This window comes from Oncorhynchus gorbuscha, linkage group LG10, assembly GCF_021184085.1.
Source record: "Oncorhynchus gorbuscha isolate QuinsamMale2020 ecotype Even-year linkage group LG10, OgorEven_v1.0, whole genome shotgun sequence".
NCBI classification, from domain to species: domain Eukaryota; kingdom Metazoa; phylum Chordata; class Actinopteri; order Salmoniformes; family Salmonidae; genus Oncorhynchus; species Oncorhynchus gorbuscha.
This window is the reverse complement of record NC_060182.1, coordinates 98,879,648-98,940,851: the sequence shown is the minus strand read 5'-3', so window position 1 is coordinate 98,940,851 and position 61,204 is coordinate 98,879,648. Positions and strand designations below refer to the sequence as shown.

General features: G+C 44.6%; 2 protein-coding genes across 2 annotated transcripts in view; both read right to left on the bottom strand.

Annotated features, from left to right (window-relative positions):
- Nucleotides 1-3,025: 3,025 nt before the first annotated feature.
- Nucleotides 3,026-36,036, bottom strand: ap5s1 (adaptor related protein complex 5 subunit sigma 1). Its single transcript, XM_046364669.1, has 3 exons — nucleotides 35,716-36,036; nucleotides 7,791-8,082; nucleotides 3,026-4,294 (listed from the first exon to the last, which is right to left on the bottom strand). The coding sequence occupies exons 1-3, from the start codon at nucleotides 35,895-35,897 to the stop codon at nucleotides 4,166-4,168; spliced, it is 603 nt and encodes a 200-aa protein (XP_046220625.1). The 5' UTR covers nucleotides 35,898-36,036; the 3' UTR covers nucleotides 3,026-4,165.
- A 10,617-nt stretch (nucleotides 36,037-46,653) lies between these two features.
- The window catches only part of cdc25b (cell division cycle 25B), a 14,954-nt gene continuing 403 nt past the window's right edge, over nucleotides 46,654-61,204 (bottom strand). The window contains exons 1-10 of the mRNA XM_046364668.1: nucleotides 61,038-61,204; nucleotides 60,690-60,775; nucleotides 60,215-60,260; nucleotides 53,810-53,851; nucleotides 53,298-53,598; nucleotides 52,207-52,422; nucleotides 51,613-51,804; nucleotides 49,738-49,887; nucleotides 46,987-47,331; nucleotides 46,654-46,829 (exon numbers count right to left, since the gene is read on the bottom strand). The exon at nucleotides 61,038-61,204 is cut by the window's right edge and continues 403 nt beyond it. Of these exons, the coding sequence (XP_046220624.1) occupies nucleotides 46,689-46,829; nucleotides 46,987-47,331; nucleotides 49,738-49,887; nucleotides 51,613-51,804; nucleotides 52,207-52,422; nucleotides 53,298-53,598; nucleotides 53,810-53,851; nucleotides 60,215-60,260; nucleotides 60,690-60,775; nucleotides 61,038-61,204 (1,686 nt within the window). The 3' untranslated portion in view covers nucleotides 46,654-46,688. The remainder of the gene's footprint in view (nucleotides 46,830-46,986; nucleotides 47,332-49,737; nucleotides 49,888-51,612; nucleotides 51,805-52,206; nucleotides 52,423-53,297; nucleotides 53,599-53,809; nucleotides 53,852-60,214; nucleotides 60,261-60,689; nucleotides 60,776-61,037) is intronic.

The window sequence follows — 61,204 nt, the reverse complement described above, 5'->3', positions numbered from 1 at the left end:
TAGTAGCAGTAGTAGTAGTAGTAGCAGTAGTAGCAGTAGTAGCAGTATCAGTAGTAGTAGTAGTAGTAGTAGTAGTAGTATCAGTAGTAGTAGTAGTATCAGCAGTAATAGCAGCAGCAGCAGCAGTATCAGCAGCAGCAGCAGTAGTAGCAGTAGTAGCAGCAGCAGCAGCAGCAGCAGCAGCAGCAGCAGCAGCAGCAGCAGCAGCAGCAGCAGCAGCAGCAGCAGCAGCAGCAGCAGCAGCAGTAGCAGCAGCAGCAGCAGCAGCAGCAGCAGCAGCAGCAGCAGTAGCAGCAGCAGCAGCAGCAGCAGCAGCAGCAGCAGTATCAGCAGCAGCAGTAGCAGTAGCAGCAGCAGTAGTATCAGTAGTAGTAGTAGTAGTAGTAGTAGTATCAGTAGTATTAGTAGTAGTGGTAGTAGCAGTAGTAGTAGTAGTAGTAGTGGTAGTAGTAGTAGTATCAGTAGTATTAGTAGTATTAGTAGTAGTATCAGTAGTAGTGGTAGTAGTAGTAGTAGTAGTATCAGTAGTATTAGTAGTAGTGGTAGTAGTAGTAGTAGTATTAGTAGTAGTATCAGTAGTATTAGTAGTAGTAGTAGTAGTATCAGTAGTATTAGTAGTAGTGGTAGTAGTAGTAGTAGTAGTAGTAGTAGTAGTAGTATCAGTAGTATTAGTAGTATTAGTAGTAGTGGTAGTAGCAGTAGTATCAGTAGTATTAGTAGTAGTATCAGTAGTATTAGTAGTATTAGTAGTAGTAGCAGTAGTAGTAGTAGTAGTAGCAGTAGTAGTGGTAGTAGTAGTAGTAGTAGTAGTAGTAGTAGTAGTATTAGTAGTATCAGTAGTATTAGTAGTAGTGGTAGTAGCAGTAGTAGTAGTAGTAGTAGTATCAGTAGTAGTAGTAGTAGTAGTATCAGTAGTAGTAGTAGTAGTAGTAGTATCAGTAGTATTAGTAGTAGTGGTAGTAGCAGTAGTAGTAGTAGTAGTAGTAGTGGTAGTAGCAGTAGTAGTGGTAGTAGCAGTAGTAGTAGTAGTAGTAGTATCAGTAGTATTAGTAGTAGTGGTAGTAGCAGTAGTAGTGGTAGTAAACAAAAAAAGAAGTGTCACTTTTCAGGGCCCTGTCTTTCAAAGATCATTTGTAAGATCACAGATCTTCGTTGTAAAGGGGTTAAACATGCTTGTTCAATGAACCATAAAAATGAATGAACAGAGAATGATGGCGTGCTCTGTCCTCCTTTTCCTGTCGTCCACAATAATATCCTTAGTCTTGGTTACGTTGAGGGATAGGTTGTTATTCTGACACCACCAGGTCTCTGACTTCCTCCCTATAGGCTGTCTCATCATTGTCGGTGATCAGGCCTACCACTGTTGTGTCGTCTGCAAATTTAAAGATGGTGTTTGAGTCGTGCCTGGCCATGCAGTCGTGGGTGAACAGGGAGTACAGGAGGGGCCCCCGTGTTGAGGACCAGCGTGGCAGATGCGTTGCTACCTACCCTCACCACCTGGGGGCGGCCTATCAGGAAGACCAGAATCCAGTTGCAGAGGGAGGTGTTTAGTCCCAGGGTTCTTAGCTTAGTGATGAGCTTTGATGGCACTATGGTGTTGAACGCTGAGCTGTAGTCAATGAACAGCATTCTCACATAGGTGTTCCTTTTGCCCAGGTGGGAAAGGGCAGTGTGGAGAGCAATAGAGATTGCATCATCTGTGGATCTGTTTGGGCGGTATGCAAATTGGAGTGGCTCTAGGGTTTCTGGGATAATGGTGTTGATGTGAGCGATTACCAACCTTTCAAAGCACTTCATGGCTACGGACGTGAGTGCTGCAGGTCTGTAGTCATTTAGGCAGGTTGCCTTTGTGTTCTTGGGTACAGGGACTATGGTGGTCTATGGTGCACTTATTGATGAAGCCAGTGACTGATTTGGTGTACTCCTCAATACCACCGGAAGAATGCCATGTTCCAGTCTATGATAGCAGAACTATATACCTATAGCTTAGCATCTGCTTCTTTTGGCCAGTAATAGAACGAGTAACTGCTGCTTCCTGCTTTAATTTTTGCTTGTAAGCAGGAATCAGGAGGATAGAGTTGTGGTCGGATTTACCAATTGGAGGGTGAGGGAGAGCTTTGTACGTGTCTCTATGTGTGGAGTAAAGTTGATTGAGAATTTTTTTTCCCTCTGGTTGCACATTTAACATGTTGATAGAGATTTGGTAAAACTGATTTAAGTTTCCCTGCATTAAAGTCTCCGGCCACTAGGAGCGCCGCCTCTGGGTGAGTGGTTTCCTGTTGGCTTATTTCCTTATAGAGCTGACTGAGTGCGGTCTTAGTGCCAGCATCTGTCTGTGGTGGTAAATAAACAGAAAAGTATAGCTGAAAACTCTCTAGGCAAGTAGTAGTAATGTAGTAGTAATGTAGTAGTAATGGCAGTAGTAATGGCAGTAGTAATGTAGTAGTAATGTAGTAGTAATGTAGTAGTAATGGCAGTAGTAATGTAGTAGTAATGTAGTAGTAATGTAGTAGTAATGTAGTAGTAATGGCAGTAGTAATGCAGTAGTGTAGTAGTAATGTAGTAGTAATGTAGTAGTAATGTAGTAGTAATGGCAGTAGTAATGTAGTAGTAATGTAGTAGTAATGGCAGTAGTAATGTAGTAGTAATGTAGTAGTAATGTAGTAGTAATGTAGTAGTAATGGCAGTAGTAATGGCAGTAGTAATGTAGTAGTAATGTAGTAGTAATGTAGTAGTAATGTAGTAGTAATGGTCATGCCACCATTTCGTTGCTTTTTGAGAAGTGTAACTTGGTCCTATAACATTGTTATAAAGTGCAAATGTTCAACTTAATAAAAAAAAATAGCTTTCCATACAGATGTTGTGTGGCGTACAGAGATGAGGTAGTCATTCAAAAATAATGCCATACACTTATTGCACACAGAGTCCATGCAACTTATTATGAGACTTGTTAAGCACATTTTTACTCCTGAACTTATTTAGGCTTGCCATAACAAAGGAGATGAATACTTATTGACTCAAGACATTTCAGATTTTCACTTTTAATTCATTTGTAAAAAATAAAAATAAAATAAAAATCCACTTTGACATTATGGGGTATTGTGTGTAGACCAGTGACACAAAATCTCTATTTAATACAATTTTAAATTCAAGCTGTAACACAAGAAAAGAGCTCTACCAATCAACACAGAGCTCTACCAATCAACACAGAGCTCTACCAATCAACACAGAGCTCTACCAATCAACACGGAGCTCTACCAATCAACACGGAGCTCTACCAATCAACACAGAGCTCTACCAAAATCAACACAGAGCTCTACCAAAATCAACACAGAGCTCTACCAAAAATCAACACAGAGCTCTACCAATCTCTAGAGATCTAACCCACTGTTCCCCGGCGCCCCGGTACAGCACAGGTGGTGTCAGAGGAAGGCCTCAACAAACTGTCAAGGACTCCAGTCATCCAAGTCCTACTGTTCTCTCTGCTACAGCATGGCAAGCGGTACCGGAGCGCCATATCTGGGACCAAAAGGCTCCTGAACAGCTTCTACCCCCGAGCCATCAGACTGCTGAACAGTTCATCAAATGGCTACCTGGACTATTTGCATTGACCCCCCTTCCCCCTCCCCCACTCCCCACTCCCCCTTACATTAGTAAATATTTTCTTAACTCTTATTTTTCTTAAAAGGGCGGCTTGTAAGTAAGCATTGCCCAGTAAGGCGTGTTGTATTCAGCACGTGACAAATATATACCTCTGCCACAAAGGTTCATTTTCCATCTCCTGGATGGGCAAGGTCACAGACAGAGAGACAGTTCAGACACTCTTCAGGCCATTATTGAATGCAGCTTTGTGACAATAACAGTCTCTGTGTGATGGATAGTTGTGTCTTTCTGTTCTGGACCCCTCAGGTCAACTCACTTCCTGTTAGCCCGTGGTATCAACCCACTTCCTGTTTGCCCGTGCTATCCCAAAGGAGAGAAGAAGAAGGTCCGTGTAGTTCACTCCTATTCTCCAAGGGTAGTGTTCATTAGAGAGCGGCGTAATAAAAATGTTTTCAACATTAAGTTGAACAACAAGCTATTCGTTTTTATTTTTAAGTTTGGATGGCAACTCGCCGTTTTCAGACCTTCTTTTTGGCATAATACGCCATCCTCTCCTTCTCTCTCATTGGGCCATGTAATTAGCCAGCTCTTTCTCCAGACTCTGAGTGAAGCGATGGTTGAGGAACAGCAGCTGACCGTGTGGTAACAGACGGTGGAGCAGGACATCGATACGGTCACTCTTCAACAGGACCTGAAGAATAAAACAAATTTTTATTGTTCACATGCAGAGAACACAACTGGTGCAAAATACTTCCTCTTTCTTCCAGAGAAACCAGGATCTTAAAAACAAACAGTCTGGAGAGAAATAAACCCCCAGAATGCTACAGTGAAAGTTTACACACCCTAGCAGTTTCTACATTTTGCTGCCTTTCAATTACATCTTAAAAGGGGGGAAAAATATGAATTCCCTTTCATCGATCTACACCACATTTTCAAAGTTAAATAAATAAAAAATATTCTCCAAATTGTATATTTTTTTAAACGACGACGAAGATGCGTATGTCTTCACCCGCCTGGAGTTAATACTTCATAGAAGCACCTTTGGCAGCCATTACACCTTTGAATCATTTTGAATACGATTGTGCTAACTTTGCACAACTCTAAGGGCAACAATTATTTTGTGTTTTTCTCAAAATTACCCAAGCTCAATACATTTAGTTGGGATAGAAATATTCTCAGATTTTAAAGTAAATTTAAGTCAGGAATGATTGCTGTACCCATCAGAAACACACAACACCTCTTGGGGGGAAAAATATTCTGGTGTGTCTTTGGCATTAAACATTACGTAATTGTCTCACTGGGAAATAAAAACTTATCTGAGAGGAAGACAGGCAGGTTTTTCTCTAACTTTGTCCCTTTACTAATATATTTATTTCAATCCTGACAAACTCCCCAGTCCCTGTCAGTGACAAGCATACCCATAACATGATGCTGTCACCACAATACCTGGAAACACTTAAAAGCTCTGCCTCACTCTTCTAAACGCAAATATTAATGTCAAAGAAGTGTTGAGTTGAATGGTTTCGTCTCAGTTCTGACAAAAATTTGATTGAAAGTCAGAGATAAGGTTTGAATATTGCCTATGCGTCAATTAGCAATTTTTGACAAAACAATGAACATTCAGTATTCACAGCCCTAGACTTTTCCACATTTTATTGTGTTACTTATTCTAAATTGGACAGGGGAAAAAAACACTAATCTACACACAAAACCCCACAATGACAAAGAAAAAACAGGTTTCTAGACATTTATGTATAAATTATTTTTGGAAATATCACATTTATGTTTTCAGACCCTTTACTCAGTACTTTGTTGAAGCACCTTTGACAGCGATTACAGCCTCCAGTCTTCTTGGGTATGACGCTACAAGCTTGGCAAAACTGTATTTGGGGAGTTACTCCCATTCTTCTCTGCAGATCCTCTCAAGCTCTGTCAGGTTGGATGGGGAGTGTCGCTGCACAGCTATTTTCAGGTCTCTCCAGAGATCTTAGATCGGGATCAAGTCGAGGCTCTGGCTGGTCCACTCAAAGACATTCAGAGACCTGTCCCAAAGCCACTCCTGTGGTGTATTGTCTGTGTGCTTAGGGTCATTGCCCTGTTGGAAGGTGAACCTTCGCCCCAGTCTGAGGTCTTAAGCGCTATGGGGCAGGTTTTCATCAAGGATCTCTCTGCACTTTGCTCCATTCATCATTTCCTCGATCCTGACTAGTCTCCCAGTCCCTTCCGCTGAGAAACATCCCAACAGCATGATGCTGCCACCACCATGCTTCACCGTAGGTATGGTGCCAGGTGTCCTCCAGACGTGACGCTTGGCATTCAGGCCAAAGAATTCAATCTTGGTTTCATCAGACCAGAGAATCTTGTTTTTTATGGTCTGAGAGTCTTTAGGGACCTTTTGGCAAACTCCAAGCAGGTTGTCATGTACTGACGAGTGGCTTCCATCTGGCCACTATACCATAAAGGCCTGATTGGTAGAGTGCTGCAGAGATGGTTATCCTTCTGGAAGGTTCTCCCATCTCCACAGAGGAACTCTGGAGCTCGTTCAGAGTGACCATTGGGTTCTTGGTCACCTCCCTGACCAAGGCCCTTCTCCCCTGATTGCTCAGTTTGGCCGGTGGCCAGTCTTGGTGGTTCCATACTTCTTCAATTTAAGAATGTCTTGGGGACCTTATTTTGATTCCCTTGACACAATCCTGTCTCAGAGCTCTAAGAGTAATTCCTTCCACCTCATGGCTTGGTTTTTGCTCTGACATGCATTGTCAACTGTGGGACCTTATATAGACAGGCGTGTGCCTTTCCAAATCATGTCCAATCAATTTAACTTATCATAGTTGGACTCCAATCAAGTTGACTGATTGATTGGTAAAGCCCCACCTTATCTCAGCTCACTGGTCACCTGTAGCACGTGCTCAAACAGGTATATTTCACTGGTCACCCCCAAAGCCAATTCCTCCTTTGGCCGCCTTTCCTTACAGTTCTCTGCTGTCAATGACTGGAATGAATTGCAAAACTCACTGAAGCTGGAGACTCATATCTCCCTCACTAACTTTAAGCACCAGCTGTCAGAGCAGCTCACAGATCACTGCACATAGCCCATCTGTAAATAGCCCATCTAAATACCTCATCCCCATACGGTTATAGATTTTTTGCACCCCAGTATCTCTACTTGCACACTCATCTATCACTCCAATATTTAATTGCTAAATCGGAATTATCTCACCGCTATGGCCAATTTATTGCCTTACCTCCCTTATCCTCCTCATTTGCACACACAGTATATAGATTTTTCAACTGTATAATTGACTGTATGTTTTGTTTATTCCATGTGTAACTCTGTGTTGTTGTATGTGTCGAACTGCTTTGCTTTATCTTGGCCAGGTCACAGTTGTAAATGAGAACTTGTTCTCAACTAGCCTACCTGGTTAAATAAAGGTGAAATTAAATAAATAAATAAAAAGTTGTAGAAACATCTCAAGGATGATCAATGGAAACAGGATGCACCTGAGCTCAATTTAGAGTCTCATAGCAGAGATTCTGAATAATACCGTTTTTTATTTTATACATTTGCAAAGATTGTTATTTTTTTTAAACTATTTGTTCCCCAAGTGAGCAGGGTGATGGCTAGGACCCAGTGGACAGGGTGATGGCTAGGACCCAGTGGCCAGGGTGATGGCTAGGACCCAGTGGCCAGGGTGATGGCTAGGACCGAGTGGCCAGGGTGAAGGCTAGGACCCAGTGGCCAGGGTGAAGGCTAGGACCCAGTGGACAGGGTGATGGCTAGGACCCAGTGGCCAGGGTGATGGCTAGGACCCAGTGGCCAGGGTGATGGCTAGGACCCAGTAGCCAGGGTGAAGGCTAGGACCCAGTGGCCAGGGTGAAGGCTAGGACCCAGTGGACAGGGTGATGGCTAGGACCCAGTGGCCAGGGTGATGGCTAGGACCCAGTGGCCAGGGTGATGGCTAGGACCCAGTGGCCAGGGTGAAGGCTAGGACCCAGTGGCCAGGGTGAAGGCTAGGACCCAGTGAGCAGGGTGAAGGCTAGGACCCAGTGGCCAGGGTGAAGACTAGGACACAGTGGCCAGGGTGAAGGCTAGGACCCAGTGGCCAGGGTGAAGGCTAGGACCCAGTGGCCAGGGTGAAGGCTAGGACCCAGTGACCAGGGTGAAGGCTAGGACCCACATCTCTCACCTCACTCCCCGTCCCCAGCATGCGTAGATGTTCCAGACAGTGTCTGGTGATGCTCTTCAGGGTCCCTTCAGCCAGAAGCAGGTTCTCATGGGGCTCAGTGACCAGGGTGAAGGCTAGGCTCTGGACCCCCAGCCACAGAGCACTCCTCTCCCCAGCCCAGGGCTCTCCCCTCCCCAGCCGCTGAACCCCGCTGTCAGCCTCTTGGAGAGCCACCAGCTCTTCTCCCAGTACGGTCTCTACCAACACCCGGCCTGACGCCTCACGGGACAGGGTCACTGCACTACGCACCTGCCTGAGAGAGAGATGGAGTAGAGAGAGGGATGGAGTAGAGAGAGGGATGGAGTAGAGAGAGGGATGGAGTAGAGAGAGAGATGGAGTAGAGAGGGATGGAGTAGAGAGGGATGGAGTAGAGAGAGGGATGGAGTAGAGAGAGGGATGGAGTAGAGAGAGAGATGGAGTAGAGAGAGGGATGGAGTAGAGAGAGGGATGGAGTAGAGAGGGATGGAGTAGTGAGAGGGATGGAGTAGAGAGAGGGATGGAGTAGAGAGGGATGGAGTAGTGAGAGGGATGGAGTAGAGAGAGGGATGGAGTAGAGAGAGGGATGGAGTAGAGAGAGGGATGGAGTAGAGAGAGGGATGGAGTAGAGAGAGAGAGTTATTATACCTGCTAGCAACACCTGGCATGAGCAACACCGGACTGGGTCACTGTACTACACACCTGCCTGAGAGACAGAGATGGTATTATGGAAAGAGAGAGATAGTTTGGTCGACACAGACAGTTAGCAACAAGCCCTCGGGAGAGCCGGTGTCCCTCCAGTAGTCGAGCGACAACTTTTTCACCCATCGTGTCATTCACAGGGAGCCAGCGATAGCCAACTCTGTCAAGCAGCAGCCCTCCTCCCCACCGGCCACCACACAACAGCTGCTAGTTGGAGGCTTTTTTCAACATCAAGCCAGCAGCGCGCCTACTTCCTGTCGCCACTTATGTTGATATATGTGTAGGTTATGAGTGTGGGCTACCCACCCAGCAATGCAAATCACGTCTTGAATTGTAAACTCCCCTCGCCGCTGGCGGTAGGAATGTATAGCCTTGGGCGTAGTGAAGGCAGAACATAACACAGGGGGAATGTTTCCTACCAACTGGCACCCTATTCCCTATATAAAACACTACTGTAGACCAGGACCCTATATAGAACACTACTGTAGACCAGGACCCTATATAGAACACTACTGTTGACCAGGACCCTATATAGAACACTACTGTAGACCAGGACCCTATATAGAACACTACTGTAGACCAGGACCCTATATAGAACACTACTGTAGACCAGGACCCTATATAGAACACTACTGTAGACCAGGACCCTATATAGAACACTACTGTAGACCAGAACCCTATATAGTACACTACTGTAGACCAGGGCCCTATATAGAACACTACTGTTGACCAGGGCCCTATGGAACCCTATTCCCTATATAGAACACTACTGTTGACCAGGACCCTATTCCCTATATAGAACACTACTGTTGACCAGGACCCTATTCCCTATATAGAACACTACTGTAGACCAGGACCCTATATAGAACACTACTGTAGACCAGGACCCTATATAGAACACTACTGTAGACCAGGACCCTATATAGAACACTACTGTTGACCAGGACCCTATATAGAACACTACTGTAGACCAGGACCCTATATAGAACACTACTGTAGACCAGGACCCTATATAGAACACTACTGTTGACCAGGACCCTATATAGAACACTACTGTAGACCAGGACCCTATATAGAACACTACTGTAGACCAGGACCCTATATAGAACACTACTGTAGACCAGGACCCTATATAGAACACTACTGTTGACCAGGACCCTATATAGAACACTACTGTAGACCAGGACCCTATTCCCTATATAGAACACTACTGTAGACCAGGACCGTATATAGAACACTACTGTAGACCAGGACCCTATATAGAACACTACTGTTGACCGGGGCCCTATTCCCTATATAGAACACTACTGTAGACCAGGACCCTATATAGAACACTACTGTAGACCAGGACCCTATATAGAACACTACTGTTGACCAGAGCCCTATATAGAACACTACTGTTGACCAGAGCCCTATATAGAACACTACTGTTGACCAGGACCCTATTTAGAACACTACTGTAGACCAGGGCCCTATTCCCTATATAGAACACTACTGTTGACCAGGACCCTATATAGAACACTACTGTTGACCAGAGCCCTATATAGAACACTACTGTAGACCAGGACCCTATATAGAACACTACTGTAGACCAGGACCCTATATAGAACACTACTGTTGACCAGGACCCTATATAGAACACTACTGTTGACCAGAGCCCTATATAGAACACTACTGTAGACCAGGACCCTATATAGAACACTACTGTTGACCAGAGCCCTATATAGAACACTACTGTAGACCAGGACCCTATATAGAACACTACTGTTGACCAGAGCCCTATATAGAACACTACTGTAGACCAGGACCCTATATAGAACACTACTGTTGACCAGAGCCCTATATAGAACACTACTGTAGACCAGGACCCTATATAGAACACTACTGTTGACCAGAGCCCTATATAGAACACTACTGTTGACCAGGACCCTATATAGAACACTACTGTTGACCAGAGCCCTATTCCCTATATAGTACACTACTGTTGACCAGGACCCTATATAGAACACTACTGTTGACCAGAGCCCTATTCCCTATATAGAACACTACTGTTGACCAGGGCCCTATATAGAACACTACTGTAGACCAGGACCCTATATAGAACACTACTGTAGACCAGGACCCTATATAGAACACTACTGTAGACCAGGACCCTATATAGAACAGTACTGTTGACCCGGACCCTATATAGAACAGTACTGTTGACCAGGACCCTATATAGAACACTACTGTAGACCAGGACCCTATATATAACACTACTGTAGACCAGGACCCTATATAGAACACTACTGTAGACCAGGACCCTATATAGAACACTACTGTAGACCAGGACCCTATATAGAACACTACTGTAGACCAGGACCCTATATAGAACACTACTGTTGACCAGGACCCTATATAGAACACTACTGTAGACCAGGACCCTATTCCCTATATAGAACACTACTGTAGACCAGGACCGTATATAGAACACTACTGTAGACCAGGACCCTATATAGAACACTACTGTTGACCAGGACCCTATATAGAACACTACTGTTGACCAGGACCCTATTCCCTATATAGAACACTACTGTAGACCAGGACCCTATATAGAACACTACTGTTGACCAGGACCCTATATAGAACACTACTGTTGACCAGGACCCTATATAGAACACTACTGTTGACCAGGGCCCTATTCCCTATATAGAACACTACTGTAGACCAGGACCCTATATAGAACACTACTGTTGACCAGGACCCTATTCCCTATATAGAACACTACTGTAGACCAGGACCATATATAGAACACTACTGTAGACCAGGACCCTATATAGAACACTACTGTAGACCAGGACCCTATATAGAACACTACTGTTGACCAGGACCCTATTCCCTATATAGAACACTACTGTAGACCAGGACCGTATATAGAACACTACTGTAGACCAGGACCCTATATAGAACACTACTGTAGACCAGGGCCCTATATAGAACACTACTGTAGACCAGGGCCCTATATAGAACACTACTGTAGACCAGGGCCCTATATAGAACACTACTGTAGACCAGGACCCTATTCCCTAAATAGAACACTACTGTAGACCAGGGCCCTATATAGAACACTACTGTAGACCAGGACCCTATTCCCTATATAGAACACTACTGTTGACCAGGACCCTATATAGAACACTACTGTTGACCAGGGCCCTATTCCCTATATAGAACACTACTGTTGACCAGGACCCTATTCCCTATATAGAACACTACTGTTGACCAGAGCCCTATTCCCTATATAGTACACTACTGTTGACCAGGACCCTATATAATATATGCCATTTAGCAGACGCTTTTATCCAAAGCGACTTACAGTCATGTGTGCATACATTCTACGTATGGGTGGTCCCGGGGATCGAACCCACTACCCTGGCGTTACAAGCGCCATGCTCTACCAACTGAGCTACAGAAGGACCATTAGAACACTACTGTTGACCAGAGCCCTATTCCCTATATAGAACACTACTGTTGACCAGGGCCCTATATAGAACACTACTGTAGACCAGGACCCTATATAGAACAGTACTGTTGACCAGGACCCTATATAGAACAGTACTGTTGACCAGGACCCTATATAGAACACTACTGTAGACCAGGACCCTATATAGAACACTACTGTAGACCAGGACCCTATATAGAACACTACTGTAGACCAGGACCCTATATAGAACACTACTGTTGACCAGGGCCCTATTCCCTATATAGAACACTACTGTAGACAGGACCCTATATAGAACACTACTGTTGACCAGGACCCTATATAGAACACTACTGTTGACCAGAGCCCTATATAGAACACTACTGTTGACCAGGACCCTATATAGAACACTACTGTTGACCAGGACCCTATATAGAACACTACTGTTGACCAGGACCCTATTCCCTATATAGAACACTACTGTTGACCAGGACCCTATATAGAACACTACTGTTGACCAGGACCCTATATAGAACACTACTGTTGACCAGGACCCTATTCCCTATATAGAACACTACTGTTGACCAGGACCCTATTCCCTATATAGAACACTACTGTTGACCATGACCCTATATAGAACACTACTGTTGACCAGGACCCTATATAGAACACTACTGTTGACCAGGGCCCTATATAGAACACTACTGTTGACCAGGACCCTATTCCCTATATAGAACACTACTGTTGACCAGGACCCTATATAGAACACTACTGTAGACCAGGACCCTATATAGAACACTACTGTTGACCAGGACCCTATATAGAACACTACTGTTGACCAGGACCCTATATAGAACACTACTGTTGACCAGGACCCTATATAGAACACTACTGTAGACCAGAGCCCTATTCCCTATATAGAACACTACTGTTGACCAGAGCCCTATTCCCTATATAGAACACTACTGTTGACCAGGACCCTATATAGAACACTACTGTTGACCAGGACCCTATATAGAACACTACTGTTGACCAGGACCCTATATAGAACACTACTGTTGACCAGGACCCTATATAGAACACTACTGTTGACCAGGACCCTATATAGAACACTACTGTTGACCAGGACCCTATATAGAACACTACTGTTGACCAGGACCCTATATAGAACACTACTGTTGACCAGGGCCCTATATAGAACACTACTGTTGACCAGAGCCCTATTCCCTATATAGAACACTACTGTTGACCAGGACCCTATATAGAACACTACTGTTGACCAGAGCCCTATTCCCTATATAGAACACTACTGTTGACCAGGACCCTATATAGAACACTACTGTTGACCAGGACCCTATATAGAACACTACTGTTGACCAGGACCCTATATAGAACACTACTGTTGACCAGGACCCTATATAGAACACTACTGTTGACCAGGGCCCTATATAGAACACTACTGTTGACCAGGACCCTATTCCCTATATAGAACACTACTGTTGACCAGGGCCCTATTCCCTATATAGAACACTACTGTTGACCAGGACCCTATATAGAACACTACTGTTGACCAGGACCCTATATAGAACACTACTGTTGACCAGGACCCTATTCCCTATATAGAACACTACTGTTGACCAGGACCCTATATAGAACACTACTGTTGACCAGGACCCTATATAGAACACTACTGTTGACCAGGACCCTATTCCCTATATAGAACACTACTGTTGACCAGGACCCTATTCCCTATATAGAACACTACTGTTGACCAGGACCCTATATAGAACACTACTGTTGACCAGGACCCTATATAGAACACTACTGTTGACCAGGGCCCTATATAGAACACTACTGTTGACCAGGACCCTATTCCCTATATAGAACACTACTGTTGACCAGGACCCTATATAGAACACTACTGTAGACCAGGACCCTATATAGAACACTACTGTTGACCAGGACCCTATATAGAACACTACTGTTGACCAGGACCCTATATAGAACACTACTGTTGACCAGGACCCTATATAGAACACTACTGTAGACCAGGACCCTATTCCCTATATAGAACACTACTGTTGACCAGAGCCCTATTCCCTATATAGAACACTACTGTTGACCAGGACCCTATATAGAACACTACTGTAGACCAGGGCCCTATTCCCTATATAGAACACTACTGTAGACCAGGACCCTATATAGAACACTACTGTTGACCAGAGCCCTATTCCCTATATAGAACACTACTGTTGACCAGGACCCTATATAGAACACTACTGTTGACCAGGACCCTATATAGAACACTACTGTTGACCAGGACCCTATATAGAACACTACTGTAGACCAGGACCCTATTCCCTATATAGAACACTACTGTTGACCAGAGCCCTATTCCCTATATAGAACACTACTGTTGACCAGGACCCTATATAGAACACTACTGTAGACCAGGACCCTATATAGAACACTACTGTTGACCAGGACCCTATATAGAACACTACTGTTGACCAGGACCCTATATAGAACACTACTGTAGACCAGGACCCTATATAGAACACTACTGTTGACCAGGACCCTATATAGAACACTACTGTAGACCAGGACCCTATATAGAAGACTACTGTTGACCAGGACCCTATATAGAACACTACTGTTGACCAGGACCCTATATAGAACACTACTGTAGACCAGGACCCTATATAGAACACTACTGTTGACCAGGGCCCTATATAGAACACTACTGTTGACCAGGACCCTATATAGAACACTACTGTTGACCAGGACCCTATATAGAACACTACTGTTGACCAGAGCCCTATTCCCTATATAGAACACTACTGTTGACCAGGACCCTATATAGAACACTACTGTAGACCAGGACCCTATATAGAACACTACTGTTGACCAGGGCCCTATATAGAACACTACTGTTGACCAGGACCCTATATAGAACACTACTGTTGACCAGGACCCTATATAGAACACTACTGTTGACCAGAGCCCTATTCCCTATATAGAACACTACTGTTGACCAGGACCCTATATAGAACACTACTGTAGACCAGGACCCTATATAGAACACTACTGTTGACCAGGACCCTATATAGAACACTACTGTTGACCAGGACCCTATATAGAACACTACTGTAGACCAGGACCCTATATAGAACACTACTGTTGACCAGGACCCTATATAGAACACTACTGTTGACCAGAGCCCTATTCCCTATATAGAACACTACTGTTGACCAGGACCCTATATAGAACACTACTGTAGACCAGGACCCTATATAGAACACTACTGTTGACCAGGACCCTATATAGAACACTACTGTTGACCAGAGCTCTATTCCCTATATAGAACACTACTGTTGACCAGAGCCCTATTCCCTATATAGAACACTACTGTTGACCAGGACCCTATATAGAACACTACTGTTGACCAGGACCCTATATAGAACACTACTGTTGACCAGGACCCTATATAGAACACTACTGTTGACCAGGACCCTATATAGAACACTACTGTTGACCAGAGCCCTATTCCCTATATAGAACACTACTGTTGACCAGGACCCTATATAGAACACTACTGTAGACCAGGACCCTATATAGAACACTACTGTTGACCAGGACCCTATATAGAACACTACTGTTGACCAGGACCCTATATAGAACACTACTGTAGACCAGGACCCTATATAGAACACTGTTGACTGACCCTATATAGAACACTACTGTTGACCAGAGCCCTATTCCCTATATAGAACACTACTGTTGACCAGGACCCTATATGACCAGTAGACCAGGACCCTATATAGAACACTACTGTTGACCAGGACCCTATATAGAACACTACTGTTGACCAGGACCCTATATAGAACACTACTGTTGACCAGGACCCTATATAGAACACTACTGTTGACCAGAGCCCTATTCCCTATATAGAACACTACTGTTGACCAGGACCCTATTCCCTATATAGAACACTACTGTTGACCAGAGCCCTATTCCCTATATAGAACACTACTGTAGACCAGGACCCTATATAGAACACTACTGTAGACCAGGACCCTATTCCCTATATAGAACACTACTGTTGACCAGAGCCCTATTCCCTATATAGAACACTACTGTTGACCAGAGCCCTATTCCCTATATAGAACACTACTGTAGACCAGGACCCTATTCCCTATATAGAACACTACTGTTGACCAGAGCCCTATTCCCTATATAGAACACTACTGTTGACCAGAGCCCTATTCCCTATATAGAACACTACTGTAGACCAGGACCCTATTCCCTATATAGAACACTACTGTTGACCAGAGCCCTATTCCCTATATAGAACACTACTGTTGACCAGAGCCCTATTCCCTATATAGAACACTACTGTTGACCAGAGCCCTATTCCCTATATAGAACACTACTGTAGACCAGGACCCTATTCCCTATATAGAACACTACTGTAGACCAGGACCCTATATAGAACACTACTGTAGACCAGGACCCTATTCCCTATATAGAACACTACTGTAGACCAGGACCCTATATAGAACACTACTGTAGACCAGGACCCTATTCCCTATATAGAACACTACTGTAGACCAGGACCCTATATAGAACACTACTGTAGACCAGGACCCTATTCCCTATATAGAACACTACTGTAGACCAGGACCCTATATAGAACACTACTGTTGACCAGGACCCTATATAGAACACTACTGTAGACCAGAGCCCTATTCCCTATATAGAACACTACTGTTGACCAGAGCCCTATTCCCTATATAGAACACTACTGTTGACCAGAGCCCTATTCCCTATATAGAACACTACTGTTGACCAGAGCCCTATTCCCTATATAGAACACTACTGTAGACCAGGACCCTATTCCCTATATAGAACACTACTGTAGACCAGGACCCTATATAGAACACTACTGTAGACCAGGACCCTATTCCCTATATAGAACACTACTGTAGACCAGGACCCTATATAGAACACTACTGTAGACCAGGACCCTATTCCCTATATAGAACACTACTGTAGACCAGGACCCTATTCCCTATATAGAACACTACTGTAGACCAGGACCCTATATAGAACACTACTGTTGACCAGGACCCTATATAGAACACTACTGTAGACCAGAGCCCTATTCCCTATATAGAACACTACTGTTGACCAGGACCCTATATAGAACACTACTGTTGACCAGGACCCTATATAGAACACTACTGTAGACCAGAGCCCTATTCCCTATATAGAACACTACTGTAGACCAGGACCCTATATAGAACACTACTGTTGACCAGGACCCTATATAGAACACTACTGTAGACCAGGACCCTATTCCCTATATAGAACACTACTGTAGACCAGAGCCCTATTCCCTATATAGAACACTACTGTTGACCAGGACCCTATTCCCTATATAGAACACTACTGTTGACCAGGGCCCTATTCCCTATATAGAACACTACTGTTGACCAGAGCCCTATTCCCTATATAGAACACTACTGTTGACCAGAGCCCTATTCCCTATATAGAACACTACTGTTGACCAGAGCCCTATTCCCTATATAGAACACTACTGTTGACCAGAGCCCTATTCCCTATATAGAACACTACTGTTGACCAGGACCCTATTCCCTATATAGAACACTACTGTTGACCAGAGCCCTATTCCCTATATAGAACACTACTGTTGACCAGAGCCCTATTCCCTATATAGAACACTACTGTTGACCAGGACCCTATTCCCTATATAGAACACTACTGTTGACCAGAGCCCTATTCCCTATATAGAACACTACTGTTGACCAGAGCCCTATTCCCTATATAGAACACTACTGTTGACCAGGACCCTATTCCCTATATAGAACACTACTGTTGACCAGAGCCCTATTCCCTATATAGAACACTACTGTTGACCAGAGCCCTATTCCCTATATAGAACACTACTGTTGACCAGGAGAGCCCTATTCCCTATATAGAACACTACTGTTGACCAGAGCCCTATTCCCTATATAGAACACTACTGTTGACCAGAGCCCTATTCCCTATATAGAACACTACTGTTGACCAGAGCCCTATTCCCTATATAGAACACTACTGTTGACCAGAGCCCTATTCCCTATATAGAACACTACTGTTGACCAGGAGCCCTATTCCCTATATAGAACACTACTGTTGACCAGACCAGCCCTATTCCCTATATAGAACACTACTGTTGACCAGAGCCCTATTCCCTATATAGAACACTACTGTTGACCAGAGCCCTATTCCCTATATAGAACACTACTGTTGACCAGGACCCTATTCCCTATATAGAACACTACTGTTGACCAGAGCCCTATTCCCTATATAGAACACTACTGTTGACCAGAGCCCTATTCCCTATATAGAACACTACTGTTGACCAGAGCCCTATTCCCTATATAGAACACTACTGTTGACCAGAGCCCTATTCCCTATATAGAACACTACTGTTGACCAGGACCCTATTCCCTATATAGAACACTACTGTAGACCAGGACCCTATATAGAACACTACTGTTGACCAGAGCCCTATTCCCTATATAGAACACTACTGTTGACCAGGACCCTATTCCCTATATAGAACACTACTGTAGACCAGGACCCTATATAGAACACTACTGTTGACCAGAGCCCTATTCCCTATATAGAACACTACTGTTGACCAGAGCCCTATTCCCTATATAGAACACTACTGTTGACCAGAGCCCTATTCCCTATATAGAACACTACTGTTGACCAGACCCTATTCCCTATATAGAACACTACTGTAGACCAGGACCCTATATAGAACACTACTGTTGACCAGAGCCCTATTCCCTATATAGAACACTACTGTTGACCAGAGCCCTATTCCCTATATAGAACACTACTGTTGACCAGAGCCCTATTCCCTATATAGAACACTACTGTTGACCAGAGCCCTATTCCCTATATAGAACACTACTGTTGACCAGAGCCCTATTCCCTATATAGAACACTACTGTTGACCAGAGCCCTATTCCCTATATAGAACACTACTGTTGACCAGAGCCCTATTCCCTATATAGAACACTACTGTTGACCAGAGCCCTATTCCCTATATAGAACACTACTGTTGACCAGAGCCCTATTCCCTATATAGAACACTACTGTTGACCAGAGCCCTATTCCCTATATAGAACACTACTGTAGACCAGAGCCCTATTCCCTATATAGAACACTACTGTAGACCAGAGCCCTATTCCCTATATAGAACACTACTGTAGACCAGAGCCCTATTCCCTATATAGAACACTACTGTAGACCAGAGCCCTATTCCCTATATAGAACACTACTGTAGACCAGAGCCCTATTCCCTATATAGAACACTACTGTTGACCAGAGCCCTATTCCCTATATAGAACACTACTGTTGACCAGAGCCCTATTCCCTATATAGAACACTACTGTTGACCAGGACCCTATTCCCTATATAGAACACTACTGTAGACCAGGACCCTATATAGAACACTACTGTTGACCAGAGCCCTATTCCCTATATAGAACACTACTGTTGACCAGGACCCTATTCCCTATATAGAACACTACTGTAGACCAGGACCCTATATAGAACACTACTGTTGACCAGAGCCCTATTCCCTATATAGAACACTACTGTTGACCAGAGCCCTATTCCCTATATAGAACACTACTGTTGACCAGAGCCCTATTCCCTATATAGAACACTACTGTTGACCAGAGCCCTATTCCCTATATAATATAATAATAATAATAATAAACACTACTGACTTACAGTTGACATTCAGAGAACCCACTACCCTGGCGTTACAAGCGCCATGCTCTACCAACTGAGCTAGAACACTACTGTTGACCAGGACCCTATTCCCTATATAGAACACTACTGTTGACCAGGACCCTATTCCCTATATAGAACACTACTGTTGACCAGAGCCCTATTCCCTATATAGAACACTACTGTTGACCAGACCCTATTCCCTATATAGAACACTACTGTTGACCAGGACCCTATTCCCTATATAGAACACTACTGTTGACCAGACCCTATTCCCTATATAGAACACTACTGTTGACCAGACCCTATTCCCTATATAGAACACTACTGTTGACCAGAGCCCTATTCCCTATATAGAACACTACTGTTGACCAGAGCCCTATTCCCTATATAGAACACTACTGTTGACCAGAGCCCTATTCCCTATATAGAACACTACTGTTGACCAGGCCCTATTCCCTATTAGAACACTACTGTTGACCAGGACCCTACTATATAGAACACTACTGTTGACCAGGACCCTATTCCCTATATAGAACACTACTGTTGACCAGGGCCCTATTCCCTATATAGAACACTACTGTTGACCAGAGCCCTATTCCCTATATAGAACACTACTGTAGACCAGGACCCTATATAGAACACTACTGTAGACCAGGACCCTATATAGAACACTACTGTTGACCAGGACCCTATATAGAACACTACTGTAGACCAGGACCCTATATAGAACACTACTGTTGACCAGGACCCTATATAGAACACTACTGTTGACCAGGACCCTATATAGAACACTACTGTAGACCAGGACCCTATATAGAACACTACTGTTGACCAGGACCCTATATAGAACACTACTGTTGACCAGAGCCCTATTCCCTATATAGAACACTACTGTTGACCAGAGCCCTATTCCCTATATAGAACACTACTGTTGACCAGAGCCCTATTCCCTATATAGAACACTACTGTTGACCAGAGCCCTATTCCCTATATAGAACACTACTGTTGACCAGAGCCCTATTCCCTATATAGAACACTACTGTTGACCAGGACCCTATTCCCTATATAGAACACTACTGTAGACCAGGACCCTATATAGAACACTACTGTTGACCAGAGCCCTATTCCCTATATAGAACACTACTGTTGACCAGGACCCTATTCCCTATATAGAACACTACTGTAGACCAGGACCCTATATAGAACACTACTGTTGACCAGAGCCCTATTCCCTATATAGAACACTACTGTTGACCAGAGCCCTATTCCCTATATAGAACACTACTGTTGACCAGAGCCCTATTCCCTATATAGAACACTACTGTTGACCAGAGCCCTATTCCCTATATAGAACACTACTGTTGACCAGAGCCCTATTCCCTATATAGAACACTACTGTTGACCAGGACCCTATTCCCTATATAGAACACTACTGTTGACCAGAGCCCTATTCCCTATATAGAACACTACTGTTGACCAGGACCCTATTCCCTATATAGAACACTACTGTTGACCAGAGCCCTATTCCCTATATAGAACACTACTGTTGACCAGAGCCCTATTCCCTATATAGAACACTACTGTTGACCAGGACCCTATTCCCTATATAGAACACTACTGTTGACCAGAGCCCTATTCCCTATATAGAACACTACTGTTGACCAGGACCCTATTCCCTATATAGAACACTACTGTTGACCAGAGCCCTATTCCCTATATAGAACACTACTGTTGACCAGGACCCTATTCCCTATATAGAACACTACTGTTGACCAGAGCCCTATTCCCTATATAGAACACTACTGTTGACCAGAGCCCTATTCCCTATATAGAACACTACTGTTGACCAGGACCCTATTCCCTATATAGAACACTACTGTTGACCAGGACCCTATTCCCTATATAGAACACTACTGTTGACCAGGGCCCTATTCCCTATATAGAACACTACTGTTGACCAGAGCCCTATTCCCTATATAGAACACTACTGTAGACCAGGACCCTATATAGAACACTACTGTAGACCAGGACCCTATATAGAACACTACTGTTGACCAGGACCCTATATAGAACACTACTGTAGACCAGGACCCTATATAGAACACTACTGTTGACCAGGACCCTATATAGAACACTACTGTTGACCAGAGCCCTATTCCCTATATAGAACACTACTGTTGACCAGAGCCCTATTCCCTATATAGAACACTACTGTTGACCAGAGCCCTATTCCCTATATAGAACACTACTGTTGACCAGGGCCCTATATAGAACACTACTGTTGACCAGGACCCTATTCCCTATATAGAACACTACTGTTGACCAGGACCCTATATAGAACACTACTGTTGACCAGGACCCTATTCCCTATATAGAACACTACTGTTGACCAGGACCCTATATAGAACACTACTGTTGACCAGGACCCTATTCCCTATATAGAACACTACTGTTGACCAGGACCCTATATAGAACACTACTGTTGACCAGGACCCTATTCCCTATATAGAACACTACTGTTGACCAGGACCCTATTCCCTATATAGAACACTACTGTAGACCAGGACCCTATATAGAACACTACTGTAGACCAGGACCCTATATAGAACACTACTGTTGACCAGGACCCTATATAGAACACTACTGTAGACCAGGACCCTATATAGAACACTACTGTTGACCAGGACCCTATATAGAACACTACTGTAGACCAGGACCCTATATAGAACACTACTGTTGACCAGGACCCTATTCCCTATATAGAACACTACTGTAGACCAGGACCCTATATAGAACACTACTGTTGACCAGGACCCTATATAGAACACTACTGTAGACCAGGACCCTATATAGAACACTACTGTAGACCAGGACCCTATATAGAACACTACTGTTGACCAGGACCCTATATAGAACACTACTGTAGACCAGGACCCTATATAGAACACTACTGTTGACCAGAACACTACTTAGACCAGGACCCTATATAGAACACTACTGTTGACCAGGACCCTATATAGAACACTACTGTTGACCAGGACCCTATATAGAACACTACTGTAGACCAGGACCCTATATAGAACACTACTGTAGACCAGGACCCTATATAGAACACTACTGTAGACCAGGACCCTATATAGAACACTACTGTAGACCAGGACCCTATATAGAACACTACTGTTGACCAGGACCCTATATAGAACACTACTGTAGACCAGGACCCTATATAGAACACTACTGTTGACCAGAGCCCTATTCCCTATATAGAACACTACTGTTGACCAGAGCCCTATTCCCTATATAGAACACTACTGTTGACCAGAGCCCTATTCCCTATATAGAACACTACTGTTGACCAGAGCCCTATTCCCTATATAGAACACTACTGTTGACCAGAGCCCTATTCCCTATATAGAACACTACTGTTGACCAGAGCCCTATTCCCTATATAGAACACTACTGTTGACCAGAGCCCTATTCCCTATATAGAACACTACTGTTGACCAGAGCCCTATTCCCTATATAGAACACTACTGTTGACCAGAGCCCTATTCCCTATATAGAACACTACTGTTGACCAGAGCCCTATATAGAACACTACTGTTGACCAGAGCCCTATTCCCTATATAGAACACTACTGTAGACCAGGGCCCTATATAGAACACTACTGTTGACCAGAGCCCTATTCCCTATATAGAACACTACTGTTGACCAGAGCCCTATTCCCTATATAGAACACTACTGTTGACCAGAGCCCTATTCCCTATATAGAACACTACTGTTGACCAGAGCCCTATTCCCTATATAGAACACTACTGTTGACCAGAGCCCTATTCCCTATATAGAACACTACTGTTGACCAGAGCCCTATTCCCTATATAGAACACTACTGTAGACCAGAGCCCTATTCCCTATATAGAACACTACTGTTGACCAGGACCCTATATAGAACACTACTGTTGACCAGAGCCCTATTCCCTATATAGAACACTACTGTTGACCAGGACCCTATATAGAACACTACTGTAGACCAGGACCCTATATAGAACACTACTGTAGACCAGGACCCTATATAGAACACTACTGTAGACCAGGACCCTATATAGAACACTACTGTAGACCAGGACCCTATATAGAACACTACTGTTGACCAGGACCCTATATAGAACACTACTGTAGACCAGGACCCTATATAGAACACTACTGTAGACCAGGACCCTATATAGAACACTACTGTAGACCAGGACCCTATATAGAACACTACTGTAGACCAGGACCCTATATAGAACACTACTGTAGACCAGGACCCTATATAGAACACTACTGTTGACCAGGACCCTATATAGAACACTACTGTTGACCAGGACCCTATATAGAACACTACTGTAGACCAGGACCCTATATAGAACACTACTGTAGACCAGGACCCTATATAGTACACTACTGTTGACCAGGACCCTATTCCCTATATAGAACACTACTGTTGACCAGGACCCTATATAGTACACTACTGTAGACCAGGACCCTATATAGAACACTACTGTAGACCAGGACCCTATATAGAACACTACTGTTGACCAGGACCCTATATAGAACACTACTGTTGACCAGGACCCTATATAGAACACTACTGTAGACCAGGACCCTATATAGTACACTACTGTTGACCAGGACCCTATTCCCTATATAGAACACTACTGTTGACCAGGACCCTATATAGTACACTACTGTAGACCAGGACCCTATATAGAACACTACTGTAGACCAGGACCCTATATAGAACACTACTGTAGACCAGGACCCTATATAGAACACTACTGTAGACCAGGACCCTATATAGAACACTACTGTAGACCAGGACCCTATATAGAACACTACTGTTGACCAGGACCCTATATAGAACACTACTGTTGACCAGAGCCCTATTCCCTATATAGAACACTACTGTTGACCAGGACCCTATATAGAACACTACTGTAGACCAGGACCCTATATAGAACACTACTGTAGACCAGGACCCTATATAGAACACTACTGTAGACCAGGACCCTATATAGAACACTACTGTAGACCAGGACCCTATATAGAACACTACTGTTGACCAGGACCCTATATAGAACACTACTGTAGACCAGGACCCTATATAGAACACTACTGTAGACCAGGACCCTATATAGAACACTACTGTAGACCAGGACCCTATATAGAACACTACTGTAGACCAGGACCCTATATAGAACACTACTGTAGACCAGGACCCTATATAGAACACTACTGTTGACCAGGACCCTATATAGAACACTACTGTTGACCAGGACCCTATATAGAACACTACTGTAGACCAGGACCCTATATAGAACACTACTGTAGACCAGGACCCTATATAGTACACTACTGTTGACCAGGACCCTATTCCCTATATAGAACACTACTGTTGACCAGGACCCTATATAGTACACTACTGTAGACCAGGACCCTATATAGAACACTACTGTAGACCAGGACCCTATATAGAACACTACTGTTGACCAGGACCCTATATAGAACACTACTGTTGACCAGGACCCTATATAGAACACTACTGTAGACCAGGACCCTATATAGTACACTACTGTTGACCAGGACCCTATTCCCTATATAGAACACTACTGTTGACCAGGACCCTATATAGTACACTACTGTAGACCAGGACCCTATATAGAACACTACTGTAGACCAGGACCCTATATAGAACACTACTGTAGACCAGGACCCTATATAGAACACTACTGTAGACCAGGACCCTATATAGAACACTACTGTAGACCAGGACCCTATATAGAACACTACTGTAGACCAGGACCCTATATAGAACACTACTGTAGACCAGGACCCTATATAGTACACTACTGTAGACCAGGACCCTATATAGAACACTACTGTAGACCAGGACCCTATATAGAACACTACTGTAGACCAGGACCCTATATAGAACACTACTGTTGACCAGAGCCCTATTCCCTATATAGAACACTACTGTAGACCAGGACCCTATATAGAACACTACTGTAGACCAGGACCCTATATAGAACACTACTGTAGACCAGGACCCTATATAGAACACTACTGTAGACCAGGACCCTATATAGAACACTACTGTAGACCAGGACCCTATATAGAACACTACTGTAGACCAGGACCCTATATAGAACACTACTGTAGACCAGGACCCTATATAGAACACTACTGTAGACCAGGACCCTATATAGAACACTACTGTAGACCAGGACCCTATATAGTACACTACTGTAGACCAGGACCCTATATAGAACACTACTGTTGACCAGAGCCCTATTCCCTATATAGAACACTACTGTAGACCAGGACCCTATATAGAACACTACTGTTGACCAGAGCCCTATTCCCTATATAGAACACTACTGTAGACCAGGACCCTATATAGAACACTACTGTTGACCAGAGCCCTATTCCCTATATAGAACACTACTGTAGACCAGGACCCTATATAGAACACTACTGTAGACCAGGACCCTATTCCCTATATAGAACACTACTGTAGACCAGAGCCCTATTCCCTATATAGAACACTACTGTTGACCAGAGCCCTATTCCCTATATAGAACACTACTGTTGACCAGAGCCCTATTCCCTATATAGAACACTACTGTAGACCAGAGCCCTATTCCCTATATAGAACACTACTGTAGACCAGAGCCCTATTCCCTATATAGAACACTACTGTTGACCAGAGCCCTATTCCCTATATAGAACACTACTGTAGACCAGAGCCCTATTCCCTATATAGAACACTACTGTTGACCAGGGCCCTATTCCCTATATAGAACACTACTGTAGACCAGAGCCCTATTCCCTATATAGAACACTACTGTAGACCAGAGCCCTATTCCCTATATAGAACACTACTGTTGACCAGGGCCCTATTCCCTATATAGAACACTACTGTTGACCAGGACCCTATTCCCTATATAGAACACTACTGTAGACCAGGACCCTATATAGAACACTACTGTAGACCAGGACCCTATATAGAACACTACTGTTGACCAGGACCCTATTCCCTATATAGAACACTACTGTAGACCAGAACCCTATTCCCTATATAGAACACTACTGTAGACCAGAGCCCTATTCCCTATATAGAACACTACTGTTGACCAGAGCCCTATTCCCTATATAGAACACTACTGTAGACCAGAACCCTATTCCCTATATAGAACACTACTGTAGACCAGAGCCCTATTCCCTATATAGAACACTACTGTAGACCAGGACCCTATTCCCTATATAGAACACTACTGTAGACCAGAGCCCTATATAGAACACTACTGTAGACCAGGACCCTATATAGAACACTACTGTAGACCAGAGCCCTATTCCCTATATAGAACACTACTGTAGACCAGGACCCTATATAGAACACTACTGTAGACCAGGACCCTATATAGAACACTACTGTAGACCAGAGCCCTATTCCCTATATAGAACACTACTGTAGACCAGGACCCTATTCCCTATATAGAACACTACTGTAGACCAGAGCCCTATTCCCTATATAGAACACTACTGTAGACCAGAGCCCTATTCCCTATATAGAACACTACTGTAGACCAGAGCCCTATTCCCTATATAGAACACTACTGTAGACCAGAGCCCTATTCCCTATATAGAACACTACTGTAGACCAGAGCCCTATATAGAACACTACTGTAGACCAGGACCCTATATAGAACACTACTGTAGACCAGAGCCCTATTCCCTATATAGAACACTACTGTAGACCAGAGCCCTATTCCCTATATAGAACACTACTGTAGACCAGGACCCTATTCCCTATATAGAACACTACTGTAGACCAGAGCCCTATATAGAACACTACTGTAGACCAGGACCCTATATAGAACACTACTGTAGACCAGAGCCCTATTCCCTATATAGAACACTACTGTAGACCAGGACCCTATATAGAACACTACTGTAGACCAGGACCCTATATAGAACACTACTGTAGACCAGAGCCCTATTCCCTATATAGAACACTACTGTAGACCAGGACCCTATTCCCTATATAGAACACTACTGTAGACCAGAGCCCTATTCCCTATATAGAACACTACTGTAGACCAGAGCCCTATTCCCTATATAGAACACTACTGTAGACCAGAGCCCTATTCCCTATATAGAACACTACTGTAGACCAGAGCCCTATATAGAACACTACTGTAGACCAGGGCCCTATTCCCTATATAGAACACTACTGTAGACCAGGACCCTATATAGAACACTACTGTAGACCAGGACCCTATATAGAACACTACTGTAGACCAGGACCCTATATAGAACACTACTGTAGACCAGGACCCTATATAGAACACTACTGTAGACCAGGGCCCTATTCCCTATATAGAACACTACTGTAGACCAGGACCCTATATAGAACACTACTGTAGACCAGGACCCTATATAGAACACTACTGTAGACCAGGACCCTATATAGAACACTACTGTTGACCAGGACCCTATTCCCTATATAGAACACTACTGTAGACCAGGAACCTATATAGAACACTACTGTAGACCAGGACCCTATTCCCTATATAGAACACTACTGTAGACCAGGAACCTATATAGAACACTACTGTAGACCAGGAACCTATATAGAACACTACTGTAGACCAGGACCCTATTCCCTATATAGAACACTACTGTTGACCAGGGCCCTATTCCCTATATAGAACACTACTGTAGACCAGAGCCCTATTCCCTATATAGAACACTACTGTAGACCAGAGCCCTATATAGAACACTACTGTAGACCAGGGCCCTATTCCCTATATAGAACACTACTGTAGACCAGGACCCTATATAGAACACTACTGTAGACCAGGACCCTATATAGAACACTACTGTAGACCAGGACCCTATATAGAACACTACTGTAGACCAGGACCCTATATAGAACACTACTGTAGACCAGGGCCCTATTCCCTATATAGAACACTACTGTAGACCAGGACCCTATATAGAACACTACTGTAGACCAGGACCCTATATAGAACACTACTGTAGACCAGGACCCTATATAGAACACTACTGTTGACCAGGACCCTATTCCCTATATAGAACACTACTGTAGACCAGGAACCTATATAGAACACTACTGTAGACCAGGACCCTATTCCCTATATAGAACACTACTGTAGACCAGGAACCTATATAGAACACTACTGTAGACCAGGAACCTATATAGAACACTACTGTAGACCAGGACCCTATTCCCTATATAGAACACTACTGTTGACCAGGGCCCTATTCCCTATATAGAACACTACTGTAGACCAGAGCCCTATATAGAACACTACTGTAGACCAGGACCCTATATAGAACACTACTGTAGACCAGGACCCTATATAGAACACTACTGTTGACCAGGACCCTATATAGAACACTACTGTAGACCAGGACCCTATATAGAACACTACTGTTGACCAGGACCCTATATAGAACACTACTGTTGACCAGGACCCTATATAGAACACTACTGTAGACCAGGACCCTATATAGAACACTACTGTAGACCAGGACCCTATATAGAACACTACTGTTGACCAGGACCCTATATAGAACACTACTGTTGACCAGGACCCTATATAGAACACTACTGTAGACCAGGACCCTATATAGAACACTACTGTAGACCAGAGCCCTATTCCCTATATAGAACACTACTGTAGACCAGGACCCTATTCCCTATATAGAACACTACTGTAGACCAGAGCCCTATTCCCTATATAGAACACTACTGTAGACCAGAGCCCTATTCCCTATATAGAACACTACTGTAGACCAGAGCCCTATTCCCTATATAGAACACTACTGTAGACCAGAGCCCTATATAGAACACTACTGTAGACCAGGGCCCTATTCCCTATATAGAACACTACTGTAGACCAGGACCCTATATAGAACACTACTGTAGACCAGGACCCTATATAGAACACTACTGTAGACCAGGACCCTATATAGAACACTACTGTAGACCAGGACCCTATATAGAACACTACTGTAGACCAGGGCCCTATTCCCTATATAGAACACTACTGTAGACCAGGACCCTATATAGAACACTACTGTAGACCAGGACCCTATATAGAACACTACTGTTGACCAGGACCCTATTCCCTATATAGAACACTACTGTAGACCAGGAACCTATATAGAACACTACTGTAGACCAGGACCCTATTCCCTATATAGAACACTACTGTAGACCAGGAACCTATATAGAACACTACTGTAGACCAGGAACCTATATAGAACACTACTGTAGACCAGGACCCTATTCCCTATATAGAACACTACTGTTGACCAGGGCCCTATTCCCTATATAGAACACTACTGTAGACCAGAGCCCTATTCCCTATATAGAACACTACTGTAGACCAGAGCCCTATATAGAACACTACTGTAGACCAGGGCCCTATTCCCTATATAGAACACTACTGTAGACCAGGACCCTATATAGAACACTACTGTAGACCAGGACCCTATATAGAACACTACTGTAGACCAGGACCCTATATAGAACACTACTGTAGACCAGGACCCTATATAGAACACTACTGTAGACCAGGGCCCTATTCCCTATATAGAACACTACTGTAGACCAGGACCCTATATAGAACACTACTGTAGACCAGGACCCTATATAGAACACTACTGTAGACCAGGACCCTATATAGAACACTACTGTTGACCAGGACCCTATTCCCTATATAGAACACTACTGTAGACCAGGAACCTATATAGAACACTACTGTAGACCAGGACCCTATTCCCTATATAGAACACTACTGTAGACCAGGAACCTATATAGAACACTACTGTAGACCAGGAACCTATATAGAACACTACTGTAGACCAGGACCCTATTCCCTATATAGAACACTACTGTTGACCAGGGCCCTATTCCCTATATAGAACACTACTGTTGACCAGGGCCCTATTCCCAATATAGAACACTACTGTTGACCAGGGCCCTATTCCCTATATAGAACACTACTGTTGACCAGGACCCTATTCCCTATATAGAACACTACTGTTGACCAGGGCCCTATATAGAACACTACTGTAGACCAGGACCCTATATAGAACACTACTGTAGACCAGGACCCTATATAGAACACTACTGTTGACCAGGACCCTATATAGAACACTACTGTTGACCAGGACCCTATATAGAACACTACTGTAGACCAGGACCCTATATAGAACACTACTGTAGACCAGGACCCTATATAGAACACTACTGTAGACCAGGACCCTATATAGAACACTACTGTTGACCAGGACCCTATATAGAACACTACTGTTGACCAGGACCCTATAGAACACTAGAACACTACTGTAGAACACTACTGTTGACCAGGACCCTATATAGAACACTACTGTAGACCAGGGCCCTATATAGAACACTACTGTTGACCAGGACCCTATATAGAACACTACTGTAGACCAGGACCCTATATAGAACACTACTGTAGACCAGGACCCTATATAGAACACTACTGTAGACCAGGACCCTATATAGAACACTACTGTAGACCAGGACCCTATATAGAACACTACTGTAGACCAGGACCCTATATAGAACACTACTGTAGACCAGGACCCTATATAGAACACTACTGTAGACCAGGACCCTATATAGAACACTACTGTAGACCAGGACCCTATATAGAACACTACTGTAGACCAGGACCCTATATAGAACACTACTGTAGACCAGGACCCTATATAGAACACTACTGTAGACCAGGACCCTATATAGAACACTACTGTAGACCAGGACCCTATATAGAACACTACTGTAGACCAGGACCCTATATAGAACACTACTGTAGACCAGGACCCTATATAGAACACTACTGTAGACCAGGACCCTATATAGAACACTACTGTAGACCAGGACCCTATATAGAACACTACTGTAGACCAGGACCCTATATAGAACACTACTGTAGACCAGGACCCTATATAGAACACTACTGTAGACCAGGACCCTATATAGAACACTACTGTAGACCAGGACCCTATATAGAACACTACTGTAGACCAGGACCCTATATAGAACACTACTGTAGACCAGGACCCTATATAGAACACTACTGTAGACCAGGACCCTATGTAGACCAGGACCCTATAGAACACTACTGTAGACCAGGACCCTATATAGAACACTACTGTAGACCAGGACCCTATATAGAACACTACTGTAGACCAGGACCCTATATAGAACACTACTGTAGACCAGGACCCTATATAGAACACTACTGTAGACCAGGACCCTATATAGAACACTACTGTAGACCAGGACCCTATATAGAACACTACTGTAGACCAGGACCCTATATAGACTGTAGACCAGGACCCTATATAGAACACTACTGTAGACACAGGACCCTATATAGAACACTACTGTAGACCAGGACCCTATATAGAACACTACTGTAGACCAGGACCCTAGAATTCCCTATATAGAACACTACTGTAGACCAGGACCCTATATAGAAACACTACTGTAGACCAGGACCCTATATAGAACACTACTGTAGACCAGGACCCTATATAGAACACTACTGTAGACCAGGACCCTATATAGAACACTACTGTAGACCAGGACCCTATATAGAACACTACTGTAGACCAGGACCCTATATAGAACACTACTGTAGACCAGGACCCTATATAGAACACTACTGTAGACCAGGACCCTATATAGAACACTACTGTAGACCAGGACCCTATATAGAACACTACTGTAGACCAGGACCCTATATAGAACACTACTGTAGACCAGGACCCTATATAGAACACTACTGTAGACCAGGACCCTATATAGAACACTACTGTAGACCAGGACCCTATATAGAACACTACTGTAGACCAGGACCCTATATAGAACACTACTGTAGACCAGGACCCTATATAGAACTGTAGACCAGGACTAGAACACTACTGTAGAACCTGTAGACCAGGACCCTATATAGAACACTACTGTAGACCAGGACCCTATATAGAACACTACTGTAGACCAGGACCCTATATAGAACACTACTGTAGACCAGGACCCTATATAGAACACTACTGTAGACCAGGACCCTATATAGAACACTACTGTAGACCAGGACCCTATATAGAACACTACTGTAGACCAGGACCCTATATAGAACACTACTGTAGACCAGGACCCTATATAGAACACTACTGTAGACCAGGACCCTATATAGAACACTACTGTAGACCAGGACCCTATATAGAACACTACTGTAGACCAGGACCCTATATAGAACACTACTGTAGACCAGGACCCTATATAGAACACTACTGTAGACCAGGACCCTATATAGAACACTACTGTAGACCAGGACCCTATATAGAACACTACTGTAGACCAGGACCCTATATAGAACACTACTGTAGACCAGGACCCTATATAGAACACTACTGTAGACCAGGACCCTATATAGAACACTACTGTAGACCAGGACCCTATATAGAACACTACTGTAGACCAGGACCCTATATAGAACACTACTGTAGACCAGGACCCTATATAGAACACTACTGTAGACCAGGACCCTATAGAACACTAGAACACTACTGAACACTAGACCAGGACCCTATATAGAACACTACTGTAGACCAGGACCCTATATAGAACACTACTGTAGACCAGGACCCTATATAGAACACTACTGTAGACCAGGACCCTATATAGAACACTACTGTAGACCAGGACCCTATATAGAACACTACTGTAGACCAGGACCCTATATAGAACACTACTGTAGACCAGGACCCTATATAGAACACTACTGTTGACCAGGACCCTATATAGAACACTACTGTTGACCAGGACCCTATATAGAACACTACTGTTGACCAGGACCCTATATAGAACACTACTGTAGACCAGGACCCTATATAGAACACTACTGTTGACCAGGACCCTATATAGAACACTACTGTAGACCAGGACCCTATATAGAACACTACTGTAGACCAGGACCCTATATAGAACACTACTGTAGACCAGGACCCTATATAGAACACTACTGTTGACCAGGGCCCTGACCAGGACCCTATAGAACACTACTGTTGACCAGGACCCTATATAGAACACTACTGTTAGACCAGGGACCCTATATAGAACACTACTGTAGACCAGGACCCTATATAGAACACTACTGTAGACCAGGACCCTATATAGAACACTACTGTTGACCAGGACCAGGACCCTATATAGAACACTACTGTTGACCAGGACCCTATATAGAACACTACTGTTGACCAGGACCCTATATAGAACACTACTGTAGACCAGGACCCTATATAGAACACTACTGTTGACCAGGACCCTATATAGAACACTACTGTTGACCAGGACCCTATATAGAAACACTACTGAACACTACTTGACCAGGACCCTATATAGAACACTACTGTAGACCAGGACCCTATATAGAACACTACTGTTGACCAGGACCCTATATAGAACACTACTGTTGACCAGGACCCTATATAGAACACTACTGTTGACCAGGACCCTATATAGAACACTACTGTTGACCAGGACCCTATATAGAACACTACTGTTGACCAGGACCCTATATAGAACACTACTGTTGACCAGGACCCTATATAGAACACTACTGTTGACCAGGACCCTATATAGAACACTACTGTTGACCAGGACCCTATATAGAACACTACTGTAGACCAGGACCCTATATAGAACACTACTGTTGACCAGGACCCTATATAGAACACTACTGTTGACCAGGACCCTATATAGAACACTACTGTTGACCAGGACCCTATATAGAACACTACTGTAGACCAGGACCCTATATAGAACACTACTGTTGACCAGGACCCTATATAGAACACTACTGTTGACCAGGACCCTATATAGAACACTACTGTTGACCAGGACCCTATATAGAACACTACTGTTGACCAGGACCCTATATAGAACACTACTGTTGACCAGGACCCTATATAGAACACTACTGTAGACCAGAGCCCTATTCCCTATATAGAACACTACTGTAGACCAGAGCCCTATTCCCTATATAGAACACTACTGTAGACCAGGACCCTATATAGAACACTACTGTAGACCAGGACCCTATATAGAACACTACTGTAGACCAGGACCCTATATAGAACACTACTGTAGACCAGGACCCTATATAGAACACTACTGTAGACGATGACCCTATATAGAACACTACTGTAGACCAGGACCCTATATAGAACACTACTGTAGACCAGGACCCTATATAGAACACTACTGTAGACGATGACCCTATATAGAACACTACTGTAGACCAGGACCCTATATAGAACACTACTGTAGACCAGGACCCTATATAGAACACTACTGTAGACGATGACCCTATATAGAACACTACTGTAGACCAGGACCCTATATAGAACACTACTGTAGACCAGGACCCTATATAGAACACTACTGTAGACGATGACCCTATATAGAACACTACTGTAGACCAGGACCCTATATAGAACACTACTGTAGACCAGGACCCTATATAGAACACTACTGTAGACCAGGACCCTATATAGAACACTACTGTAGACGATGACCCTATATAGAACACTACTGTAGACCAGGACCCTATATAGAACACTACTGTAGACCAGGACCCTATATAGAACACTACTGTAGACGATGACCTACTTACAGTATTGTGCATTCAAAGAAGCTGACGCAGTCACGTTCATATTTGACATTACAGGATTGTCACGTTAGTGGCCTCGCCTGTATGTCAAAACTGCATGCAACAACATTGTATTTGTAGTACAGGTTCCAGGACCGTCGCTCACCTCGCCACCACCGCTACCTTCTCATTTTGCAGAAGCCGCCTCTGTTCCGGTCCCAGTTCACTGTCCGCCCCGGTCAGCGCGCCCTCCTCCGGTCCAAACACACGGGAGTAGAGCACGCGGCTCTCCCCGGGGGCCAGAGTGCTTACCGGGTTAACGGTATGGATCAGGAAACATTGAACCATGGTGTCGCTGTGTGACTTAATGAACTAAGATATCGATCTAGTTCGTCTTTCTCTGTCGATAACGACAGGGATGCCAGATTGCAGGGCTTGTTACGCTTTGCTTCCTGGGTTCGATCAGGTGACAAGACAGATGCAGTCATTTGGAGGCAACACTAGAGGGCGCCACTGTCAGCGTAGAGAGAGAGAGAGAGAGAGAGAGAGAGAGAGAGAGAGAGAGAGAGAGAGAGAGAGAGAGAGAGAGAGAGAGAGAGAGAGAGAGAGAGAGAGAGAGAGAGAGAGAGAGAGAGAGAGAGAGAGAGAGAGAGAGAGAGAGAGCATGAAGAAATGTGTTCATCGATTGAAACCGAATGAGTGGATCCGAATTTACCAGTGGTTTAAAAAGTACCCAATTGTCATACTTGAGTAAACGTAAAGATACCTTAATAGAAAATGACTCAAGTAAAAGTCAAAGTACTTGCTTTTAAATATACTTAATTATCAAAAGTATATGTAATTGCTAAACTATACATAAGTAACATAAGTGAAAGTATTAATAATTTCAAAGTCCTGATATTAAGCAAACCAGACAGCAGCGTGTTCTTGTTTTGTTTAATTTACAGACAGCCAGGGGCACTCTCCAACTCTCCATTTACAAATGAAGCATGTGTTTAGAGAGTCCTCCAGATCAGAGCTTTACTGCCATGAATGATTGGGATGTTCTCTGTTTAGTTGGTGAATTAGACCATTTTCCTGTCCTGCCAAGCTTTCAAAATGTAACGAGTACTTTTGGGTGTCAGGGGTAATATATGAAGTAAAAAGTACATAATTTTCTTTAGGAATGTGGTGAAGGAAAAGCTGTCAAAAATATAAATAGTGAAGTAAAGTACAGATATTTTTACTGTATCACTGTATTTTACTTTAGGGTTTCACTCAGAAAAAAAATAGATTCTTTATGTATCATATTATAGATCATGTATTGTGCTTTTCAGTTTACATTTAGGCCTAAATTCTACCTACAACAGGCCTAAATTCTACAACAGGCTGAAATCCTACCTACAACAGGCTGAAATCCTACCTACAACAGGCCTAAATTCTACAACAGGCTGAAATCCTACCTACAACAGGCCTAAATTCTACAACAGGCTGAAATCCTACCTACAACAGGCCTAAATTCTACAACAGGCTGAAATCCTACCTACAACAGGCCTAAATTCTACCTACAACAGGCTGAAATTCTACCTACAACAGGCCTAAATTCTATCTACAACAGGCCTAAATCCTACCTACAACATGCCTAAATCCTACCTACAACAGACCTAAATCCTACCTACAACAGGCCTAAATTCTATCTACAACAGGCCTAAATTCTACCTACAACAGGCCTAAATTCTACCTACAACATGCCTAAATTCTACCTACAACAGGCCTAAATCCTACCTACAACAGACCTAAATCCTACCTACAACAGGCCTAAATTCTAACTACAACAGGCCTAAATTCTACCTACAACAGGCCTAAATCCTACCTACAACAGGCCTAAATCCTACCTACAACAGACCTAAATCCTACCTACAACAGGCCTAAATTCTATCTACAACAGGCCTAAATTCTATCTACAACAGGCCTAAATTCTACCTACAACAGGCCTAAATCCTACCTACAACAGGCCTAAATCCTACCTACAACATGCCTAAATTCTACCTACAACATGCCTAAATCCTACCTACAACAGGCCTAAATTCTACCTACAACAGGCCTAAATTCTACCTACAACATGCCTAAATTCTACCTACAACATGCCTAAATCCTACCTACAACAGGCCTAAATTCTACCTACAACAGGCCTAAATTCTACCTACAACAGGCCTAAATTCTACCTACAACAGGCCTAAATCCTACCTACAACAGGCCTAAATTTTACTTACACTATGCCTAAATCATACCTACAACAGGCCTAAATCCTACCTACAACCAGCCTAAATTCTACCTACAACAGGCCTAAATCCTACCTACAACAGACCTAAATTCTACTTACACTATGCCTAAATTATACCTATAACAGGCCTAAATTATACCTACAACAGGCCTAAATTCTACCTACAACATGCCTAAATTCTACCTACAACATGCCTAAATTCTACCTACAACAGACCTAAATTCTACCTACAACAGGCCTAAATTCTACCTACAACATGCCTAAATTCTACTTACACTATGCCTAAATTATACCTATAACAGGCCTAAATTCTACCTACAACATGCCTAAATTCTACCTACAACAGGCCTAAATTCTACCTACAACAGGCCTAAATTCTACCTACAACATGCCTAAATTCTACCTACAACAGGCCTAAATTCTTATGCAAACTATATTCAATGTTCTCAGATAAGGCCTTTAACACCTACCATACACTTTGTACTTAGTATATATATTTGTCATTATTTGTACATAGGCAAGGCCTTGGTGTTACCTCATATCCCAGTGATAATGCATTGCATTACACCTGGGAAGAAAACACTTACATTGGCTCAATTTACCTCATGGCCATTGGCTCAATTTACCTCATGGCCATTGGCTCAATTTACCTCATGGCCATTGGCTCAATTTACCTCATGGCCATTGGCTAAATTTACCTCATGGCCATTGGCTCAATTTACCCCATGGCCATTGGCTCAATTTACCTCATGGCCATTGGCTCAATTTCCCTCTTGGCCATTGGCTCAATTTCCCTCTTGGCCATTGGCTCAATTTCCCTCTTGGCCATTGGCTCAACTTAGCCCAAGGCTATATTAGCTCACACAACTACAAGGATGCACTTCCATGCTAGGTTTAGGACCTCATATTGAAGCTTACAGAGACCCCAGCTGATGTATAGAACAATCATGACATGATCTGCTTTGGTTTAGATACAAGCATCACGAAACCTCTAACACAAATTACTTTGACTTGGTGAAAAATATATTTATTTATTGGGACCTAACTTGCTAACCACTTTTCCATGTGATTTATTCCTTCACAGACTCCATGAAATGATGACCTGTTCCTAAATATTTGGTAAAATTATTAAGTTTGTGTATGATTCCATTGGAAAAATGTGTCTCAACTAACTCCACTGTTTTTTCTATTTATTTTGCTGCGTATGTCGTTTAAGAACAAATTCTTATCTTCAATGACGGCCTAGGAACAGTGGGTTAAATGCCTTGTTCAGGGGCAGAACGACAGGAAATCAATCTTGCAACCTTTCGGTTACTAGTCCAACGCTCTAACCAGAAGACTACCTGCCATCTCTACACTCTAACCACTAGACTACCTGCCCCCCCTACACTCTCACCACTAGGCTACCTGCCGCCTCTACACTCTAACCACTAGGCTACCTGCCGCCTCTACACTCTAACCACTAGGCTACCTGCCGCCTCTACACTCTAACCACTAGGCTACCTGCCGCCTCTACACTCTAACCACTAGTCTACCTGCCTCCTCTACACTCTAACCACTAGGCTACTACCTGCCGCCTCTACACTCTAACCACTAGTCTACCTGCCCCCCCTACACTCTAACCACTAGACTACCTGCCTCCTCTACACTCTAACCACTAGTCTACCTGCCCCCCCCCTACACTCTAACCACTAGTCTACCTGCCCCCCCTACACTCTAACCACTAGTCTACCTGCCGCCTCTACACTCTATCCACTAGGCTACCTGCCACCCGTTTAATAACGCCCTGCTTTGACTGCTCATGTCACGTGGTTTGTAGGTTGTAAGTGTGACCTCTTCGGTGTTGCCTGCTCATAAAGTGGAAGGTACAATAACTACAGTATTTTTAGCCCACGTAAGGCTGTACATAATTCTGACTCTCAGCTGCTGTCTGATTGACTGGCTTCATTTATTGTTTTTTAGTTGTATATCTTTGTATTTTTTTATTTTTGTGTGACTGTCCTTGTCTACTAATGTTTTGTTACTTGTCAGGAATAGTAGCTTCTGCTTCTGCAAAAGCTATCGGGGATCCTCATAAACAAGTGAGGGTTGGCTTCATGCTAGCTGCAGGAGCCATGAAGATAGTTGCTGTAGAAGGACTCTATTGTTGTAGAAAGCCTCTGTTGATATTAACCAGATGGCCACAGCTATATAACCATCTAGCAAGATGACAAATAAACCATTTAATTCACTCTCCATAACTGTACACAGCCCATAGATCCAATATTAGCTAGCTGGCTAACATGAGCTAAATGGTTGACATGATTCGCTAGCTAGCTGTTGTGCTAACTAGGTAAAGTAAAAACACTGCATTGACTCTTGGCAGTCAGATGTAGAATAATAATTGAATTATACATGTAGATGATGAGTTGCAAGGGTGTCCTGAGTTTTGTAGTAGCAAATATGTAACTTATTTTGTGAATAAATGCAACCTTGCGTTACGTGATGTGTGATTAAATATAACAACACTTGTAAACAGTTTAAGTTGATATGTGAATAAATTCAATAAAAATGTACAAACTACATTTGAGAATGAAATCAACTAATTTACTAAACTTGCGAATCTTCTTCTGTGAATCAAAGCTACACTTGCAGATGTGGAATCTGTGCGCTCAGAGTTTTGGCAGTTACCTTATCAGTTATATCAAAATCAGTTACCAAACGTTTTGTGGTAGTAAAAACAGACGAACACGAGCTCAGGACTTTTTTTCCGATTTGGAAGCTTTTCTATTGTGCTAAATATGGATTAAATGAGATAATTAATAGCTATCTAGCTAAATGATATTCATAGAATTTGAAAGCTACAACAAGGTGTTGGTGAAGAAGATGAATGGAATAATTAAACAAGTGTTCCCACATAGCATAACCGCTAACAGTACTGATGCTTTTCTATTGGCATTACAGTGTGGCTGGTTATCTAGCATTAAAGGCTTTTTCTAGTGGTTCTTACGTTGTGTATCAGAGCGATGTGTCTAGCTATGTACTTGTTATTTGGTTGAGACTAACAGTAGAAAAATACTTGTTTGCTCTGTGTATATTTGGTGTGTAGTTAGTTGGCTTGGCCTAGTTAGCAAGCTGAGATCTCTGCTCAAGTATGGCTAACATTAGCTAGCTTGCTAATAATGTTTTGAGGAGAACAGGCTAGCTCCCTGTAGAATCAAGACAATCAGGGAAGAAGATTTTTGATACAGTTGCTTCATCTGGCTGCTGCTGCAGTGCCCAGGCGAGATAAGCAAGCTAGATGTTGAAGCAATGCAATGATATTCATTTTATTGGCTTGCTATACGAGCTGCTTTTCCTGAAAATGTCTATCTGCAATAGCTAGTTGTTGTGTGTTCTAGTGTCCCGTTAAATGTTACAGCCACAGCATCATGATCATATAGTCTGCAGACCAGAGACAAGGACAAAAACCTACTTTGTGTGAACTAGCTAGAACAAAATCAACTAGCTAGCTATAAGATCAGATAAACATGTTGAGGAAAATAGTGTAAAGAGCTAGCTATCTGTAGTGATTGTATTATTAGAAATCAATTGTCATTGTCAACCCAATCTTTCAGATCAGCTCAGCACACTTCTGCCTGTACTAGCCACAGAGTGGTTGGGTAAGCTCCCTTCTGGCTGGCCATTTCCAGGGTTGACATGGGACGGGGCCACAGTGTCTCCCAACCCCCCTGTCTCAGACCACAGTAATTATAATGAATCAAATTATATTCTATAACATATCAACCCCCCCCCCCCATCCTGATCAACGTGGGACAATAGTCATACATTTGTAACAAAAGCAGTAAGTGTTGTGTTGGAGATAGAAATCCTTGTTTTCCAGATGTGAACGTTTAGCTGATCCGGAGTGGACTACATTTTGAATTTAAATGATTCACTAGGATGGCTACCATCCATCATTATCCATGACCACCATCCATCATTATCCATGACCACCATCCATCATTATCCATGACCACCATCCATCATTATCCATGACCACCATCCATCATTATCCACATGCAATCCACCACCCCTTTTCTAATGAACACGCCTCCTTAATCTATTGTACGTTTTCTATGTATTCATTATTAATAATCCCTTTGATTGGTAACAGCTTCAACACATCATGGCAACATGCTTGACTGAAAACATCTCAGAGACACACTGCTTTTACTCCCAGGGGCGGACAGTTGTTGAGTTACAGCTATGTTTCCCTTCTTCTCACAGCCCTGCTGCTACTACTGCTGCTCTGTGGCATCGCTGAGGAGCAAGCCAGTGGAGTAGATCTTGGAGCTGGGCCCAGGATAGAGCTTCCCTGGTCGTGCATGGAGATTGTTTTCTATTCTGCACTGCAGCTCAGTACGGAAGGTGGGCTGGGGACCGATGACCAGTCGATACTGGGGGCAGAGACAGTGTTGGGGGCCGATGACCAGTCGATACTGGGGGCAGAGACCGTGCTGGGGGCCGGTGAACAGGCAGTACTTGGGGTGCAGTGTCTTCACTGACATTTTCGACCTGAATCAGTCTGTAATAGCTACATGCCAAGGTAACCTGCCTAAATGACTATCGCCCCGTAGCACTCACATATGTAGCCATGAAGTGCTTTGAAAGGCTGGTCATGGCTCACATCAACACCATCGTCCCAGACACACTGGAGCTACTTCAATTCACATACTGTACCGTCCCAACAGATCCACAGATGACACATCTCTATTGCACTCCACACTGCCCTTTCCCACCTGGACAAAAGGAACACCTATGTAAGAATGCTGTTCATTGACTACAGCTCAGCGTTCAACACCATAGTGCCCTCAAAGCTCATCACTAAGCTAAGGACCCTGGGACTAAACCCCTCCCTCTGCAACTGGATCCTGGACTTCCTGACGGGCCGCCCCCAGGTGGTGAGGGTAGGTAACAACACATCTGCCACACTGGTCCTCAACACGGGGGCCCCTCAGGGGTGCGTGCTCAGCCCCCTCATGTACTCCCTGTTCACCTGCGACTGCATGGCCAGGCACGACTCAAACACCATCTTTAAATTTGCAGACGGCACAACAGTGGTAGGCCTGATCACAGACAATGACGAAACAGTCTATAGGGAGGTCAGAGACCTGGCCGGGTGGTGCCAGAATAACCTCTCCCTCAATGTAACCAAGACTAAGGAGATGATTGTGGACTACAGGAAAAGGAGCACCGAGCACGTCCCCATTCTCATCGACGGGACTGCGGTGGAGCAGGTTGAGAGCGTCAAGATCCTTGGTGTCCACATCACCAACAAACTATCATGGTCCAAACACACCAAGACAGTCGTGAAGAGGGCACGACAAAGCCTATTGTCTCAGGAAAATGAAAAGATTTGGCATGGTTCCTCAGATCCTCAAAAGGTTCTACAGCTGCAACAGAGCATCACTGTCTGGTACGGCAATTGCTCAACCTCGGACCTCAAGGCACTTCAGAGGGTAGTGCGTACGGCCCAGTACATCACTGGGGCTAAGCTGCCTGCCATCCAGGACCTCTACACCAGGCGGTGTCAGAGGACGGCCCTGAAAAGTGGTAAAGACTCCAGCCATAAATTGTTCTCTCTACTACCCCATGGCAAGCGGTACCGGAGCGCCAAGTCAAGGACCAAAAGGCTTCAACAGTTTTTACCCCCAAGTCATAAGACTCCTGAACAGGTAATCAAATGGCTACCTGGACTATTTGCATTGTGTGCCTCCCCAAACCCTCTTTTACACTGCTGTTACTCTCTGTTTATCTTATATGCATAGTCACTTTAACTATACATTCATGTACATACTACCTCAATTGGCCCGACCAACCAGTGCTCCCGCACATTGGCTAACCAGGCTATCTGCATTGTGTCCTGCCACCCACCAACTCCTCCTTTTACACTACTGCTACTCTCTGTTCATCATATATACATAGTGACTTTAACCAGATCTACATGTACATACTACCTCTATCAGCCTGACTTACCGGGGTCTGTATGTAGCCTCGCTACTGTATATAGTCTTTATTTCTTTACCTATTGTTCACCAAATACCTTTTTTAGCACTAGGTCTACTATACCTGTTGTATTCAGCATTTCACTGTAAGGTCTACTACACCTGTTGTATTCAGCATTTCACTGTGAGGTCTACTACACCTGTTGTATTCAGCATTTCACTGTGAGGTCTACTACACCTGTTGTATTCAGCATTTCACTGTGAGGTCTACTACACCTGTTGTATTCAGCATTTCACTGTGAAGTCTACTACACCTGTTGTATTCAGCATTTCACTGTGAGGTCTACTACACCTGTTGTATTCAGCATTTCACTGTAAGGTCTCCTACACCTGTTGTATTCAGCATTTCACTGTAAGGTCTCCTACACCTGTTGTATTCAGCATTTCACTGTAAGGTCTACTACACCTGTTGTATTCAGCATTTCACTGTGAGGTCTACTACACCTGTTGTATTCAGCATTTCACTGGGAGGTCTACTACACCTGTTGTATTCAGCATTTCACTGGGAGGTCTACTACACCTGTTGTATTCAGCATTTCACTGTAAGGTCTACTACACCTGTTGTATTCAGCATTTCACTGTGAGGTCTACCTACACCTGTTGTATTCAGCATTTCACTGTGAGGTCTACCTACACCTGTTGTATTCACGTGACTTATAAACTGATTTGAAAGGCCTTTCAGCTGACCAGTGATATGGTTGTCAGGATGAAACAGGGATTTCTATTAATTATGATAAATGCAGAGGAAATTGGATCCATAGCTGACCCGTTTGGTTGAGTTTTAAAAGCGTTTGAAAATGAGGTGGACTTTTAAACCCCCCCGCCTCCCCCCCAAAAAAGAGGTTTCCATTTCAAGCACATGTTTAATAGTGGATTGACTGTTTCTCTGTGATCAGATTTATATTTCAGGAGGTTTCAGTCCCCTTTCAAAAATAGGCAAATAAGTCAAGAAATATGGATAAAATGAGATTTATTCAGCAACTCTCCTTAGAACAAACATGTTTATCCACCATTCACTTCCATGACCAACACTAACACACTTCCTGTTCACTCAGAAAGGCTCTTTGTGACCAACACTAACACTTCCTGTTCACTCAGAAGGGCTCTTTGTGACCAACACAACATGGAGGTAACGTGTGAATCCACAAATAGCACCCAACTGCCATAGGGCTCTGGTCAAAAGTAGTGCACTATATAGGGAGTAGTATGCTATTTGTGAGACACTAGGCCCTCTGACAACTCGCTGACCTGCAGCAATTTAACATTTCACTTCAAAGAGAACGCAGGGAAGGAAGTTTTCAAAAATGTACTTTTTGGTCAAAGAGGGCGAAGCATGTGGACAGGTTAATTGTAGAATATCCCAAAATATTATTTGATTATCAATATCAAGAGCTGTACAAACTATACTTATTATAGAAGATCTCACAATTCACAAAAAAAGCCATCCAATACTAAGACACTTCCACATTACGAGGGGTGTGTGATTATGGCCTAAGGAGAGGCTTTCTACAAAAAAAATCTCACTTTCTTTTTTAAAAAACAAGTCTAAAAACAAAAAATGCACACAGGAGGAACTCGAAATCCCCAAACACCCCCACGGCCATCTAAAAATAAAAACACATTTTAAATTAAGTGCTTAATAAAATAGAGTAGTATTTATACAGCACATACAGAACTCACATTTCATTCATTCTGAGCAGCACATCTGTCCAGTGAGGAGACATCAGTTGACCGGTTTTAAACTAGGTCGTTTTCAGTCCTCGTCGTGTCTGGCAGTGGTCAGATCTGGGTTCTGCAGTCACATTAAACACAGTGGTCAGATCTGGGTTCTGCAGTCACATTAAACACAGTGGTCAGATCTGGGTTCTGCAGTCACATTAAACACAGTGGTCAGATCTGGGTTCTGCAGTCACATTAAACACAGTGGTCAGATCTGGGTTCTGCAGTCACATTAAACACAGTGGTCAGATCTGGGTTCTGCAGTCACATTAAACACAGTGGTCAGATCTGGGTTCTGCAGTCACATTAAACACAGTGGTCAGATCTGGGTTCTGCAGTCACATTAAACACAGTGGTCAGATCTGGGTTCTGCAGTCACATTAAACACAGTGGTCAGTTCTTGGTTCTGCAGTCAGTGGGGATGGCCAGTTCTTGGTTCTGCAGTCAGAGGGGATGGCCAGTTCTTGGTTCTGCAGTCAGAGGGGATGGCCAGTTCTTGGTTCTGCAGTCAGAGGGGATGGCCAGTTCTTGGTTCTGCAGTCAGAGGGGATGGCCAGTTCTTGGTTCTGCAGTCAGAGGGGATGGCCAGTTCTTGGTTCTGCAGTCAGAGGGGATGGCCAGTTCTTGGTTCTGCAGTCAGAGGGGATGGCCAGACACTGGGAATAAAAGACAGGGGTAAAACTGGAACACCCAAAAAACTCCTCTGGAGACTGGAAGGCTGTAGTGGTTTGGCTGGGGAGTGTAAGAGTGGCAAGGTAGTACAGGCTAGTGGTGGTGGCAGTGTGTTACAGCTCTCTTGGCTAGAGGCAGTAGGGTTACAGGGAGTAGGGGTATGGGGAGGGGGGGCAGTAGGGTTACAGGGAGTAGGGGTATGGGGAGGGGGGCAGTAGGGTTACAGGGAGTAGGGGTATGGGGAGGGGGGCAGTAGGGTTACAGGGAGTAGGGGTATGGGGAGGGGGCAGTAGGGTGACGGGGAGGGGGCAGTAGGGTGACAGGGGGGGCGCAGTAGGGTGACAGGGAGGGGGGCGCAGTAGGGTTATTGGGGGGGGGCTTGGCAGTAGGGTGGCGGGCAGTAGGGTGACAGGAGGGGGGCAGTAGGGTTATTGGGGGGGGGGGGGCTTGGCAGTAGGGCTACAGCTTCTTCAGTCTGCTGTACAGTCCCCTCTTGCTGCGCTCCCCAGCCCAGGTCCTGCTCTTCAGTCTGAACTTCCTCAGGTCCTCTTTAAAGTCCTGGTGGTGCATGGGCCGGTACCCCTGGGGCTCACACTGCATCTGAAGTTAAAATAGAGTCTCCATCAATGCATTGCGATTAAAATGTGTAGTAGCCAAACAGTAGCCACAGAAACAAAAATATTAATGTCAACAAATTCACTTTTGATTATTGGTGATAAAGCCATCAAAATGTTCCAGAAGTATGATTGTGTTTTACCCAGAAGTGAGGGAAGAACTCTTTGTAGCCTCCTTTCAGAATGTAGATTTCTGGGTAGTGCAGGTTAGGGTACGCGTTCATCGTCCTGTCCCTCTCACGTACGAAACGACACATCCTGGGCCCTCGCTCCGAGGAGAACTCACAGTGGAAGACAAGGAGGACCCTGTGGTCAGGGGAGAGGGGGGCGATGGGGGTGCGTAGGAGGTACTCCTCTACCTGCTCCTCCTGGTAGAGGTTCAGGGCTCCTTTGATGTGGCCCCCCTCAAACTCATACGGGTAGCGACAGTCAATCACCACGATCCTCTCGACAACGTGATGCAGCTGGCCGCTCAGAGCAGACACCATCTGAGGAACAGACAGACAGGTTATAGAGGACCCATCTGAGGGACAGACAGACAGGTTATAGAGGACCCATCTGAGGGACAGACAGACCGGTTATAGAGGACCCATCTGAGGGACAGACAGACAGGTTATAGAGGACCCATCTGAGGAACAGACAGACCGGTTATAGAGGACCCACAGACAGACAGAGGTTAGAGGACCCATCTGAGGGACAGACAGACCGGTTATAGAGGACCCATCTGAGGAACAGACAGACAGGTTATAGAGGACCCATCTGAGGGACAGACAGACAGGTTATGAGGAACAGACAGACCGGTTATAGAGGACCCATCTGAGGGACAGACAGACAGGTTATAGAGGACCCATCTGAGGGACAGACAGACAGGTTATAGAGGACCCATCTGAGGAACAGACAGACAGGTTATAGAGGACCCATCTGAGGACAGACAGACAGGTTATAGAGGACCCAACTGAGGAACAGACAGACAGGTTATAGAGGACCCAACTGAGGAACAGACAGACAGGTTATAGAGGACCCATCTGAGGGACAGACAGGTTATAGAGGACCCATCTGAGGGACAGACAGGTTAGTCCCAGGTTATGGTTAGTCCCAGGTTAGAGCCCCAATACTTAACAGCATGGTTATATGCAAAACATTCGTATTACCATGAATTTAATCATTTTGTGCAATAAACTGATTTAAAAAATGTTTATGCAACTGTCCATTTTTAACTTAATGACAGGAATAGGGTTCATCAAACATTCAGGAAATGCATAAATCGACATTTATGTGCAACCTGTCAGAATGAGACATCTGGTCTCTTTATCTATGCTTCTAAACCTACACTATTCACCACGCGAGGAAGGAGGCACTCCGTGACAGATATTTAAACTCTCGTTGCTCGATTGATCGATCAATTAGCCTACGTGGCCACCGAATGACCAGTGTCAAAATCGCCAGTTGGCAACCAATCCCAAACAGGAGGAATTGGCAAACTTTCTCAGTGTTCAGCGCAACTCACAAACAATGACAAATAAATCAATAGATAATAGTAAATAAGGTTATTCAAGCAATAATTATAATAAACACTAGAGCAGTAAAAACTATACATCCAGAAAATGTAAGAAGATGTTTAAACCAGGTCTGCTGGTCCGCCCCCCGTAACACCAGGCTCCGTCCCCCGTAACACCAGGCTCCGTCCCCCGTAACACCAGGCTCCGTCCCCCGTAACACCAGGCTCCGTCCCCCGTAACACCAGGCTCCGTCCCCCGTAACACCAGGCTCCGTCCCCCGTAACACCAGGCTCCGTCCCCCGTAACACCAGGCTCCGTCCCCCGTAACACCAGGCTCCGTCCCCCGTAACACCAGGCTCCGTCCCCCGTAACACCAGGCTCCGTCCCCCGTAACACCAGGCTCCGTCCCCCGTAACACCAGGCTCCGTCCCCCGTAACACCAGGCTCCGTCTCCGTAACAACCAGGGTCTACCTGGTGCTCTGTCTCCGTAACAACCAGGGTCTACCTGGTGCTCTGTCTCCGTAACAACCAGGGTCTACCTGGTGCTCTGTCTCCGTAACAACCAGGGTCTACCTGGTGCTCTGTCTCCGTAACAACCAGGGTCTACCTGGTGCTCTGTCTCCGTAACAACCAGGGTCTACCTGGTGCTCTGTCTCCGTAACAACCAGGGTCTACCTGGTGCTCTGTCTCCGTAACAACCAGGGTCTACCTGGTGCTCTGTCTCCGTAACAACCAGGGTCTACCTGGTGCTCTGTCTCCGTAACAACCAGGGTCTACCTGGTGCTCTGTCTCCGTAACAACCAGGGTCTACCTGGTGCTGTCTCTCCATAACACCAGGGTCTACCTGGTCTCCGTAACAACCAGGGTCTACCTGGTGGTCTGTCTCCGTAACAACCAGGGTCTACCTGGTGGTCTGTCTCCGTAACAACCAGGGTCTACCTGGTGGTCTGTCTCCATAACAACCAGGGTCTGTCTCCATAACACCAGGGTCTACCTGGTGGTCTGAAAGAGCAATAAAGGATAATAAATGATATTCTCTTTGTATGTAGAATCGACAACTTCCTACTGAATATTTGACTACCGTACGATATATTACTAGAGGCCTTATAAATAAAAAATAAATTTAAAAGGTAGTTCAAGGAGTGTTTACTAGTCAAATAAGCTCAAGGGGCTTGGCAGGTTAGAGGTTGTGAGGCGAGAAGAACCGGGACCTTGGCCAAACACCCCATGCGCTCTGGTTAAAAGTAGTGCACTACATAGGGAATAGGGTGCCAGTTCTGGTCACAAAGACTGTAAGTGTCTGCTAAATGGCATATATTATTTATTATATTACATAGGGAATACCAGGGGTGATTAGACACATGGCTGTGTCATATAACAGCAGTAGTTCTCACCATCTCAGGAGTGATGTATTTCAGGTCCTGGTGTTTACCCTCCACGGTGGACAGGACACAGGGTTTGGTGAAATCTCCGATCAGCTCTACGTCCTGGTCAGACTCACTAGTGTCCAGCAGCTTCTCAATCTCAGTGTGGTTACAGAACGTCTAGGAGGGAGAGAGAGAGAGATCCCTGGTTACAGAACGAATAGGAAGAGAGAGAGAGGAGAGAGAGAGAGATCTCTGCAGTCAGACAAAGTAGAATCTTTGATCGACAAACCACCTTGCATCCCAAAACACACCTCATTATGTGAACAATATTAGAGATTGTATCTTCGCTTAATCCGATCCCTTCAAACACGCTGACTGTAGGGGGTGGAGACTAGAGAAATCATAATCGGTCGACCTCAACGCCGATACCGATTATTGGAGGACCAAAAAAGCCGACACCGATTAATTGGCCGTTTTTTAAAATGTTTGTAATAATGACAATTACAACAATACTGAATTAACACTTATTTTAACTTAATATAATACATCAATAAAATCAATTTAGCCTCAAGTAGATAATGAAACATGTTCAATTTGGTTTAAATAATGCAAAAACAAAGTAAAAGTTCAATATGTGCCATGTAAGAAAGCTAACGTTTCAGTTCCTTGCTCAGAACATGAGAACATATGAAAGCTGGTGGTTCCTTTTAACACGAGTCTTCAATATTCCCAGGTAAGAAGTTTTAGGTTGTAGTTATTATAGGACCATTTCCCTCTATACCATTTGTATTTCATATACCTTTGACTATTGGATGTTCTTATAGGCACTTTAGTATTGCCAGTGTAACAGTATAGCTTCCGTCCCCCTCCTCGCTCCTCCCTGGGCTCGAACCAGCAACACAACGACAACAGCCACCACATCAAAGCGTTACCCACGCAGAGCAAGGGAAACAACCACCAAGGCTCAGAGCGAGTGAAGTTTGAAACGCTATTAGCGCGCACCCCGCTAACTAGCTAGCCATTTCACTTCGGTTACACCAGCCTCATCTCGGGAGTTGATAGGCTTGAAGTCATAAACAGAGCATTGCTTGACGCACAACGAAGAGCTGCTGGCAAAACACACAAAAGTGCTGTTTGAATGAATGTTTGAATGAATGTTTGAATTAATGTTTGCGCGCCTGCTTCTGCCTATCAACGCTCAGTCAGATACTTAGATACTTGTATGCTCAGTCAGATTATATGCAACACAGGACACGCTAGATAATATCTAGTAATATCATCAACCATGTGTAGTTAACTAGTGATTATGATGGATTGTTTTTTTATAAAGATAAGTTTAATGCTAGCTAGCATTGGCTTACTGCATTTGCGTAACAGGCAGTCTCCTTGTGGAGTGCAACGAGAGAGAGGCAGGTGGTTAGAGCGTTGGACTAGTTAACTGTAAGGTTGCAAGATTGGATCCCCCGAGCTGACGAGAAAATCTGTCCTTCTGCCCCTGAACCAGGCAGTTAACCCAACGTTTCTCATTGAAAATAAGAACGTGTCCTTAACTGACTTGCCTAGTTAAATAAAAAATAAAGATTAAATAAAGGTATATAAAAAAATATTTTAAAAAGCGCCCAAAAATACTGATTTCTGGTTGTTATGACAACTTGAAAATCGGCCCTAATTAAAATCGGTCGACCCCTAGTGGAGGGGCATTGAGCAGGGAGGACCAGGTGACTGTAGGGGCGGAGACATTGAGCAGGGAGGACCGGGTGACTGAAGGGGCGGAGACATTGAGCAGGGAGGACCAGGTGACTGTAGGGGCGGAGACATTGAGCAGGGAGGACCGGGTGACTGTAGGGGCGGAGACATTGAGAAGGAGGACCAGGTACATACCATTTTTGACCAGGTACATACCATTTTTCTGGGAGAGCAGTCGCCCTGGTCCACGTTGGTGATGTGCGTTTCCACCAGGCTGCGTCGTCTCTTCACCCTGACCGGCGTGTTCTCATCCTGGGGACACTCAGGGCGCTTCAGGGGGGCGCGCTCCACCTGACTGGGCATGGAGGGGGAACGAAACAGACCCCTCGGCCGACACCGAGCCACCGGCTGAAGAGGAAGAGATTAGATTGGCACTCAATTATAAGATCTATGGATGGACATATGCAGCAACCAAATCTAATGTAGTGAAAACAGGAGACATGGCCCCTGGGGGGCCCCCTCCAGAATACACGGCCCCTTGGGGGCCCCCTCCAGAATACATGGCCCCTGGGGGCCCCCTCCAGAATACATGGCCCCAGGGGGCCGCCTCCAGAATACATGGCCCCAGGGGGCCGCCTCCAGAATACATGGCCCCAGGGGGCCCCCTCCAGACTGCTCTATAGCGAAACCAAAAGTCTGCTGGTCATTTTAAAACCAAAGACAAATGAAGTCATATCCACAGAAGGCCATACAGAAGACTCTTCATGGATCTCCATGGCAACGCCACTGTAGAAGAGGGGATGCTCCTACCGAGTCCACTGCAGTGTTGTCCCTCACTAGAGGAGCTGTCAGCAGGCTGGCCATCCCCATGGGCATGTCACACTCCTCCTCCTCCTCACAGGCATCCAGAACTTCAAGGAAACCATCGTCATCCTCATTAAGGGAGCGGGTGAAGGAGGAGCGGCGCAGGATCATGGGACTGCTGTCGTCCAATGAGCTGAGGCGCTGCGACGAGGGTGGGGACAGCTAGAGGGAGGGAGAAGCAAAGGGTTAACTTTAATTTATCATGACTCACAACTACGACAACGTGCCAGTCGCCCCGGTTCTACTCACCACATGGTGCCAGTCGCCCTGGTTCTACTCACCACATGGTGCCAGTCGCCCTGTTCTACTCACCACATGGTGCCAGTCGCCCTGTTCTACTCACCACATGGTGCCAGTCGCCCTGTTCTACTCACCACATGGTGCCAGTCGCCCTGTTCTACTCACACACATGGTGCCAGTCGCCCTGTTCTACTCACCACATGGTGCCAGTCGCCCTGTTCTACTCACCACATGGTGCCAGTCGCCCTGTTCTACTCACCACATGGTGCCAGTCGCCCTGTTCTACTCACCACATGGTGCCAGTCGCCCTGTTCTACTCACCACATGGTGCCAGTCGCCCTGTTCTACTCACCACATGGTGCCAGTCGCCCTGTTCTACTCACCACATGGTGCCAGTCGCCCTGTTCTACTCACCACATGGTGCCAGTCGCCCTGTTCTACTCACCACATGGTGCCAGTCGCCCTGTTCTACTCACCACATGGTGCCAGTCGCCCTGCCCTGTTCTACTCACTCCACATGGTGCCAGTCGCCCTGTTCTACTCACCACATGGTGCCATGGTGCCGCCCTGTTCTACTCACCACATGGTGCCAGTCGCCCTGTTCTACTCACCACATGGTGCCAGTCGCCCTGTTCTACTCACCACATGGTGCCAGTCGCCCTGTTCTACTCACCACATGGTGCCAGTCGCACTGTTCTACTCACCACATGGTGCCAGTCGCCCTGTTCTACTCACCACATGGTGCCAGTCACCCTGTTCTACTCACCACATGGTGTCAGTCACCCTGTTCTACTCACCATGAGGGCTGGGGCAGAGTTGGGCCGACGGGCAAAGTCCTTGTTCTCTCCTCCACTATGGAAAGACCTCCTACGGCAGCGTGACGCTGGCTTGGCGGGCTTCTTAAACTCGAAGCCCACCTCCTGGTTCTCCTTGTTGCCCTGCCAACCATGCCCAGAGGCGGCGGCTGTATCCTGGACTGAGCCGTAGGGTCCGAAGGCCCCGGAGCGGTGCTGCTGGCTCTCTGGGTCCGGACTCTTCAGAGCCGGACTGGAGCCTAACAGCAGTGGTAGAGAGTTGATTCTTCGGATTGGCATTTTACTGTGAAGAGAACGAACAAACAAACCTAGTTGAAAAACGCTGGATGGACACTAGATCAATCATGACAAGGATTGTCCATGTTAATAATCCTAACGACTCGCGCAAGAGTGGAAAAATAAATTGTTGATTGGTTGTTGGCAGCTGCACCACGACTAGCCAGTTCCATCTCCTGGAAACCAAGAGAGAGAGAGAGACTAGCTACATGACTTACTCGTTGGCAACTCTCCCAGACTGCACAACGGCCTCGTCAAACCTGCAGGACAGAGACAAACAATTCAGTCAGAGAATTATAGTGAGAAAGTTCTGAACCAGTGACTGAGCCAAGCAAGACCCCACCTAGGTAGGTGGCCTCAAATTATACCCTATTCCCCTGGTCGACAGTAGTGTTCTATATAGGGCCCTGGTCGACAGTAGTGTTCTATATAGGGCCCTGGTCGACAGTAGTGTTCTATATAGGGCCCTGGTCGACAGTAGTGTTCTATATAGGGCCCTGGTCGACAGTAGTGTTCTATATAGGGCCCTGGTCGACAGTAGTGTTCTATATAGGGCCCTGGTCGACAGTAGTGTTCTATATAGGAAATAGGGCCCTGGTCGACAGTAGTGTACTACATAGGGCCCTGGTCGACAGTAGTGTTCTATATAGGGCCCTGGTCAACAGTAGTGTTCTATATAGGGTCCTGGTCAACAGTAGTGTTCTATATAGGAAATAGGGCCCTGGTCGACAGTAGTGTACTACATAGGGCCCTGGTCGACAGTAGTGTTCTATATAGGGCCCTGGTCAACAGTAGTGTTCTATATAGGGTCCTGGTCAACAGTAGTGTTCTATATAGGGTCCTGGTCAACAGTAGTGTTCTATATAGGGTCCTGGTCAACAGTAGTGTTCTATATAGGGTCCTGGTCAACAGTAGTGTTCTATATAGGGAATAGGGTCCTGGTCAACAGTAGTGTACTATATAGGGTCCTGGTCTACAGTAGTGTTCTATATAGGGTCCTGGTCTACAGTAGTATTCTATATAGGGTCCTGGTCAACAGTAGTGTTCTATATAGGGTCCTGGTCAACAGTAGTGTTCTATATAGGGTCCTGGAATAGTGTTCCTAGGGTCCTGGTCAACAGTAGTGTTCTATATAGGGTCCTGGTCAACAGTAGTGTTCTATATAGGGTCCTGGTCAACAGTAGTGTTCTATATAGGGTCCTGGTCTACAGTAGTGTTCTATATAGGGTCCTGGTCAACAGTAGTGTTCTATATAGGGTCCTGGTCAACAGTAGTGTTCTATATAGGGTCCTGGTCAACAGTAGTGTTCTATATAGGGTCCTGGTCAACAGTAGTGTTCTATATAGGGTCCTGGTCAACAGTAGTGTTCTATATAGGGAATAGGGTCCTGGTCAACAGTAGTGTTCTATATAGGGTCCTGGTCTACAGTAGTGTTCTATATAGGGTCCTGGTCAACAGTAGTGTTCTATATAGGGTCCTGGTCAACAGTAGTGTTCTATATAGGGTCCTGGTCAACAGTAGTGTTCTATATAGGGTCCTGGTCAACAGTAGTGTTCTATATAGGGTCCTGGTCTACAGTAGTGTTCTATATAGGGTCCTGGTCTACAGTAGTGTTCTATATAGGGAATAGGGCCCTGGTCTACAGTAGTGTTCTATATAGGGTCCTGGTCTACAGTAGTGTTCTATATAGGGAATAGGGCCCTGGTCTACAGTAGTGTTCTATATAGGGTCCTGGTCTACAGTAGTGTTCTATATAGGGAATAGGGCCCTGGTCTACAGTAGTGTTCTATATAGGGTCCTGGTCTACAGTAGTGTTCTATATAGGGAATAGGGCCCTGGTCTACAGTAGTGTTCTATATAGGGAATAGGGCCCTGGTCTACAGTAGTGTTCTATATAGGGTCCTGGTCGACAGTAGTGTTCTATATAGGGTCCTGGTCAACAGTAGTGTTCTATATAGGGTCCTGGTCAACAGTAGTGTTCTATATAGGGTCCTGGTCAACAGTAGTGTTCTATATAGGGAATAGGGTCCTGGTCAACAGTAGTGTACTATATAGGGTCCTGGTCAACAGTAGTGTTCTATATAGGGTCCTGGTCTACAGTAGTGTTCTATATAGGGTCCTGGTCTACAGTAGTGTTCTATATAGGGTCCTGGTCTACAGTAGTGTTCTATATAGGGTCCTGGTCTACAGTAGTGTTCTATATAGGGTCCTGGTCTACAGTAGTGTTCTATATAGGGTCCTGGTCTACAGTAGTGTTCTATATAGGGTCCTGGTCTACAGTAGTGTTCTATATAGGGTCCTGGTCAACAGTAGTGTTCTATATAGGGTCCTGGTCAACAGTAGTGTTCTATATAGGGTCCTGGTCAACAGTAGTGTTCTATATAGGGTCCTGGTCAACAGTAGTGTTCTATATAGGGTCCTGGTCTACAGTAGTGTTCTATATAGGGTCCTGGTCTACAGTAGTGTTCTATATAGGGTCCTGGTCAACAGTAGTGTTCTATATAGGGTCCTGGTCTACAGTAGTGTTCTATATAGGGTCCTGGTCTACAGTAGTGTTCTATATAGGGTCCTGGTCAACAGTAGTGTTCTATATAGGGTCCTGGTCTACAGTAGTGTTCTATATAGGGAATAGGGCCCTGGTCTACAGTAGTGTTCTATATAGGGTCCTGGTCAACAGTAGTGTTCTATATAGGGCCCTGGTCTACAGTAGTGTTCTATATAGGGAATAGGGCCCTGGTCTACAGTAGTGTTCTATATAGGGCCCTGGTCTACAGTAGTGTTCTATATAGGGCCCTGGTCTACAGTAGTGTTCTATATAGGGCCCTGGTCAACAGTAGTGTTCTATATAGGGTCCTGGTCAACAGTAGTGTTCTATATAGGGTCCTGGTCAACAGTAGTGTTCTATATAGGGTCCTGGTCAACAGTAGTGTTCTATATAGGGTCCTGGTCAACAGTAGTGTTCTATATAGGGTCCTGGTCAACAGTAGTGTTCTATATAGGGTCCTGGTCAACAGTAGTGTTCTATATAGGGTCCTGGTCAACAGTAGTGTTCTATATAGGGTCCTGGTCAACAGTAGTGTTCTATATAGGGTCCTGGTCAACAGTAGTGTTCTATATAGGGTCCTGGTCAACAGTAGTGTTCTATATAGGGTCCTGGTCTACAGTAGTGTTCTATATAGGGTCCTGGTCAACAGTAGTGTTCTATATAGGGTCCTGGTCTGCAGTAGTGTTCTATATAGGGTCCTGGTCAACAGTAGTGTTCTATATAGGGTCCTGGTCAACAGTAGTGCACCACACAGGGTCCTGGTCACGAATTGGCAACTCAATCATAAGCATCTCATCCAGGCAGGCCATTTGACTTCATTATATCAAAACAAAGTGAACAGGCTGTGTTGTTGGAGACGGACAGGAGGGTGTGTATTCCTAACAGTTCAACTGTTCTACCTTTGTTAGCGAACTAATACATACATTTTATTATTCTATTTTTTTAATATACAGCGCCTTCAGAAGATAATGCTGTAATTGAAAATTGCACATCCTATGCAGACCACTGGCCCTTTAAGACGAAAGGCCAATGCAGACCACTGGCCCTTTAAGACGAAAGGCCAATGCAGACCACTGGCCCTTTAAGAGTTTGCACCTTGTGATTCTCACCAAATGTCTTCTTCTCGCACTATTCAAAGGCCACAATGGAAATAAACAGCTTTGAAGCTCATGTATGGTGGTCTGGGAATCAAACCAACTATCTTGGTGTTGCAAGTGCCAATGCTCTACCAAGTGAGCTACAGAGCACCACAGTTGGCAGCTAAACCAGTTAGACCGACAATAGAGCCTTGCTGGCTCTATTGAGATAGGGGTAGAGGACCAGGCGGTTTCAGCCCTGTGCTGGAGAAGAGGTGAAAGGGGTGGTGCCTCCCATTTCTTTCTGCAGCAGAGCAATGCCCACCTGTATGCTAAATAAGCAGTGAGGAGAGCTGAGTGAAAAGGGGGGGGGGATACAGAGGATAGGGTCTGCTAATCTACTGTCTGCCTGCTGAAGGAACAACGCTGGCCTCAGCCCTTCTGCAAGGACCCTTTGTTTGCAGAGAGGAGAACGGAGGGGGCAGGAGTGCGTCTAGTTCAATGGGGAGAAAAGGGGGGTGATTGAGTTTGTTCTCGTAACGACTATAGGGGGCTTGGGGGGGGGTACGAGGTGCCCCCATTCAATAGTTCTGGCGCAGAGACCCCCTCCCCTTCACCATTCAAACCATAAGACAGGTCATGAGTGTGCCAAAAAAACAAAAAAACACTTCAACCCCCCTCATCCCCCCTAAAAAAGCTGCAGCGAGCCATTAAACAGCTGTACGGGAGCTGAATGAATGGCCTCATGGACAAAATACTGCAGACAAGTGTTCAGAGAAATTGGCAGATGTCTGAATATTCACCCCGAGCCTACCCACAGAGAGCCTACCCACAGAGAGCCTACCCACAGAGAGCCTACCCACAGAGAGCCTACCCACAGAGAGCCTACCCACAGAGAGCCTACCCACAGAGAGCCTACCCACAGAGAGCCTACCCACAGAGAGCCTACCCACAGAGAGCCTACCCACAGAGAGCCTACCCACAGAGAGCCTACCCACAGAGAGCCTACCCACAGAGAGCCTACCCACAGAGAGCCTACCCACAGAGACCCAGGAGACAGATAATAGGCTCAAGCTGACAATGAAACTAACTATGTAGATAATGGCGTCGATATGACAGAGTTAACACGAACACTATAAAACGCCACACGGAAAAATGCAGCCATTTCCAAACTTTATAGGGCCTGTGGACAAAATGTCTCCATAAAAGATCCCAAGTTTCCTCAGAAAGCCTTCCAAAAAGTCAGGCAGATCAAATATCTGAGGGTCTTCACACTCGCTAGAGAAAAGCCTGGGCTACACAATGCAACGTAAACTTGCCAACTTGTCTCTACTGCTACTTCTGGAGGTAGAAATTGCAGCAGTTTGCTTATTAACTCAAATGACATTGAGCAAAAGAAGCCTGGTTTGTTCTAAGGTTACTTGAATAAGGTACCTAGCGTAAGCCTAAGAGTTCCTATCAAGCTATGGTTCAGCCAAACGTCAGCATTCAGCCAAATAAAATGATATTTAATAATAATAATAAATGCCATTTAGCAGACGCTTTTATCCAAAGCGACTTACAGTCATGTGTGCATACATTCTACGTATGGGTGGTCCCAGGGATCGAACCCACTACCCTGGCGTTACAAGCGCCATGCTCTACCAACTGAGCTACAGAAGGACCACATTTGTCACATACACATGGTTAGCAGATGTTAATGCAAACGTAGTGAAATGCTAGTGAGAGATACAGAAAACAAAAATACTGCAGTTTTCTAAGAACGCGAGGAGACCATCTCTGACGGCGCCATCTTGAATAGCTTTGTGAGGATGCAGAAAGTATTTAAATGTAGCTAGCTAATGTCACCTAGCTAGGTAGCCTATATTATAATATGACACTGATAACATTACGGGATATTTTATATTAGTATCTCTTCCCCCCGCACCTCCACTCTATCCTCCCCTCACTCCTCCTCTCTCTCCCCCTCTCTTGTCTCCTCCTCTCTCTCCCCTCTCTCTCCTCCTCTCTCTCCCCTCTCGCTCCTCCTCTCTCTCCTCCTCTCCTCCCCTCTCTCCTGCTCTGTTCCAGGTAAAGCCGGCTAGTTTGTTCATTATTGATATGCTAATGTTACTCGCCCATGTGGTCCTTCTGTAGCTCAGTTGGTAGAGCATGGCGCTTGTAACGCCAGGGTAGTGGGTTCGATCCCCGGGACCACCCATACATAGAATGTATGCACACATGACTGTAAGTCGCTTTGGATAAAAGCGTCTGCTAAATGGCATATATATTAAGCATGTTGTTCGTTAGCTGGCAGGAGTTCACTGTGTAGTCAGCTAATTTAACCTGCTGAGAAAATAACCCCTTTTAAAATTGTCTGCATGTGCTTGTGGATTGTTGTAACTTGGGTTTGGTTGTATTATTTTATATGGTAATATGTTTCAGAATAAAAGTTGCTCTGATTGTGTACGTAGGTGAATGCTTACTGGCTACGGTGAGATTTATGGTAAATGGGGTGTTGCCTACCACGGCGAATGGTAAGGAAAGGATGTAACACGAAAACTCTTGACACTCCTCGAGCTTGCGAAGTGAGAATAGGCCTATTACATAACAGCACCAGTCTGCTTCAGGGCAACAGGAATGGTATTGCATCTATGGGGGAAATTAATCATTAGTTGAAATGAATGTATATTGAACATCTCCAAATCAGCCCATCACTCAACTCCTGTGATCAAATTGACTTCTGCTGCCCCCCCCAAAAAAAGAGAAACAGAAGGAATGTTCACCTATGATCATCTTATCTGCTAATTTACTCAATGAAAATGGACACATCAAGCTGGGGAGATTTACCAACGGCACAATGACAGTAGGCCTAATCCCAGATCACAATAGATGAGACGGACTACCTAGCCATGAGCAGTTGGAATAAGAGGGGGAAATGGAGGAGAGAGGTAGTAGGGAGGAAGGAAATGCCAATGCTACCACAGAGACTGATGGTTAAAGACATGAGGACTATCATTTACCTCTCCTCAACATCCACAGGGTCTAAGGGGGAATCCATACCAAGACCTGGAGGAAGATTTAGAAACAAGTCCCAGTTAGCTGTTAGTTCATTGTTTCTATTTTAAAAACTGTTAAAACTACACGATGTACATTCTGAACACATTTACACAGGCCTAAACTTAAGGGTGGCACAGGAGAAAATATTCAATCCTGTAGTTTGCTCTTTTTTTCCTGTAAGTAAATTAAATATTTAAATCCTATAATGTCCTGTACTGGCACCATTTCCCACCCCCCAGGCTTTCAATGTGGTCAAACTGCAAAAGGAAGAGTAGAACTAAAAAGAACAGGGGACATGACAAAATATAAGGCCTAAATGGTATGAACAAAAAAACAAAGAAACAGTTCATAGTTTAAGTAGGAAGCTATGGTCTCCATCTTATTTACACTTTTTTGGGGGGGTGAAACATTTGCAGCTATCGTATTGTGTTGTTTTACCAGCATCAGACGAGCAGTCGGAGGCGAAAGAGGGCATCTTCAGGAGGGGCACATGTCCTTTCCTCTTGGGAGTTTCACATTGTTGGCTGTAAAAGCAAAAACGGGTCCACCATCAGACAACTTTGCTAATATTCAGCAAGTTATCCATTTTCATTGGCTTGAAATAAACAAGTGGTTAGTTAACTAGAGCAGCTACATTTTTTTGTCATGTTATTCAGCAAACTAGCCTAACGTTAGCTAGCAAACCAACCAAGATTACCATGCAGTTCACAACCAGTTAGCTAGTATGGGAAACATAGCCAACTAGGCAAAAAAATAGCAACACACGTTTTATGAGAGCCTCTTTACCTTCCAAGTCCAGCTAGATTGTTCATGTTTAAGGCCAGATGAGTGACGGGTGACAGTACATTTGTTGAAGCAGGAGAGAGGAGATGATTCTTGATGCAAGTCGAAGCCATGTCGGGCAGCGACAGTGAGGAAAGGCCGTGGCTTCTGTCGGGCCTGTTGTTAGAGGT

Excerpts from the sequence above, each read along its gene's own strand:
- ap5s1 (XM_046364669.1), bottom strand. The coding sequence starts at position 35,897 with ATGGTTCAATGTTTCCTGATCCATACCGTTAACCCGGTAAGCACTCTG. Across the intron at positions 8,083-35,715 it reads AAGGTAGCGGTGGTGGCGAG|GCAGGTGCGTAGTGCAGTGA; the intron begins GTGAGCGACGGT and ends TCTCTCTCTCAG. Across the intron at positions 4,295-7,790 it reads TGCTGGGGACGGGGAGTGAG|GTCCTGTTGAAGAGTGACCG; the intron begins GTGAGAGATGTG and ends TTTATTCTTCAG.